Below are 72,089 nucleotides of genomic sequence, written 5' to 3'. Positions count from 1 at the left end.
ATTAATTGAGCAATTTTCATCACATTCAAAAACTGCTGAAAAATAATATTTCATATTTTTCCTAAATAGTATTCACTATAGAGAGGCCACACAAAAAATTTTATAATTTTTGGTGCTCTAAATAAATCTACACAAAAATAACAATTTTCATCACTATTCATTCAAATCTAAAAAACAGAAAATTCATTTTGAACCACACAGTCGCTGACAAGGTGACCCCACATGTCATCTTCAACCTCTAGCTTTGACCACGACGACGACGATGCTGACCGACGCTAACTCGCTGACGGTGAGACCAACGGCGATGGCCAAGGTACCAAAACACTCACCATGACTAGGCGCATCGATTTGTGGCACTACAGAGATTAATTACGACACGAAACAAGGTGACGCTGGCCATGGCGAATGCGGTGGCTCGGTGACACTACACTGGTGACAGGAGACCGGTAGCAATTAAATAAATGGCTTAGGAAGGTCCAGTAGCTCACCCTAAACGCGTTGGAGCAAAGAGCGAGACCGGAGAAGCAATGGTGACACGGGTCGACGTCCACGGTGATCACGGCAGAGCAAAGATCGTCGATGGTAGTGTTCCGACGACTGCAGTGGGCAAAACAACCAAGCAACAAGGGATTAAGCACCACAGCATCGAGACAAAGCTGTAGGTACACTGATCAAGGGCAACGGCTCACCTTAGGGCGCTGGCCGCGGTGAAACGGGATCACCGGTGAGGTTGCCGGCTGCGAGGAAGAAGGGTGCTCACAACGGGTTCCCCACGAAATCAGATGACCCAAGATAGCTAGATGGATGTGCAAGGAATAGGCGAAGCTAGAACTGGCTTAGCTATGATGGTGGAGCACTACAGCGACGATGGGAGCTCGCCGGAGTTGAACGGTGGTGACGGGAAAACAGAGCATGGGAAAACGAAAACGAACGGCGACGACGGTGGCTGGCTTTATAGGACGGCCAAGGGAGCAAGGAGGCGACATGCAGTAGCCTGCTCCGCGCCAGCGCGAAGCCAAGGGCAGCCACTGACGTGACTCGGAGCCCGGAGAAGGGCGCCGGCGGTGGGGCGGTGGCCGTGACACTGTTCACTATAATTACAGGATTACCATCCGTTTTAAAATCCAAATTACTCCCAAATTTGTATAACAACTCAAAAATCTTCAAAAATAAAAGTTGCTCAAAAAGCCAAGTTCTACAACTTTGCTTTTATAACCACCCCCTAATTCGGTCTACAGTTTGAAATGAACTTTTGAATTCAAATAGGGGACATTTAACGAATTATGCCTTTTCAAATTACTTCAAATTTTTCATAACAACTTTGAAAACTCCAAAAACAAACTTTGTATAACTTGACAAGCTCTACACTTTTGCTTTTTGGCTCAACCCCAAAATGTGCTTAGATTTTGAAATGGGTTTTCAGGGTATGATTTAAATACTGAAAATCAGGGTTTTCTTGAAAATTCAAATCCAAACCAAAATTTGAACTTGATTCAAATAATACAATCCAACACATACCACATAAAGGTAAACTTGTTTTAGTGTATGCATATCAAAATTTTCACTAAATGTCAAATGCTTTGCAATGCATATGATGACATGGCACGTTTTAGTATTTAAACACCCGAGGTGTTACAATCCTTCTAATGGAGATGGGGATCCCGATCTTCCGTCAGGTTCAAGATAAACAACGATTTGTTCGGAGAGCGACACACCAATCCGGCTTCAGATCACAAAGACCCAAACCCTGCAACCTTAGCACCACATCTCCTCTGGTTATCAACCGTGTCACAATCCGGTTGACCTCGCCAAGAAGGCTAATCCCTGCTGCGAATCAAAGAACACAAGCAAGAACAAGATAAAAAGCAACTCAATTAAAGTGACAATTGCAGATGAATGATTAAGCACTCGAAGTTGGGGTCTTGCAAACCGATAATGGCGACTGTTCAATGACAGATTGATCTAAAACAAAACCCAAACCCTAAAGTAGGTGGTGGCTACTGATTATATAGCCTAAGGGACGTCCAAGGATCCCTCTTCATGTCCTAAAGGTGTCACAACACGTTACAAGGCCCAACGGCCCAAAAGAAGGTGTCGCAGCACCCTAACAGATTCTGGATGCTAACTTGTTTCGACGATTCCTGTTGATTCCGAAGAGATTTTGATGTGAAACCACTTGGATTGGCTTCCTTATCAAATTATCTTTCCATCCATATGTGGATCATCGAAAACGGAGTTCGGATGCGTCCTGGGCGTCCGTTTTATTGCAGACTGGTCCTGATGGCCGAGGTAGACTCGAACTCGGATTGGACTGGGCCTCTGGCTTGGCTTGGACGTCCTTGCTGGCCTCCTAAGGTGGTGGCCAAGGAGGAGGACGTCCAAGGCCATCTCTTAGGTGTTCTCCATCTTCTTGGGGCGTGCTCCAACTTGGGCCTGGGTCCCAAGGATGTCTAACAAGCCCATGACGACAGTGTAGCTCCCGCCAGAAATAGCGACAGAATATATTGGTGATTTGGAGGCCTTGCTGACATGATATTGAGATGGAACCAGATCTATTTGAAAGCTTATCAAACAAGCTTTCCATCAAGTGCTCATTGACCTCGATCGCACTCCGGATGGATGAGTTATGGCCTTCCCAATGAGGCACTGTCGGGCTACCGACGAACCAAAAGTTCAACTTTGATGAACATCCATTATGAAACACATTTGAACCTACAATCAAATAGTGACATGTACATGTGGAACCAAGTGAATTATAACCAAAGCCACTATGCAAATGTAGGAATGAGCGCACCTTATAATCATTGTTTGTATCCGAAGGTGCCATGTCCTCATCATCCTCCCCTTCTTGACAACAAACCGTCCTCGGTTTGAGCTTAGCTGGTGGACAAGTTGTCGGTAGTAGCCAACATTGCTCTCCTTCTTGAAATTTAACATGGTTCTTTATAACAAAACTAGGGGAACTCGACATGACAAGATTATAGCAATTGCAATCCTTTGGTTGATCATACTTTTGCACAATATAAGGAGATTTTAGATTTGAACAAATATAGACACGATGCACCATATACTCTCCTTTACAATTATATTTTCCAATAAAATGATATGTATGTCTAGAGAACCATGGCAAATCAGCATATGCATAAAGTTTCTCCTCTAAAGAACTAAGATTATATGAAACATCAAATTCAATGTAACCCAAAGTATTTAAAGAAGACAACAATTTCAGCTCATCAACTTCACTAGAATTATGAATAACAAGTCTATTTTCAGCACAAGTGCTCATTTTCAGCACACATATAGCGTGATCATTCTTCAATGATTGCATGGGTATAACATAAATATCATCATGCAAGTCATCTTTGTCACAAGAAACATCAAGAAAATCATCTTGTGACAAAGGTAAATCAAGCGAATGCTCCACTAAAATTTGCTCTATCATAGCATGATTGGTGGAAAAATTCAGCACATCAAGAGAACTCGCACCTTCTGTGAGTTTAGCATCATGGGCATTACCTTTGCTCTCATGTTCAATAGGGGTAATAGTTGATGGTTCTGAATTTTCATATGAGGCTGTGAGCTTCTCATTTTCTGTCACATCATCCTTGCTCTTTTCAACATTGTCTTGCAAAAGGTTAGGCATAGTAGGAGGAATAACACTAGACTCTTCCTCTAAATGGTGCACCTCATCATATGAAGTCAAAATAGGAGGTGGATTAACAAAGGTTTCTCGCATAAGAAGTTTCATATCATTCCAAGTTTGAGGTTTATCAGAAGGATCTAAAGACTCCCACCAAGATAAAGCAGAATGTCGTAAAACACTAGCTGCATTTTTTACCTTCCTCCTTGGACACATAAAGCGAGTAGCAAATATGTTGTCGATGGCAATTTCCCACTCCATGTACTCATCACATAATCACCTACTTCAAATTCAATGGGTCTTCTTCTCTTGTCCGCATAACTCTTCTACCTTGATTGAGCAGCTTCAATATGTTGTTGAATGATATGCACTTGCTCTTTAGCCTCTTTGACAAAATCAATACCATAGTATCTTATTTCTCTGGGTTCAACACAATTCAAAGGAGTTCTACATTTACGGCCATACAATGCTTCAAAAGGAGCCATCTTAATACTCTCTTGATAACTATTTTTGTAGGAAAACTTAGCTAAAGGAAGCCACTTTTACCATGAACCCTTTGAAGAGATAACACAAGCTCTCAACATGTCTTCCAATATTTGATTTACACGTTCAGTTTGCCCAGAGGTCTAAGGGTGATATGCAGAACTTCTGACTAAGTTGGTGCCTAACATCTTGTGCAAATGTTCCCAAAAACGAGCAGTGAATTGAGGCCCTCTGTCAGACACAATGGTTCTTGGCACACCATGTAGATGCACTATGTGGGAGAAATACAACTCAGCAAACTCATGCGGTCAGTAGTTGGTTTTGACTGGAATGAAATGTGCAGACTTGGTTAGGCGATCCACAATCACCCATATGGAATTAAAATTCTTATGAGTAGGTGGAAGTCCAACAATAAAATCTATGCTAACTTCTTCCCACTTCCTATCTAGAACAAATAGTGGTTGGAGCAGTCCACCAGGTTTCAAATGAATAGCCTTGACTCGGCAACAATTATCACATCTAGCAACATAAGCTGCAATTTCCTTCTTCATTTTGGTCCACCAAAAATGGGTCTTCAAGTCCTGATACATTTTACTACTACCTAGATGAATGGATAGTTTAGAAGAGTGAGCCTCACCTAACATCTAGTTTCTAAGTTCCTTATCCTTCAGCACTACCAGTCTATATTTAAACCATAGAACACCATTCTCATCTATCCTGAAATGCTTAGTCTCTTGCTCTTTCATCCTTCTTTTGATGTGGAACACACCTAGATTGGTCTTCTGAAGCTTGATGATCTTGCTCTCAAGAGAACAATTGATCATAATATTGTGCAGCACAGCAGGATGTAACAAATTGAAGCCATCTTCTAGTAGAGAATTGTATTGAGACTTTCTGCTCAAAGCATTTGCAACAACATTCACTTTGTTAGGATGATAATGTACTTCTAAATTGTAATCTTTGATCAATTCTAGCCATCTTCTCTGTCTCATATTCAATTCGGGTTGAGTGAATATATATTTAAGACTCTTATGATCTGTAAATATGACACACATTGCCAAGCAAATAGTGTCTTCAAATCTTCAATGCATCGACAACTATTGCTAATTCTAAGTCATGGGTTGGGTAATTAACCTCATGCTTCCCTAGCTGATGTGAGGCATAAGCAATGACTTAGCCTTCCTACATCAGAACACATCCCAAACTGGTACCTGATGCATCATGAAACACATCAAAAGGTTTCTCGATATCAGGTTGTGCCAAAATGGGAGCTGAAGTCAACAAAGTCCGTAGAGTGTGAAAATCAGCCTCACACTCTAGAGTCCACACAAACTTCTCATCTTTCTGAAGCAGTCTTGTCATTGGCTTGGTGATTTTGGAGAAGTTCGAAATGAACCGATGGTAGTAACTTGCTAAACCAAGAAAACTCTAAACTTCATGAACTGAAGTTGGGGCCTTCCAATCCATAACTTCTTGCACCTTAGAAAGGGTCTATAAAGATCCCATTTTCTGACGGCACGTGCCCTAGAAAAGGTACCTTCTAAAGTCAAAACTCACACTTGCTAAACTTAGCATACAACTTATGTTCTCTTAGCCTAGTTAGAACAACTCTCAGGTGCTCTACGTGATCCTCCTCATTTTCTTAATAGACCAAAATGTCAGCAATGAACACAACCATGAACTTATCTAGCTCAGGCATGAACACCGAATTCATCAGATACATGAAATATGCAGGAGCATTTGTCAGCCCAAAGGACATGACCAAATCTCATATAGGCCATACCTAGTAGAGAAAGCAGTCTTAGGTATATGTTTCGGCTTGATTTTAATCTGATGGAAACTAGATCTCAAATCGATCTTGGAGAACACCTTAGCCCTTGACAACGGATCAAACAAGATATCAATTCAAGGCAAAGGATACTTGTCCTTGACCATTATAGTATTAAGTGGTTGGTAGTCCACACACATCCGCAAGGATTTATCTTTCTTCTTTACAAATAAGGCGTGACAACCCCATGGAGATGAGCTAGGTCGAAAAAGGCCTTTCTCTAAAAGTTCTTTCAATTGAACCTTAACCTTGGCTAGCTCATTTGGTGGCATTCTATACGGCCTCCGAGAGATGGGTGTTGTACCTGGTAATAACTCAATCTTAAACTCTACATCCCTGTCGGGTGGCTATCCAAACAATTCATTTGGAAACACATCTGAAAACTCACATACCCCCGGAATATCAAGGAGGGTCATGGTCTGAATAGCACAGGCTAAGTTTTGGAGATCAAAACTCCTAAGAAGTGGCACTAGGAAACCATTGTTGCTTTGGGTTCCCTCAACATGATGGTTCTAGTCGAAGTGTCAATGAGAACTCCATGGCCACTCATCCATTTCATACCCAAGATTACATCTATCCCCAACCCTAGCAATACTACAAGACCTAGGGTATACTCTTGGTTGCTTACTGAGATGTGCACATCTCTGACTATCTGGTTGGTAGAGATATTATTTCTGGCTACACTTATACAATAACCACCCTTATCTACAGTAACTACCCTTTGAGCATGCTTGGATGCAAATGTTTGACTCATAAATGAATGTGAAGCTCTAGAATCAAACAAAAACAACTATGGGTGTTGGTTCACAAGAAACATACCCGTAGTAACAACTTGACCTGAAGGGATCTCTTCTAGGTGGTATAGTGCATGTGTCCCTGACGTGCATTTGGATTACCCTGCTTCTGGTTGTTGTTCTTCTTGGGATCAGGGCAATTTCTTGCCCAATGGCTAAGCTTGTTGCAGTTCTAGCATGGCATGTTGCTAGGTGGAACGCTGGAGCTTCCTTGTCCTGTGCTACCCTTTGGTAGAGCAATAGAAAAGGCTTTGTGATACACTTTCTAGGTCTGACTGGTCTATACCTTTTTTTGAGGTGGTCTATACTTTGGAGCAGGTGGGCGGAACTAAGGTCTTGCAGCAATAGGAGCTTTTGACTGAGATGCACCTGCTTCATAAGCTCTCTTATGACTCTTAGATGCTGAATAGATGTTGTTCTGATTCTCCTGAGTTAAAGCATCACTAACAAACTCATTGAAAGTGGCACACTTGCTGTTAGCTAGAGTCTTCATCAGCTTTGAACTAAGCCCCCTCTTGAAACTAGCAATTTTCTTTGCATTAGTGTCAACAAACTCTGTGGCATACCTTGACAAATTGTTAAAGGCATGCAGATACTCAGTTAGGCTCTTGGTACCCTATGTCAGCTTCATGAATTTTGTATGCTTCATGCTCATAAGACCCGAGGGAATATAATGTCCCCTAAATGTAGCCTGAAACTAGTTCTAGGTAATTTGAGCATTCTCAGGCAAAGTGGATCTATATGACTCCACCTCATGCTTGCAGGCCTCTACAGCTAGTGTGATGCATACTCTGCCTTCATGTGCTCTACGACCCTTTAGAGATAGAACTTTTGTTCAATTGCACTCAGCCATTCATCAGCCTACAATGGCTCCTCTACTTCTTTAAAAATAGGAGGTTTGGTCTCAAGAAAGTCCTTAAAATCGCTGAACTGGTTAGGTTCAGGCCCTTGGCATTGGTCCCTTCCCCATCCATGATCGTCGTCCTACGCAAGACTGCGCAACACTTCTCCCATGGAACATTGGGTTTCCATGAGCTGGGCCATCATATCCACTGGTGTGGGATGCGGTGGTGGTGGGAGGTCCTCGGTGTCATTGCCATGGGAACCACTACCACCCGCATCATCTCCACTAGCTCCCCTACGAGTGCGCGTCATCTGTAGAATTGCAACCACAAGTAATTATTGATGATGTCAGAAAAATTGTAGAGGAATTATACAATTATGCCAAACTAAATTTACTAGAGAGAATTTACATTCATACAATAAAATAGAGTGATAATAATTCATTTCCACAACACAACATTACCAATTATATTACTTAGCGATCACGCAATGCATTCTCGTACATGCCAAATACTTGCCAGCACACAAACTGGACATTTATTAAGGTTCAACAACGACATGGATTAAACATGCAAGGTTTCGAGATTACATCAAGGGAGTACATCATGAGATCAAAACCTAAATTACGAGTTCATTACATAAAGGGACGAAGATAGAGAGCTAGCGCATCTAGCTAGGTACTATAGCTAAGCTATGCCTCGGAGTGGTCGTTGTTGATGTCGAACACATCATCACTGTGGTTATCCTCAAAAGGCTTGACCTCCTCCTCCTCCTCAGCCTCAGCCTTAGTGTCCACCTCCATGCCATCGTCCTCAGCAATCAACACATTAGGATCTTCTTCCACCACTGGAGCTGGAGGAAGAATTGGGTTCACCATGTTATTGAGATGATGAACATCTAGCTGAAGCTCGTCAATTTGGTGTATGAGTTCCTGCTCTCTACTCGCTCATCACAGTCTCTCACCAGTGCATTGCTGCCCGACTGCATCCAAGCTGTCACCGACAGATCCACCCGAGGAAAAGTTTCGGCTGGACCATTGATGAGCTCATCACCAAACTCTTGATAGATCTCACTCAGTGCCTCCAAAGCTACCAATTGGGCACCTTCCCAAGGAGACTGCCCATCTAACTCAATACTCCAACCTTGCCACTGTGGATTGTCTGCATGGGCTAGAATGGTCACCCGCACATCATACCATGGCTGCCACTTCCCTCCAGAAGTAGCAGGGTGGCTCAGCGTACCCAACTAAGTTTAGCACCCTCCACAGCAAGGTAGGAGTGCCAAACACAGCCAGGAACATGTCACTATGAGGCGGGGCTACTGGTGTTACCATCTGTAGCAAAGTGTACAACTCTTGTGAGAGGATATCATATGTGAGAAAAAAAGTTAATGAATGGGGTAAGCAATTATAAGGGAGGGAGTAATGCAAAAATGTAAATGCATGAGTGAACATTTGCATGCATGTTCCGTACGTCCTCATGAATCTTAGGAAAAAAAATTAAAATTCTAACAACATACATGGTGGCATACATACGTTCTCTCAATATACGTAACTAATTGGGCTACACATTTTGTTGTTAGTGTACCTACACAAGAATTTTATTTCAGTCGAACCCAACAATTATATATGCCAAAATGTAAATCTGGGCTCTAGGTTGCAACTAAATACTTCCATATATATACCCATACATATACTTCTATATCAAACCTACCCAAAACTAAATATGTGCCATACATACATATAAATATGCATCTATAGCCATATCAAAGCTAACCCACAATTAAATATCTTAGTATATATAGATGGGACATATATATACCATAGTACCAAAGCTACCTCTCCCCTTAGACCGCACGCTCACCCTTGCGGTCTTGCCACTCTTACCTTGTGCATAGAAGCAATTGATCCATACATTACCACTCAAGTGAATGGCATCCATACAATAGCACGCCATATGGACACCGAAAGTAAAAAACCCCCAGGTTAGTACTTATTTAGCCACCTGATAGTCCTTAACTGGGCATAAAGGATATGACCACTAGCACACTCTAAATTTAGAATTCAGATTTTAACACACCTATATATATAGCTATAAGTTGTCAAACTAATTTTATAAAACAAAACCTTTGTTTTAAATACCCATATGACAAGTTTAGTGTTGAACCTTGCTCCGATGCCAGTTGTAATAGAACCGTCCAATTTTTAAGAGCACAAGTACAATAGCAATCACCGAAGCGATCAAACTATCATACTTGAGCCCATATAAACCCGGTAGTCCGATGAAATCACGAAGGATCTCAAACCAACCAACATAGAAGCCAAGATTGTACATGATTCAACATAACAAGTCACATGTTACATCACAGTTCACAAATGGTTCATAAGTATCTCACATACATCAGAGTTCACATAGTTATTACAGACCAAGTTCAAATAGCGAAAGCAAAGTAGTTTGACATCAACATCATACATAGTTCAAATACATGCCAGTACCATGGTCATTTCTAGCAAAAGCATAACAGAGAGGATAACTTAGGAGTACCATGCCCCATGGTTTAGTCCTCATCCATGGTAGGATGAAGGCAGTTCTTACAGTACCCATGATACATCATATCATCTACAACAAGAGGGAATAAACCCTAAGTACGAGAATGTACTCAGCTAGACTTACCCATCATAAACCAGAAATAATATGACACAAAGGAGTATGCAAGGCTTTATCATTGGAGTTAACTTGACAACATTTTGCATAAAAGCTTAAGTAACATAACTTGGAGATTTAATATCTTTAACATCAAATTGAATACCTATTCAATTAAGCATCCCCGGCCAGCCCTTGGACTCACACCACTAGCTCCCCACACATCCTTACTTCCTCTAGTGTGCGCACTTTCACTTATCGGGTCCCATCCTAAGTTGAGCTACTTGGCTTTATAGTTGGAACAACTTATCTGGCCAACTAAGTGCTAGGCATGCATTCAACATGACATGAGGACGTACAGCGAATCGGTCCTTAAGCGACATAGATGGGGATAAATAGGCATCAAGACCTCCATGCCTTGTTGCTTCTCTATCACAATCCTGCCTGGTCTCCTTTTATTCATTAACACATGGTTATTTGCATGATAGCAATTATAGCCAACCGTGACTAGATATCTACCTATATCTTGAAGGTGATAGGAAATCACCCGACTTCTATCGGACTAAGCATGGCTAAGCATATATTCGACCCTAGACCTACAAAAGGATTCAAGATATATTTGTCTGGACAAGGAAGGTATATGCAGCAAGTGGTTCCAATCAACCCTTAGTACTTAATGCATCAACATAAAAGGACTCAAGTGGATATTTAGAAAGCATAGGAGGCTTAAAATGCTCCGAGGCTTGCTTTTCTGAAACAAGGAAGGTTGGTGATCAGGACACTTAGGAAGATCTTCCACGTTCACTCCTCCTTCCACCTAAACCTCCTGCTCCTAGGCTGCCTGCTGCTCCTCCTGACGCTCGGGTTCGAACTCGAGTAGCGTCACTCCTTCTAGGGAACCTATTGCATGCATATGCACAAATAAGTATCATGAATGCATAAGAGATGAGATGACATCATGAAGTATATACACATGAGCTCATGGTTATCCACAAGATGTATGATAAGTTTAACATTCATTGACCAAGTAGATGTATAACTTTCTTCTAGTTGATATTTACTAAGTAGGTGAATATCTCTTCTACTAGTACAAGAAACATACACTCACCAAGTTCTAGTAACCTAAGATAAAGTTATTCATCATCAGTAAGAGGCTTAGAACCTATAGCTAACAACTAATCTTAATTAGACTAAGCATCTACATAGGCATCACATAAGACAAACAATTACAATGTAACTTAGTCATTTCCTGGACTGTAAACAGTAGCTAATTATTTTGGCCATATCTAGAGTTCTACTTAACCAAATACTATGACCTCAGACTTTCTAGAAAGCTTATAAAACTTCCTACAACTTTATTATAGTCATATCAAGATGATTCAACAGCTATCAAGGTCAACAAAAGCAATTTCCTAGATCTATCTAGAAATTCTAGAGAATAAGCATTTCTGGAGACCAACTTATAACGGCTTATGACTCTCAAACCGTTTAGCCTATTGCCATGAAAATTTGACACAAGCAAGATAAGTAAGTTATATACAACTTTGTTATTGACAAGATTCACAACAAACATCATTTTACCCATGCAATTTACTCAACAGCAGAAATTGTCCAAATCAGTCACTATTATCGAATTATAGAGCAATTAATATTTCACTGCATACAAGCAATTAAATCTGGGCACAACCAATGGTACCAACAGTTCATAGACATCATATACACTTTTGAAAACATAATGGTCAATCCCAAATAAATTATTTAAATGCATTTATTAATTTATTTGGACACTAAGGTGAAATAAGGAACATATATCAAAATTGCACAGTAAATTCTGAGAAAATTACAGTAGCCTACATATGACCCCAAAAGTCTATTGTACAAATCTCATGCCATTTTGGATAAGTATAGCCATCTCTACAAAAATGACAAGTTGCATAGGCTTATTTTAGCAAAAATAGTTTAGCCTAGTGAAAAGTGTCAAACAACAGATTTCATATTTTTCTTATTACTTTCATCCTAGCACCATAACACTGTGTAAAAATTTGCATGATCATAAGTTATGTTTTTTACCCCATTTATTTTCACAAGAAACTAGCAATTAAACAAGGTTAAATAGGAAGACCATTTTCCAAATATACCTATTGTAGGTTTAGCATTTTTCTCAGCTAGAGCATGTCGACACAAGACCAGTAAAATTGGAATGACAATTTTTGCACTTCCCTAGCTCAAGATATGTATTTTACAAGATGGAAACAAATTTAAAAGCACTTATCTAGCTCAATTTAATTCCCCCAAAAAATATCCCAAAGAGTAGGTTTCATATTTTATCAAATAGTACACTTCATAAAGAATCCAACAAAATTTGGATCACTCAATTTGGACACTCCTATCCCAAGATATAAATTTTTGGAGTTTGTTACAAAATCTAGAATAATAAATAAAGAAAATTGAATTTCAAATCGAGCTCAGCTGCTAGGTGCACCCGGTCTAGTGCACCCACTATGACTGATAGCGGGGGCCCGTAGGTCAACGGGTCCCACCCATCAGCGACATAGGAGTAGACGATGGCGCTGACCGACGGAAGCTCGCCGACGGCGAGGTCTCCGGCGAAACCCCGAGCACCATCGTGTTCATTTTGTCAACCTGCACCTAGGGGTACCCCTGGTTGGGTTGGTGGCTCATTAGAGCAAGCTCACTGGCAAGCATGGTGGACGGTGGTGGTCGTGCGGTGGTGCACCGGCCATCTCCGGTCATGGCAGCCTCCAGTGAGAACGGCCCTACCTCTATGGTGACCTAGCACGGTTCTAGAGCAAGATCTAGACATGGTGGAGCAGTGGGGAGTCTGACTGTGTGCATGGCGGCACCCAGCGCACATGGCGAGGTTTTTCATTCTGGTGAACTGGCGGCGAGAGGTGGGTCTCCATCTCCACAGTAGGAGCTAGGGTTTGTGGCCATGCATAAACAAGTTTGAGTGGGGGATGGCAAGACCTAGGGCCTGCTGGCCGCGATGACCTCGAGCTCGTGGCCATGGCGGCCATGGTAGGAGCGGCGATGCATTCCCGCATGATGATACGGTAGCATCTGCCCTTGCTCTGGCCTAAGCAGCAGGGACCTAAGGCAACTATGGACCGTAAGATAGCAAGGCGGGAGATGTAGTGGAGCGGCCTGGCCACGGCGAGCCGAGAGCGCAGCGGTGGTCCGATGATGTCGCGGTGGCAGAAATAGCCATAGGCCTTTACCTTGGCTTGAACGGCGGTTCTACTGGGTCGAGGTGGCAGAGCAGAGCAAGGCGGAGCTATTGGCATGGATGATTTGGAGATGGAGCGGTGTGGGCTGCACGCGAGCTCGGCGAAGCTCACGGTGGCAATGGCGCTCGGCTTCGCCACGACAAGAGGGAGAAAGCAAAGTGAGGTGAGTGAAAGCGAGTGGGAGTGAGCAGCAGGGGCGTGGCCCTCTTGTCGGCGTGCTGGCCTGACCGTCCCGACCGTCGGCAGCATACAACCACCACATGGCGGCCGTGGCCTAGCATGGTCGGCCCACTGGCGTCGTGCGCATTCGCGCCCATCAGACTCTAATGAACCAACTGACAGCGTGACTTCTTCCACCTCTATCTCCTAATCCGTTCGTCCTTTGCAAAAACATTATTAACAAAAGTTGTAGAGCTACATGTAAGCTCCAACTTTGCTTCTATGGGTTTGGTCTAGGTCACTATGGTTTTCAAACTGCAATGATCCAAAGTAGGCTACTTTGAAACTGAAAACTAGCTTTAGACTTAGCAAAATTTCTAAGTTTGAAAATAGCATTTCATTGCTACTTGTGGGCTCTATTTGACCATGCTAGGCACTGAATTAGCTCATGACCCTTAAATAAAGTTTGTTACCCATGTCAAGAACAACAACTTTTATTAAGGGTGCACTGCCATGCAAACAATCTAAGCTACTGTTTAACTTTGTTCAAACTAGCATCATGTAAAAGGATTTCAAAGTAAACCAACACTTAGAAGCAAAATTGGCCCATGTCATGAATACAAACATTGTTCCATCTTTCATCCTAAGTGTGTCTAAGGTGTTTTAGTGATCAACATCAACCACTTGCATTAAGAAGCATGACCATAAAGCATACACATGTTGCAACATAGAAGAACAAAGGTATGTTTCATATGAATGTTTCATATAGATTAGATGCTTAAAATCTATGGTATGCATACCATACTTGTCCATCATGACGCCCTTCGGTACTCTTATCCACTTGCACCGAAAAAGAGGGACCTTTAGTTCTTCTAATCCGTAGTCTAGCTCCTAGATCTCTTCTATGAATCCATAGTATGTCTGCGCATGATTTTCGCTGTCATAAGCTTCGATTTGGACACCGCTATTTTGGTTGGCGCTCTTGGCATCTTGTTTTCTCATGTAGAATGTGTATGCATTTATGTCATATCCTTCGTACATCAACACTGTCGAGGATGGTCCCATCGCCAAGTGATAAAGCTCCTTTGAATTAGTTTGCTGACCCAAAAATTTCTCCTTTAACCATTGACCAAAGTTTTCTCTGTGTTGCTTTGCTAGCCATATGTCTGACCTGTCACTGTTTGCAGCTCATAGTTCTACCTTGTGCTCCTCGATATAGTGAGAAACTACACTTGCTTGGCGAAGGACGGTGAAATGAGCTTGCCAGAAAGCATCAACCTCAACATGTACTGACCTTTCCCCAATCATCCCCTACCTTGTAGCCTTCCTTCATGCCGAGACATAGGAACAACAATTCAATTTAGACCCAAATAGTATGTGCAGAACTCGATTGCCTCCTCTATCGACCATCCTGCCACCATGCACCCTTTGGGCCTGTACCTGTTCTGGACATACTTCTTCAGGACGCTCATTAACCTCTCAAAAGGAAACATCTGATGCAAGAACAGCGGACCAAGTGCTCTTATTTGCTGAATGAGATGCGATATGAGATGTACAGACATATCAAAAAATGTCGGTGGCAAATGCATCCCCATCCTACTCATAGTATGGTGCATGTCTTTCTCTAGCTTGTCAAGTGTAGCCGGATCTATAACCTTATGTGAGATTGTGTTGAAGAATGAGCTCAGCTTTATGATTGGGTCACGCACCTTCTCTAGTAGGACGCCCCTAATTGCAACTAACAACAGCTGTGTCATGATAACATGGCAATCGTGTGCCTTCATTAAGTGCATGTTGAATTTCAAATCTTGCATGTTCGCTAGCCTCCAGATGTTTGAGCAGTAGCCAGTAGGCACTTTGAGTTCATGGAAGAAACTTAAGAGCTTCTTTTTCCCCTCTATTTCCAAGGTCCATGAGGCTACTAGAAGTTTATGTGTCCCATCAGGTTGAAGTTCAGGATGCAGCTCCAACATGACTTTTAATTCTTTCAGGTCTAAATGAGTGTTAAGTGAATCTTTCCCCTTGCCCTTTGCCTCCATTAAGGTGTCGAGTAGGCTTTCGGTCACATTTTTAGTGATGTGCATCCCATCAAGTGCGTGGTGAACATCCAAGAACCGCTAATAAGGCAGATCCTAGAATTTTGATTACATTTTAAACATAGTGGACCTCGATGCATGTTTGCTTCCTTTGCCCTTTCCAAGGACAACTTTCAATTTGTTCACTTTTGTTAAGATATCCTTCGCAGATAGAGTCCGAGGAGCCAGGCGATCCTCGGTTTTGCCATAAAAGGATTTCTTGTTCTTGCAGTACAGATGCTCCATGCTTAGGAACCGACGATGACCCATGTACACCATCTTATTCTGCTCTTCATCCATGAAGCATCCATGTCCTCTATGCAAACTACACATCCTTTGTATCCTTTTGTAACTTGTCCAGACAAGCAACCAAGGCCCGGTAGGTCACTGATTGTTATGAATAGCAACGCTTTTAGATAAAAGTGTTCTTTCTTGTACTCATCCCACACCTTGACCTTTGATGTCCACATTTCCATTAGCTTGTCCACCATTGGTTGTAGGTAGACATCAATATTATTGTGAAGTTGGTGTGGCCCTTAATCACTAACGGCATCATAATGTTGGTGCACTTCATACACAACCAAGGTAGAAGGTTGTATATGCACAGAGTCACGGTCCAGGTGTTGTGATTGGTGCTGACTGTGTTGAAAGGATTCATCCGGTCAGTACTCAACTCGAACCTTACGTTCCTTATTTCCCTTCTAAATATCTTGTATCTAGAATCAATAGCCCTCCACTGTGATCCATCGGTTGGGTGTTTGAGCTTTCCATCATTCACGCGCCTTTTGGCATGCCACCTCATCAGCTTTGTTGATTTTTTATTCACAAATAATCTCTTCAGGCGTGGAATTATAGGGAAATACCACACAACCTTCTTGGGTGGTCTTTTGTTTCGTTCAATGATTGTCATCGCCTTAGGACATTTAGACTTGTAGCATGAGAGTTTGCACACTGAACACTAATCCAACTCTACATATTTGTCAGTGGTACAATATGCAATCATTGTAGCATGTATGAATCTTTTGTACTTCTAGTCCCAATGGACAGATCATTTGCTTCGCCTGATATGTGTTCTCCAGCAACTCATTTGGCCGTGGAAGCATCTTTCTTTTCAAATGAGTTAGCAAATCATCGAATCCTTTGTCCGATAGACCATTCCTTGATTTCATCTCAAGTAGCAAAAGGTTAGCTTCTAGTCTTTGTCATAGAAGAACCATTGAACAGCGGCATTTTTGCATCCTTTCTCATTTGCTCCAACTTCAAATTTCTTGCATCAAGGACTCTGGCTCCCCATCACATATCATCTTATCTAGAGCATCAAGCATGCACTTCAGTATCCAGCAAAGTGTCACAGCCTGTTTCACTTGATGGTTTCCTGCATGGTTTCACTCATAGGTTCATGGACGATTTCCTACACAGTTTCACCGACTGTTTCATGGACGGTTTGCTACAAGGTTTCATTTGCTGCAGGTCTTCGGCAAGGATCCTTGGACTGGTTTCCTTAGGTAAGTTGTCACCCTCCTCGCCATGCATGTTCCAAACCTTATAGTTTTTCATGAAACCCCTACTTAGCAGATGATATCAGTATTTGCTCAACATCAGCGGATCCTAAATGCCTTCTCATTCTTGCAATCAACACATGGGCAGTGTATGTATCCTTTACTACTTGGAACATTACTTTAGTGACATAGGTCAACTATAGTCATTCAATTTAATACAAGCAAACTAGAGGATACAAACTGACCATACCGTAGGGTAATCTAGTGTGCACACAACAATCAATAATCAGAAGAAATAAAAAAGCACTCCCTTAGGAAGAAGGATGATTTTTTATCACAATTTAACCATAGGGGCCACATTCACAAAAGAGTCAATGCCTTCCACGAATGGGGTAGCAAGTACATCCATCCACACGATACATCTATCATTAACACAATGCAACTTTACTGATCGACATAGGTTGAATTAACTAATGTGTCATTCAATTTAATACAATCAAAACTATAGGATACATACTGACTGTAGGGTAATTTGGTACGTGCACAACAATCAAGAATTCGAGAAGCCACCTCTAAAATCAAGAAGCACCCTAAAACGAAGAAGGATGATGTTCGGTCATAATTTAACCACATGATCAAACTAAGGTAGCTACACGAAAAGGGTTGTTAACTACATACCACCCAATATAGAACATCCTTCAAATATCAACAAGCCTTGATCACTAGCTTGGCAGGTTGCCAAAAATGGAGGGGGGAGCCACTGGCTGAAGAAAATTTAACCGAGTGAAGAAGAAGAGGAGGGAAATGGGGTTTTCATTGCTCTTGCAGCACTTTATCATCGCCGGGTTATTTGCACAGCCGGTGGTGATTCTAAGATTTTTCAGTCGGATCGTAGATTATGGTTTTCAGTATTCGAACAAACTGGCAGTAAAACTTTCTTATCACCGCTGGCAGGAAAGGGCGGGAAGACAGTCTTCAATTATTGCGATTTCCACCGCTGGTGCTACATAAGCGTCATCATCGGATCTTACGGTGTAGGGCCCATCAATCTTGGCACTGGCAATGAAAACTTGTTATCTCCTGATGCCTTCTTTGAGCATCATGCATCAGATCAACAGCCGGCGGTGGTAAGCATTGCACAGCCTGGTTCGGCGTACGATACGGTGGCGAAGCCCGGCATCTTGTTCACCACCAGATCATACATCAAGCCAGTGGCGAAAGCAGTTCATCACCGCCAGTTATTCGGCCTAGGAGGGGCCCCATATGTCATAAGCTGGTGGTGATACGTATCACTGCCAGTTATCTCAAAACTTTTGGTGAAGGTACCGGCAGTGAATTTACTTTCTGTAGTAGTGAAGTTGTCCTCACCAGAAACAAGGGATATCACCCATAAGACCCGTCGGTACAGAAGGGATACCTCGATGTCTCAACTATCCACTAAATCGGCCTAAGTATCCTATGAAATGCTTGACTGGTGCTCGACTAATGCTACCACCATCTAATCAGCACCACCTTCTTGCTAGTCTCACGGATAAACCAGTCGTGAGTAGCTACTTGGCTTGTTGCTCCCATAAAACTGACAAGTGGTCTATAGTTTTATGTTCAAGCCCACTACCATGGATACATAATCCTTAATTGGTTAGCGAGCTATGTCATTCAAGAATCCACCTCTTCTTGCCATGACCCAACCCCTCGCCGACCATTCAACAACATCCATTCATCATTGCTCAAGTTTTAGATCATTATCCATAGTGTTGCTTAGTGGACAAACATTCCTAACATCGCACGAGAAATGAGAAACCTATCATTTGCTCGACTAGTAAGAACTAAGCATGAATTAATAAAAAGAAATTCAAGCAATAGTTGAGTGTTGTGGCATCAACAAGGTAGTGACTAGCTCAAGTCGAGTAACTCTAGGTTGAACTAGTCTTAAAGTAACATATCAATGCAATAGATAACCATAGTTCATTATACATTTACCAAAGCATAGGGATGCATAGGGGCCTACGTTGGGTTTCGTCGCTGGGAAACTCGGGCTCCCTGGCTTGAGGATCCTCCTCAACTTTGGGTTCTTTTGGAACTCCATCACCTATATATGCATGATGCTCGATGAATACAATGCATAAAGGTAACTGGTATACGATGTCATGCAATGATATTTACTTGATTAACAAATGTTGACATGTAATGGTGTGTGAGTGCACACCGATGGACTATCGGTCTAAGGCATCAGATGATCCGGCGTGGGTGTCGGACCATCCGCTATTTTAAGGACTTAGTGAACTCAGATCGCTAAAGGTATTGGATACTCTGCTGTGGGTAGCGAACTCTCCGGTACCAACTGGGTTCTCTCGGGAAACTAGGTTACTATTGACTATAAATCATCAGAATGTTCTGTCAAGGTGATGGAGCATCCATTAGATTGGGTCTGGGTGACACTCAACTGACTAAGTGTTCAGGCTCCATCAAAACATTCCACCGTGATTGTTGGATCGTCCGGTATGAACTGGTTGCTTTCGGGTTTCTCTAAAAAATCTATTTATTCATCAGCGGACACTCAAGGCAAAATTCACGGACTGCTCCGCTGTAGCAAGTTGGCAGTCTAGGTTCTCTGTCTCAATAACTCGATAGACACTCCACCAAAGAGGTTGGACCCTTCGGTGAATTATAAAGTGCTCTACTTAGGTGTAGACAGACAGGTATTAGTGTTCAACTGGACACTCTGCCAAGTGGGTCGGACCCTCCGTCAAACCACTGACAATGAGCAACTCAACTAACTTCAAAATCCAAATCTTCCTTTGGAATTCATGCATGTGCAAACTATCATCAGGGTAGGTTTCTAGTGTTCTAAGGAACATATCTAGCTAGGTTAAACTAGCTACTTTGGGTGCAAACTACATCTAGGTCTCAAATTGACATTTTCGAGGTTTTGGCTCATGAAAGTGCAAACCTAGATTTTGCTTGATTCTCAACCATACCAAGGGCTACAAAGCAGAGGTGTGTTGTTCTCCAAGAAGTTGGAGAAGCTGGATCTCCCCCTTAGTGACATGAAATCTTCTTGCTCTTGGCTGCTTCCCCTCCTAGCTCCTTGTGGTGAGGGTGAGAGGGCTCCTCCCCCTTCAAACCCCAACCTTTTGTGGATGAGAGCTTCTAGGTGATCTCCATGGCTTCCTCCTGCTACTACAACTCCAATCCTCCCTTCCTTTCCTTTTCCTTCTCTTCCTCTTCCTTGCTTGGGTGTGTGAGAGAGTGTAGAGAGAGAGATGAACTAGAGAGAGTGAGAGAGAGTGAGAGTGAGCTGGAGAGCTGGTGAGTGTTCTAGGTTGACATTGCCATGAGATGTACAGCTGTGCTAACTTGTGGGGCCAGGGTGATCTCTAACTTGACAACTCACAACTGTTGCATGGGACAGGTTTATCGAATGGTCTAATGTTCTGTCGGATCGTCCGGTGGTGTCGGTGATTCAATTGACAAAGTCTGAACTCTGTCATGACGTGTAAATGAAGTGGCGAACAGTCCGACAAACTAGATGGACTCTCCATCAAATCAATAGTGAGCATGTTAACTACAGATTTAGTGTAGTTTGGTTTCTTAGAAATGGATTGCAAATGTAGGGGTGCTGATGATGCTAATGAACTCAAGCTTGTCACGACCGGGTCGTTACATGGGTCTTCTTAGCCAAGCTTGGCTACAGGGAAGGGGGAGGGGAATAGACTGAGAGGGAGAGGGTTTTGGCCTTTGGGCCAAAAGAGAGAGCAGATTTTCCTTTTTATTTTATTTTTCTTTTATTTCAAAGCCACTTCAAAAGCTTTTCAAACCATTTTGAGTTTTAGAGAAAACCACACATTACAATTAATCCAATGCACCAGCATGTAAGCAAGAACAATGTGGCTAAATCCTATGACAACTCAATCTCAACAAGGGTAGTATTTGATTCATGACAACAATCATGGATGAAACAATATGTCCATATCACATTTCAAAGTCTCCCATGCACCAGGTCAACATGTCCACAAAGATACAAGTTTGCACATTATCAACAAGTCCACAAAAGCTTTCTCGCAAAAAAACATGTCTACAAAAGCTACAAAATGTGAACATGTGCATAAAGCTACAAAGCATCTCATTCAAACACATTCATTCAAGGACTACCCTTACGAATTGACCCCCTAGCCGAGGGTCGCCATCGCCCCGCACCCTTGCAACCACCTCCACCCTGTGATCGAGAGCCGCCACCGCCACACATGGTCCAAGCCCTGCAGCCGGGTAACACCGCAGTTGCACGTGACTAGCCCCCACATGACCCCCGTGCTCCTAAAAACGTCTACAAAAGCAATAAAATGTCAACATGTGCACAAACGTTGCAAGCATCTCATTTGAACACATTCATTCAAGGACTACCTTCGTGCACCCACCCTAATGGGAATGGGGATCCCAATCTCCATCAGGTGGTGGTAACTATCATTGTGGTGGAGAATGACACACCGATCCGGCTTCAGATCGAAAGATCAAACCCTGCAATCTTAGCACCACAGCTCCTCTGGTTATCAACCGAGTCTTGGACTAGGTTGACCTCGCCAAGAAGGCTAATCCCTGCCTGTGCAATAAAGAACACAACCAAATTGCAGATGAATGATTAATCTCTCAAAGTTGGGGTCTCACAAACCGATGAACGGCGAAACTGTTCTTGACAGAATAATCTAAGCAAAACCCAAAACCTAATAACAGCGGTGGAGTATGATTATAAAGGTCTTAGGGTCATCGCCTACCCTGGATGTGCCCCCTAATGGGCCCAAACATGATACACGGTCCAACGGACCAAAAGACGGTGTCGCAGCACCCTGGCAGATTCTAGACGCTGACTTGTTTTGATGATTCCTGTTGATTCTGAAGAGCTTTTGACGTTAGACCACTTGGATTGGCTTCCTTATCAAATTAGATTTCCATCCATATGTGGATCATCAAAAATGGAGTCCGGATGCATCCTGGGTGACCAGTTTAAGACAGACTGGTCCTGGAGGCCGAGGCAGACTCGAAATCATGTTGGACTAGGCCTCCGGTTCCTGTTGGACATCCTTGCTGGTCATCTTCTCCTCCACTTCACCACATCCTCTAAGTCCTTCATGACCCTCTCCAATGTTCCTAAGCAAGATAACATCATTAGGTAGTAGTCTATTCTCAAAAGTATAAAAAGGATCGCTTAAGAACGAGCTCACCTCTAAATTGAGTTGACGCATTCGAGTCCGGGTCATTGGACCTTGCATGACGGTTGGAGGATCAGTGGGTACATCCGAAGGAGTGATGTCCTCATCATCCTCCCCCTCTTGAAATGGAGTCGTCCTCGACTCAAGCTCATCTTCTTCTCCCAAATAAGGTTTCAAATCTGCAATGTTAAAGGTGGGACTAACCCCGAACTCGGGTGGTAACTCAAGTTTGTAGGCATTATCATTTATTTTCTCAATTATCTTATAAGGACCAGCTGCTCTTGGCATTAATTTAGACTTACGCAGCTTAGGAAATCTATCTTTTCTCAAATGTAACCAAACCAAATCACCCGGTTCAAGTTTAATCTCTTTTCTACCTTTACTACCATCAATTCTATACTTTTCATTCATTCTTTCAATATTTGCTTTAGTTGTTTCGTGTAACTTACGAATAAATTCAGCACGCTCTCTAGCATCACTATGTATTCTCTCAGTGGTAGGCAAAGGTAAAAGATCAATAGGAGCACAGGGGTTAAAACCATACACTACCTAAAAAGGACTTACCTTGGTGGTGGAATGTTCCGCCCTGTTATATGCAAACTCCACATGCGGCAAACACTCTTCCCACATCTTCAAATTGCGCTTCAAAATTGCTCTCAACATGGTGGACAATGTTCGATTCACAACCTCAGTTTGCCCATCAGTTTGGGGATGACATATTGTAGAAAACAGCAGCTTGGTCCCCAATTTATTCCACAATGTGCGCCAAAAATGACTCAAGAATTTTGCATCGCGATCTAAAACAATAGTAGAAGGCATACCATGCAAACGAATGATTTCTTGAAAGAAAAGGTCAGCAATATGGACAGCATCGTCGCTCTTATAACAAGGAATAAAATGTCCCATCTTAGAAAAATGATCAACCACCACAAAAATGCTATCCCTCCCCATCTTAGTCCTTGGTAAACCCAACACAAAATCCATAGATATATCAGCCCAAGGAGTAGAAGGAACAAGAAGAGACATATACAAACCATGTGGGTTCAACCATGACTTAGCTTTTTGACATGTGGCACACCGAGCCATGTACCGCTCTACATCTCGCATCATCCTTGGCCAAAAGAAGTGTGTGGGCAGCACCTCCTCCGTCTTCTTGGCACCAAAATGTCCCATCAATCCGCCTCCATGTGCCTCCTGCAACAACAAAATACGAACGGAACCAACTAGAATGCATAGGTGGTTAGCTCTAAACAAAAAACCATCATTGATCATAAACTTATTCCATATACGTCCCTTTCTACAATTAAGCAACACATCCTTAAAATCAGGATCAAGCGCATATTGTTCTTTAATTGATTGAAGACCAAAAATCCGACAATCAAGTTGGGACAGCAATGTATATCTTCTAGACAAAGCATCAGCAATCACATTATCCTTCCCTTTCTTGTGTTTGATAATATAAGGAAAAGATTCAATAAATTCAACCCATTTAGCATGCCTACGATTTAGATTATTTTGAGAGCGAAGATACTTAAGCGATTCATGATCAGAATGAATAACAAATTCTTTAGGCCACAAATAATGACGCCACATCTCTAAAGAACGAACAAGTGCATACAATTTCTTATCATACGTGGAATAATTAAGAATAGGGCCATGCAATTTTTCACTAAAGTAAGCAATGGGTTTACCATCTTGCATCAAAACACCTCCAATGCCAACTCCACTAGCATCACATTCTAGCTCAAAAGTGTTACCAATGTTTGGAAGTTGCAGCAATGGTGCGTGTGTAAGCTTGTCCTTCAAGGTGTCAAAGGACTCCTCATGTGCCTTTCCCCAATGGAACACCACTCCTTTCTTCGTCAACTCAAGCAACGGGGCAGCAATGGTGCTGAAATCTTTGACGAAGCGGTGGTAGAATCCTGCAAGACCAAGAAAACTCCTCACCTATGTGACGGTTTGGAGAACCAGCCAGCTCTTTATGGCTTCAATTTTTATCTCATCCACCTCAATTCCCTGTGGAGTTATAACATAGCCAAGAGAAGAAACTCGATCCGTACAAAAGATGCACTTCTCAAGGTTACCAAATAAACATGTATCACGTAAAGCATTAAAAACAGCATGTAAGTGATCCATATGTTCATCAAAAGACTTGATGTAAATCAATATATCATCAAAGTAAACTACCACAAAATGACCAATAAAAGCTCTTAAAACCTCATTCATTAAGCGCATGAAAGTGCTAGGTGCATTTGCCAAACCAAAAGGCATAACTAACCACTCATACAACCCGAATTTGGTTTTAAACGTAGTTTTCCATTCATCTCCAAGTTTCATTCTAATCTAGTGGTAGCCACTTCGCAAGTCAATCTTAGTGAAAATTATAGAACCACACAACTCATCAAGCATGTCGTCTAGCCTAGGAATAGGATGACGATACCGAATAGTAATATTATTGATGTCTCTACAATCAACACGCATACGCCAAGTTTCATCTATCTTAGGAACCAAAAGTACAGGAACGGCACAAGGACTAAGGCTTTCACGTACATACCCACGGTCCAAAAGGTCTTGGACTTGCCAGCTGAATTTCCTTAGTCTCCTCAGGATTGGTTCGATAGGCAGCATGGTTGGGCAAGGTTGCTCCCAGAATCAAATCAATTTGATGCTCTATTCCTCTCATAGGTGGCAGCCCCAGGGGGTATCTCAGCTGGAAAAATGTCCTCAAACTACTACAAAAGGTTAGTGACAGCAGGAGGTACTGAGCTAACAATATCATCAAGCGAAAACATAGCTCGTTTGCATACCAAAGCATAGCAAATATCATCATCTGAAATTTCAGCAAAGTCATATTTTGTTGCAAGCATAACACCACCCTTCAATTTAATCCCCTCAGGCTTAGAAATAGATGTAGACTTATCCTTTTTAGGTGGGAAAATAGAATTAGCAACTTGCTGATTTTCAGATTGAACATCATTCAAACTAGCAGCGTGTTCTCTATCAGCTTGTACAATTTAAGCAGGGGTCAAAGGTACCAAAGTAATTTTCTTTCCTTTATGCACAAAAGTGTATTTATTACTTCTACCATGGTGTGTAGCATCATTATCATGTTCCCAAGGATGATCCAATAAGAGTGAACAAGCTTGCATAGGTACCACATCACAATCAACGGAATCAGCATAAGAACCAATGGAAAATGAAACTCTACAAATTTGTGTTACATTTGCTTTACCAGAATCATTTAGCCACTGGATATGGTATGGACGTGGGTGTGGGCGTGTGCTCAAGCCAAGCTTCTTGACCAAATCAGAACTCACTAAATTGTTGCAACTACCTCCATTAATAATGACACGTGCTCGACGGTCGCTGATGACGAAGAAAATTTGGAACAAGTTATGACATTGTAGCTTCTCAGGTTGCTGGACTTGTGAGCTGAGCATCCACTGTACAATGATGCTCCTATAGGACATCGTGGCCTCGTCACCAAGGACTTCGCCGTCGTCCTCATCTATATCTTGGTCTTCTTCATCCTCAATGTCAGAGGTGCTGATGTAACCATCTTCTGTAGCAATATATGCCCACTGACTTGGGCAGTCCTTCTGCACATGGCCAATGCCATGGCAGCGGTGGCACTGAATACCCGAAGTGTGTCCCGTCGATGCAACGGATGAGGAACTCTTGGTAGGCACCTGCAAAGAATTTTTACCTGAATCTGAAGGTCGTGCGGGAGGTGCCCTAGGTGTAGCGGAAACTCCAGAGGCTGCTGGTCGCTTGCCGCTGGTGGAGGCGCCCGAAAAGTGGTTGGCTTGGTCAGCCCCGAAGATGGTGCTGAGCGTGGCGTGTATGTGCTGGTGCTGACCTTGCTCTTAGCCTACTGTTCATGCCCCTAGCAATTCCTTTTCTGCAAGCATAGCAAACTGAAACAACTGGTTGACAGTGTTAAATTCTTTATAATCAACAATGTCCTGAATCTCACGCCTCAAACCCGAATAAAAACGACAAATAGCATCTTCGTTTCCCTCCACAACACTATAGCGCATCAATCTCTTTTGGAGCTCACCATAGTAATCCTGTACAGATTTATCTCCTTGTTCTAAATGCATCAATTTCTTACGCAAGTCTCTATGATAAGGAGGAACAAAGCGATCACGCATAGCTACCTTAAGTTCTTCCCATATACCGGGTAAAGCATCCTATGCAGCAAGCCCATTCCACCAAATAATGGCAAAATCTTTAAACTCACTAGTAGCTTATCGAACTCTATGATGCTCAGGCACAAGGTGGGCGCTAAACTTTTTGTTCTGCTGTCATCTCCCAATCAAGATATCCCTCAGCATCATAATGACCCAAAAAAGATGGTATTGTGAACTTAATCTTAGCATAAGGATCATCGGGTACACGGTGATTATTACCTTGATGGTGGTGGACACCACCCATACCTGTCGTGTTGCAGCGAAGACGTCGTCGTAATCTTGCTTGTCGGAAGGCTGCTCGATCTATGTTTCCAGCAGCATCATGCACCGTGTCTTCTGACAAGAGACCATCGATGTTGCTGCTGGAGACGTCATTGTTGTTGACTGGCACCAATGTTTCCAACTCAATAACCTTGTCGGTTAGCATGGAAATTTATTTGTCCAATCTCTCCATGCTGTTGCCAATGTTGAGTTCAATGAGTGCGTCAGTGATGGCCTTTCTGACGGTCTCATTCATCCTTTTTTGGGCATCCTCTACAACAGCTTGTAGTTGCTCTTGGCTGACACACTCGTTGAAACCCTTATGATTGTTATCTCCAATCTGTTCATCTCCTGCCATGGTAAACACAAAAACAGGAACAAACGGTGAAAGTTATCCCTACCAAATGACTACGTAGTTGTAGTGGTGTCACTTTTCACAGCAAGTGGAAGCGTCTTACCAAGCTCTTACAAAAGTTCTTACCAACGCAAGTAGTGGGCAGTACAACCGACGGCTGGTTCGTGATACTTGTGAGGCACTGGTACCGAGATTGCAAAGCTCTTTTTCTGTACTGATCTTAAGAATTTATGGAGCTTGGAAGGCAAACAAAGAGTAATATGTATATCTAGCACACAAGTCAGTAACAGAAAGTAATGCTGAATTATAGTCCAAAGTACTTGTTCTCGTTGCTGGTCTAAAATATTCTAAGTACCACGCGTGTAACAAAAGTATGGTGGATAGAAAGGTGACAGGTGTGTGAAAACAAGTATGGTGGATGAAAATAGCAACACAAACAAGGAACCAGATAGCACACGCTAACACAGCTCACTTTGGTCTTCTCTATATGCTCCTCTAGATATTGTTCCTCTTTTGTCCCTCTCTTTTTTTCTATTTTTTAGGCTGTCGTTGTTTTTTGGGAAATTTCGACTTTTTTATTTTTTTTTATATTTTTCCTTTACTTAGGAGCACAAAAGAAGTAACCACAGAAAATATGAGCTCAAACAAGTATAAGACGTGGCCTGTGGAATTTTCAGAAAACTTGCTCAAAATTGACAAAAACCTTGTGACCACGAAAAGAGGATCTTGTGACCACTTTTTAACCAATTTAAAATTTTCGAACCCCGACAAAGCAAGGGGTGGATGGACCCAAAAAAATTTTCTGATCGATTTTGATATATGGAACGTCGAAATCAGAGTTCGTATGCGAAAACTATACTAGTTTTAAGAATTGGCTCCGAATTAGATGACAAAACGGGAACAATGTGCACAAAACTGGTCACAACAGCAAAGATTTGATGGAAACGATGGCGGAAAACACACGAACTGGACTCTAACACGACCTAACCAGCAACAAGACCTTGACTAGGATATAAACTCAACACGACGGACTAAAACTGAAATATGCAAAGGCTATGGCGCGGAAGGTTCTAGGACAGGAAAAACGAAGTATGACACTGGACTATGGAACAAATGCGAAACACTCAAACTAGGGAATAAATGTGAACCTGAAGGTATACCTTAGCTCTGATTACCACTTAATGAGAACGGGGATCCGATCTTCCATTAGGTGGTGGTAACTATCGTTGTGGCGGAGAATGACACACCAATCTGGCTTCAGATCAAAAGATCGAACCCTACAATCTTAGCACCACAGCTCCTCTAGTTATCAACCGAGTCTCGGACTAGGTTGACCTCGCTAAGAAGGCTAATCCCTGCCTGCGCAACGAAGAACACAAGCAAGAACAAGAAAGAACACAACCAAATTGCAGATGAATGATTAATCTCTCAAAGTTGGGGTCTCACAAACCGATGAACGTCGAAACTGTTCTTGACAGAATAATCTAAGCAAAACCCAAAACCTAATGATGGTGGCGGCGTATGATTATAAAGGTCTTAGAGTCGTCGCCTACCCTGGACGTGCCCCCAAATGGGTCCAAACACGATACACGGTCCAACGGACCAAAAGACGGTGTCGCAGCACCCTGGCAGATTCTGGACACTGACTTGTTTCGACGATTCCCGTTGATTCCGAAGAGCTTTTGCGTGAGACCACTTGGATTGGCTTCCTTATCAAATTAGCTTTCCATCCATATGTGGATCATCGAAAACGGAGTCCGGATGTATCCTGAGGTGACCAGTTTAAGGCAGACGGGTCCTAGAGACCTGAGGCAGACTCGAAATCATGTCGGACCAGGCCTCCGGTTCCTGTTGGACGTCCTTGCTGGTCATCTTCGCCTCCACCACGTACTCTAAGTCCTTCATGACCCTCTCCAATAGTTCCTAAGCAAGATAACATCATTAGGTAATAGTCTATTCTCAAAAGTATAAAAAGGAACGCTTAAGAACGAGCTCACCTCTAAATTAAGTTGACGCATTCGAGCCCGGGTCATTAGACCTTGCATGACGGTTGGAGAATCAGCGGGTACATCCGAAGGAGTGATGTCCTCATCACACCCCCCCTGCCCGGGGGCCACCGCCACCCCGCGCCTTTGCCGCGCGTCTCCACCCTATGGTCAGGCGCCATAGCCGATGAGTGCGACCCGAGCCCTGCTGCCAGGCGCCGCCACCACCACGCACGGGCCAAGCCCTGCAGTCGGACAACACCGCGGCTGCGCGAACCTAGCTCCACACCTGACACCGCTGGATTCGCCCGGACCTCCCACGCTCGATTGAGCCAGCCCATGAGAAAGCATGCATTTTTTTCCCTTCTAGTTGGATGAGGAAGAGTGGAGATAAGGAGCATTAGTATTTTCAGCCTTTCTTTTTACATATTTTTGAAATGTTTAATTCATTTATTTCATGTCCATCTGACGGACATCTAAGCGAGAGGTAAACAGATGATTTATCTCAAAATATCAAGGTCAAAATCATAAAGTTAAAAAACCATTTGCAAAATCATAATTAGACTGATGGACAAGAGCAAGAACGGGAAACCTTCATCAATACCAAACAGAGCACGCAGGCAATGATCTCACCAACCCACCACAAAATCTCTCGTAAGTCGTAATCCTACCCGTGCAACCAGTATTAGTTGCTTCCGCATTTGCTTCCCTGCTGGTGGAAGCAGGGTACATCATATTTGAATTGGATAAAACACTCTTTACACAGCAATACCATATAAAATGTACCACAAACTTGCCGAAGCCTAGGTTGAGGTCATTTAGCACCCAGGAGTCAGGACCCAGCTTGTCAAACTAGCACAGTATACATGCCTAATTAGTCGTAACTCAACACAACCAGCACGCTAAGAAATACAAGCCTAGAGAAACCGGAAATCATTCGATGTAACACCAAAATACAAACCAATCAGCAGAACCGAATGCCTGGAAAACAATGAGGCATCAGTTTGTTAAATATACTGACAGACTACTCTATTGATTCCCATCCTAGTTTGGATAGATGTACATTGAAGACTGGAACTTCACATGGCCATTTACTCGCACAAAACATGCTTCTTATAAAGTGCAAGTATATCTTTCTTGTTTGGATTCTTCAGCTCTAGCAAATGCGCGCCAAATCCATGCTTAGTTAGCTCCTCTTTCAATTTAGCTATGGTGAACTTTTTGTAACCATCTGGATTGCCATCTTTTACATCCGTGCTAACTGTAATGCTGTCTTCTCTCATATGAACGGAACCACCATCCTCAGTTTGGACAGGCTTCAACGGGGTAGTGTTGCTTTTGGTTCTTTTTCTGCTCCTCTCTGGAGGATCAATGTCCATATCTTGGATAGAATCCAGACGTACTTCATTATCTCTCAACCTTTTGCCATAGGTAGTGGTCCGGAGCTTGCTATCAAGTGCAGTCTCAACAAGACGAATCGATGTCAGCTCCTGATGGAGTATATCAAGTTTACCTTGGGCGGATTGTAGCTGTACAGATAAGGCCTCTGCACGCTTATTGGCTTCAGCTCTAGCTGAACGTTCCGTTGCCAACAGACTCTCAAGGACATGAACGGTGCTGGACCTTTGTTCGTTGCTACGGCTCAGTAAATCATCCATTTCTTTCTCCCGCTCAGCAACCCTACTCTCAAGCAAGGTAACCTTGGACCAGGCATCAGATTCAGAATTACGCATCCTCTGAACTTCGCCAAATAGATGGACTTTTTCCTGCTCCAATCTGTCTACCTGTCTTTGAACTCTCTCTATAACTGCTACCTTTTCCATCGATAGCCGCTGTGCCTCATCCTTCTCTTTCTGGGATGCAATAGCCTCTGTTCGAGCTGCATCAGCCAACTCAACAGCCTTCTTCACATCCCTTTCTGCAGACTTGTATCTTTGTTCTGCCTCATCATATTTCTTACATTCAGATAAGAACTTCTCTTGAAGATGGTTTTTTTCTTGTTCAAGCATTCTAGCTTGTTTTTCATATGATGCTGCTCTGTCTCTCAGAAATTCTAACTTGCTTGTTAGTTCTTTGATTTCATCCTTCAAGCATGCAGTTTCCTTGTTATGGCCCTGTGTTTTTGATTCCGCAACCTGAATAATGTTCAACCATTATAAACTACCCTTCACATTTCAGAATGCATCAATTTAAGGGAAGATTGAAATAACAGAAAAGTCGTCACTACCAGCAAGCGCTCAGTCAATACACTTTCTTCACTCTCCGCTTCTCTAATCTTTGCAACTAATTTCCTTATTTCCTCTTCCTGTCAGTAACGAGATGTCACATACATGAAACATCATAACAAAAGGCATCAAACAGGTAAAAAATGAGAGATAGATTAGAGAGAGAGAGAGAGAACCTTTTCCTCCAAATGTGAGGCAAACTCTGCCCTTATAGCACTTTCCCTTTCTTGTGCAATTTTGTTAATTTGTTCTTGCACTGATGCGAGTCTCTCCAATGCAGTTTTAGCCTGCACAGCAGCCATTTCGTATTTCTTCTTCCATTCTGCAGCCTCATCTTGAGCAGAGGCTGCCTGTTCCCGAGCTGCTCCCAACTTTCCTTCTGCAGAGCTATGTCTAGACTCAAGAGATGCCAACTGAGCGACAAATCTATCTTGTTCAGCCTTGTGCTGAGAAACAGATTGTTCATACTTCACCCTCCAATCAGTGCATTCATGTCGGACATGATCAAGTTCATTAGATATGCTTACACAGCGTTCTTCTAATGTGCTACACTTGGTCCTCAGGTTTGCAAGATTACCACTAAGATCAGCAGTGGCTCTCTGTTTTTCACTTATAGCAGCTTCGTAGCGCTTTAGATATTCAGATTTGTGTGCCTCATTGGCCTCAAGTTGCTTCTTTAGAAGTTCTAGTTGGTCTTCATTTGACCGACATCTTAAAGTAAAGGAAGTCCTCTCTGATTCTGCTTCATTTATTAACTTCAAGCAGAGGTCCAATATAGGCCCTTCCAAACTGGAAGAAGCATATTATCAGATCCTTAGAGATGCTAATAAATTAATAAAACATTGAAACTCTAACAAAAAGTGCCAAGCTTCTCATTCAAACAATAAATGAAGGAGAATTGATGAAAAGAATTGAGTAAAATGTTAGGTTATGAACAAAATGGCTCCAGCTGAATTTGTCGCAATTTTATTACCGGATACCACAATCAGTTGATATATGCAATAGTGTAGTCATAGTGTCTATTATTAAATCACTATGATTCAATACGCAATTACAAAAAGGGTTTTCAAGTCACAAACTAAAGTGTAAGAATACATAAAATTATCACTTAGAAACAGTTCTGGTTTCATCTAGAAACATAAAACCCCACAAGCAATAAACTCACAAGAGACAACAGGTATCCCTATTATATAGTAGAATCAAGAGAAGTTCAATCAGAATATTGGAGAAGTAGGAATAACACAGAAAGAATACTTTGAATTACTTGTGAAAACAACAAAGGCTGGTAGCATAAAAAATTCAAAGTCGTCTCCAAACACACACACACACACACATGCACACAACTAGTGACACAAACATAGGAAACTGTGCTCTTCTGAAAACAACTAAACCAAAAAGATCATAGGAATGAACATGAAATTTTTAAGGCTCGGAGGAGGACGAACCACTGTCTTAGAAAGGCAGCAAGCATTCTCCATTTGGTTGGGCCAGTACAAGATGTTTCATATTCAGCAAGTGCAGTTTCGAGGACCTGCAGAATTATGTTATGTCAACATAAAAGAAATAAAGAATGAAACAACTGAAATAATAAGGTAGATCAGAAACTAGTAACCTAAATAACTAGTGACACAAAGAACACCAAAAAGTTGTGCAGGGCTGCAGTCTAAGAGCCCTTGGTAACTAGGACAAAATAATGGATTTTCTTTCAATAGCCAGAACTCAGAACACAAGTTGCACACAAATAAGCAAGTACAAAGGGAAGCAAACAGAAAACTCCATCCCACTTGACTGTTATTGACAAAGACTAATCACAAGTTAGATTCAATCACTAGAGTCATGCACATCATACTAATCAAATACCTGAATCACAGCAGAAACTTTGACACCAGGAGCAGTGCATGCCGCTCGGATCTTCTTCTCCATGTTGTGTATTGCGTTTGAGCACTGCTTGTCAGCCTCTAAGAAAGCATTCTTTTTATAATCCTGAACCAGCACACAGTTGTAAATCAGTGCCCGTAAGCCACAATAATAAAAAGAAATCATTAAGTCATTAGTGAAAGAAATATAAACTGAACAGCTAACATTATACTAGAGGAATTGAGCAATATTTTCAACTAACGAGCTGTTTGGTGCGGAGGAATGTAACGCAAACGTAAATGATAATAAGCGCATATGTTACCAGCGGGATGCAAGTTTGAACTAATTTCATTAACGTTTACGTTACTTTGGAACCAGCCAAACAGCACCTAAATAGTAAAACATTTAACTATTAAATATTAAATATACCACACCTTAGCAATTTGGCATGAGTAATGGAGTTAAAACTCTCAGGTGGTTGGGCCTTGGAACCGAAGGTTCCATTATCACAATGGTTGGTAAGGGTTAACACAATAGAGCAGTGAACATATAGTGCTCAAGCCCATCATCAACCGCTGCCACCTCCTACACTCCACTTTCCCCTCATATCAATGCTGGATGGAACTCCCCCAAGTGGAGGGAATAAGAATCAGAGCCAGAGCCATGCCCCACTGGCTTCACGTCCACCACCAGACCCCAAGATTGATCACAAACTCTCCAATCTCCTTCCTCTAGCCAACATCCAGTATCTCTCTCAAGGCAATGCAAGGTTCACCATGTTTTGACATTATGCATACTAGATACATAGGCAAAAACCTTTTACTAAACACGGTTTTTTATTGGGCCCTGTAATGCATAATCATACAAAAGAAGGTATACTATATACAACTTGAGAAACAACATCAAGTCTTTTCCTCAATGAGGTGAACAAGGTATCAATAAGTATTTTTTTCAGTGAACTTCAGTTAACATAGAATGTTTCTGCTTACTAACTGATTACTCTCATTTCGTTTGTTTGGACATGATACATTTTGAAGAAAAAAATGTTTTAAGAGAGTGTGTTTTTTTTGGGGGGGGGGGGGGGGGGGGGGGGGGGGGGGGGGAGCCCTGCTCACACCCGGCGAAAAATCACCGCGACCACATAGGCCACAGCTCATAAGAGAGCACATATTTAATTGCTCCTTAATCTGTGTTTAAGGTGCAACGCTCAACAAAAAACATTTTACTAAGGTTCACAGAAATATAAATTCACACAAACTCAAGCTGAAAACTAAATTTCAAACACTAGCAACCAAAGATAACACACCTATATCGTGAAATATTAAGCTATGTTTTCTTTATGTAATCAACCGAGAGATAAGAATGAATTAGTTAACTTTCTACAGAAACTGTAAGCAACCAAAGATCACACAGCTATATCATGAAAAATCAGGGTCTACATAATTGCTACATGAAAATGGCAAGTCTACAGTGTACCTGAAATGCCTTTCTGCAGAAATTGTTAAGAACTTTCTCATAATGGGCACGTGAAGTACCAGTTCCAACAGCAGTAGTATTGTATGCATCAAGTGCCTTTCTTAAAGCAGCTTCGTGTGCATCCCTTAAAGCATCCTAAATTTACAAAGTTAACAATTTGCAATGTATGAGAATGTGCTGCATAATTGACCTTTTAACTTACTTCTTCAGCTAATTTGCAGTGGCTGAAAGATGATATGTAAACCTCAGCAGCAGAATCATATGCTTTCCGGCATTCTGCTTCTTCTACGCTCTGCAGTCAAATATAGGAGGCAGCTAAACTCAAGGATGGTACAAGGAGAGTACTTATTATTAAGAAAGTATCTGATATGATTGTAACCGACACAACATGGACCACAGGTCCAATATTCTGTGATAAACATTGTATTTTCTTAATACTCTTTATCTAATAACAGCCTCATAACATACTACCGCTGTTCATTATAATGTCAAGAAGAAGAGTTTTTTTTATAAGAAGAAGAGTTAATAATATCTTTATCTAACATTGATTCACCACCAAGTCAAATCTGCTGTTTCAATCAAAGTCCAGGATACTTTGACAGCAATAAATATTTGTCATGTGTTTCATTTGTGCCAGAAATTTTTGCATAAAAGTATTCCCATTTCCATTGATACCCCAGTTCATTATACTTCCAAATGATGCACGACCAAATCTTCTCACCATTCTTATGGACACTGACACTTGTCTTTTTCGATGAACTGTTATTTTTACTCATACTCTCTGGTTTTGGTAATCATGTTTTGCTAGACTCATATTGGTTTTATCTCTACCGTGCCCAAGCTTGTTTGAAACAAAGGCTTTGTTGTTGTTGTGTTTTCTTAAGCTTAAATTTGTGAAGCAAGTGACCATAGAAAAACAGTTGAGAGATAACATCAATCTAAAAAAAATATGGTTCAATATGCATCAGTTTACATATTTGCCCAGGTGCATGGCTCAAGAGAGAAAATACCTGCCAAGAGGATGAAATGGTAGGCACAGCTCCATTGTTTATTGCATCCAGGAAGGACTGTGTAACACCAGCTAGTACTGGTCCTGTCATGATTGTACCAGCAACTTGCTTAGGCCTTGTCCTCTCAAAAATAAACCTTGTTAATTCGTCCAGTCCAGCTTGAAATTCAGGGCGCAATTTCTCAAGCTGGTAAAACGTTTCCAATTTGAAATGCGTCAAATGAGGAACATATTATTGCAGTGATATGCGTACTTCCATAATGAAAATACAAGAGAATGGGGCTTACAGGGATTTGATCAAGACGTTGCATAATGAAAATACAAGAGAATGGAGCTTACTGGGATTTGATCAAGACGTTGAAGTTCATTTTCACTGTTCAATGGGCGCACCAGTGTGAAACATTCTCTATCGGGGAAAAGGGCATGGATGGACTCACGGATCTAAGACAATTTGCATATGAAATTGAAATTGTAAATAGCAATGCAAACAGAATAAAATAAAAGGCACATCTACAAAATCCAAAAGAATAGAAACCACTATACGAATTTCAAATCAATTGGAATATATACTATGACAGAATACCTCATTCTTTGAAGATATGTCCTTTCCTCTGCCTTCAAGAGGCCTCAGTGCAATTTCCAGGTAATCTCGTGGAGTTATCTTTCTACCATTCTCCATTAAATCCAGATAGAAATCCTAACAAAGCGATATCTTGTTAAGACTGGGGAAAAACTCTTTTGGTAGTTTATCTACATAATAACGACATTATCAAAATCAGGGAACCAGTTACCCTGAGTAGCCAGATGAAAATAGGTGAAAACTGCCCAAGTTCAGATGCAGCAGACCTCCCACCATTTGCCCTCACACGGATATGCTTGGTCATTTCAGTAACAAGTGAAAGGCGATCAAGGGCTGCCTCATCTATACCACCCATCTGCAAGGGCCAATAAGAATATTTTTTATTCCCTTGAACATGTTTGATGAAACAGATTAATCACATTGCAAAGTTTTTTTGTCATATCCATGTGCTCACATTGTCGCATTATCATATATTTCAAAATATAAGGATAGATACTATTTCTAGCCATTAGATCGCCTACATAAAATGGTTCATATTCTGCCACCTTGGCGAATATAAGCCACCGTTGTTTTAAATTAAACAGGATATATATCCTTACTTTGGCGAATATACGCATTTCTGAGTGTTGAAGAAATGCGTATGTTGCGATGGATTTACGGTCACACAAGAATGGATCCGAATTCGGAACGATGATATACGTGATCGCCTAGAGGTAGCACCAATTGAAGAAAACTGTCGGGGACGGATTACTGGGGTACCCAAAGAGGTGGAACTAAAAACCATCAAACGCTGATGCTTCCGAACAGGTGGGAACGCAACTACACTCCTTGTCCATACAACCAAAGGTTGGCTGCGCCTCGCCCTGCCCCGAAGGGTTGGCTCCGCCTCGCCCGACCGCCGAGGGCAGGGCTCCGCCTCGCCCGACGACTGAGGGTAGGCTCCGCCTCACCCGACGGCTGAGGGCGGGCTCCGCCTCGCCTGACGGCCGAGGGCCGGCTCCGCCTCGCCCGACGGCTGAGGGCCGGCTCCGGCTCGCCCGACGTCTAAGCTCCGGGGCTGGCTCTGCCTCGCCCGACATCTACACCGTGCCCCTTCATAATGACGAAGCACAGGGTAAGACAGCACACTCAGATCAACCGCAGTACTGAGGACCATGCCCTGCGCACCTGCGAGAATGTACCATCGGGATACGACAGGACAGGCGCTTTAAGACCTCCCAAGCATGGCAGAGCTCGAATAGTGTTGTAGGCGCCGACTTTTGTCCTACAGTGTTGTGGGCACCGCCATCAGCCCTCGGGCATGGATCCTGACACAGACATACGACAACCACTACAGTCTAGGAGAGAACTCACATCATCAACAGTAATGAACACATGATCACTTCCCCGTCCGCTCCCCGTAGGGTCACAGCTCGGTACCCTGACGCGGCGCATCTTCCGCCGGAGCAGGATGGGACATAACCACTTGCTGAAACGAAGCCAGGGCACGGCCATGTCAGGATCAGCGAACGTGCTATCCCTGGCATGGTCTGCCATGTCAGCAGGGCAGGTTCAATGGAAAAGGAAGACCCGGCGCCTTCGAAGGACGATCTCTGCCTTTGGTTTTTTCCTCTTTCTCCCATCTGTAACCCCTGCTCCCCCTTGGTCTATTAAAGGGAGGGCAAGACACCCCACTAGGGGGACAAATCGATTTTCATACACAACACATCACACAACACACAGCCAAGCAGCAACAGAGCTCTTGGCATCCTTTTGACCCTTCCATCAGAAACTTGGGACATGTCCCTCTCTTGACCGTTTGTACCCCTACTACGAACCTTTTTCGATGCTAATAACACGAGCAGCAGCAGACTGGACGTAGGGACATTCTGCTCGAACCAGTATAAATCTTATATCCTTTAGCACACCATCCGGGCCTAACGCGCAACAAATATAAATTTACTAGTTGGTGTTTATTCGAAACACCGACAGTTGGCGCGCCAGGTAGGGGACCTTTGCGCGTTCCACATCAGGCCACGGATGGCTAACCACGGCATCAGCTGGGTCCCAGGCGCACACGTTCGCTTCGGGAGCCTAGACTTCATCATCACGGTGGGGGGAGAGTTGGCATTGGCTCACGCCGCCATCCAATCTCTCCCCTCCGTCGGCCTCAACCACGAGAGTTTTGAGCACAAGCTTGGTGTCTCCCTTGGACCCCAGCAGTCCAAGGAGGACCAGCGCCGCCTCACCCTTTCCGACGACAACAACATGGCGCGGTTTTCCGGAGGAGGGTCCCTCTCCGAAACACCACATACGGAGCGCCCCGACAGCTTCCGTTCGATTTCCGCAATGCTGCGGCGACCGTTAGCCACCTTGTGGCACGACGCATGGTTCAGCCACCCACGAACGAGTTCGTGGGGGTAATCGAACACGTCACGGAGTCTCTCCACAACCTCCTCACAGAGGAGCCGGGGTCATCCTCTGGCTCTAACTCCAGCAGGGGGAGCCATCACCCCTCCCGGGACTGGTTCATGACGGATACCCCCGAGGGGCACGTCGAAAGCATCTCCACGGAGGAGGCTACCCCGGCGGGCAACCTCGGCGGCAAAACCGAAGGGGAGACAGCAGCCCCACCTCACATGGGGGTGGAGCAACTGAGAGCCCGAAAGCGGGAGATCGATGAAGCCAGACTCCAGCTTGTGCGGGAATACGCGGAGGTCGATCGGGAGATCGAACGCCGCAGAGACGGTTGGCGCGCACGCGCCGTGGCCCGTGATGTAAACCGAAGGATCATCGCTGACGATGAAACCCTTCCTCACTTCGCTCAAACAAGCCAGAACATCGCTGCCGCAACGGCCTTGCTCCATGGCCTTCTAGAGACCGCAACGCCCGAGGATCATCGCCCCCCCCCCCCCCTCGAGATTCGCACGCTGCTTGATCGTGCGACGGCGCAGCAGGCGGAGAGCTCATTGTCTCGGCGACGCGAGCTCGACACCAGCTAACGTACACCCTCCGGACGTCCCGGCAGGGACGCATCAGTCCACCAGGCACCACAAGGCAGCAAGCAGCACGCTGTGGTCCAGATACATCAACGTCTTGGCCATAAACGCGACGCACGCAGCACCCTCGACGCCCGCAGACGTACCTACAGCGACCCGAGAGAAGAAGCCCGCCGCGGCTATCATCCTCGTCGCGACGGGGGCTACGACAGCGGCAAGGACCGAAGCCCAAGCCCCGGCCTGCCGGGCCCTCAGGCCTTTCGGCCGGCACATCCTCCTACCAATATCCCTAAGTACTTTGGGGAGACAAATCCCGGACTTTGGCTCGAAGACTACCGGCTTGCCTGCTAAGCCGGTGGTGTGGATAATGACGACTTCATTATCCGCAGCCTTCGACTGTTCTTAGCCGATTCGGCACGAGCGTGGTTGGAACACCTACTGTCCAACGCGATCCAGAGTTGGGCGGATCTGAAGGAGATCTTTATGGATAACTTCCAGGGCACATACAAGCGCCATGGGAACCCATGGGACCTCAAGAACTGTCGTCAGAAGGCCGATGAGACCCTCCGAGGGTACATCCGGCGGTTCTCCCGACAGTGCAATGAGCTCCCTAACGTCGCCGACGCCGACGTTATAGGAGCCTTCCTGTCCGGGACTACCTACGAGTATTTGGTTCATAAGCTGGGATGCAAGGGCCCGCGGACTACCAAGGAACTCCTGGACATCGCCACCAGCCACGCCTCAGGAGAAGAGGCGGTAGGAGCAATCTTTGATCGTCTCAAGGGCAAGGCAAGACGGGACGAGGGTGCCGGCGAACCTCCAATCGTTCCGCCAAAAGAAAGAATAAGAAGCAACGGCGCGAGGACTTGCTCGTGGCCACTGCTGACCGCAAGGGTGGTCGGAAGCCCACGGTGGGCACTCCGAACCACTTCGAAAAATTACTCGAGGGGCCGCGCCCGAACCACGCCTTCCCGGTAAAGCATCTACTCAAGGACTGCAGCCTCATACGGCGGTTCCTGTCCGGAGGCTCCAACAAGGGGGAGCAGGGAAAGGACCCTGCCCCCACCACGGACGACGCCGAGAAGGACGATGGCTTTCCGACGCCAGACGGCTGCCTTCTAATCTTCGGAGGATCAGCGGCCTAGGACTCCAAACGTCGGCAGAAGGTGGCGCGTCGCGAGGTTTACACGGCCGAGCCGGCCACACCTCCCTTCCTCCGGTGATCAGAGTCCGCCATAACCTTCGACCGGACCAACCATCCGGATAGCGTCCCACACCCAGGGAGGTATCCGCTTGTGGTCGACCCGATCGTCGGCCCAAAGCGACTCACCAAAGTACTGATAGATGGAGGCAGCGGCCTCAACATCATGTACGCCAAGACGCTCGATGAGATGGGCGTCGACCGGACGCGCCTCCGCCCAACTCGAGCGCCTTTCCACGGCATCGTGCCCGGGAAGCAGGCCATGCCACTCAGGCAGATCGATCTGCCCATTACCTTTGGGGATCAGTTCAATTACAGGACTGAAACCCTCACCTTCGAGGTGGTTGGGTTCCCCGGAACCTTCCACGCCATCCTGGGACGTCCATGCTACGCAAAGTTCATGGTCGTCCCTAACTGCACATACCTCAAGCTGAAGATGTTGGGCCCCCACGGGGTCATCACCGTCGCCACCTCCTTCCAGTGCGCCTATGAGTGCGAGGTCGAGTGTTTCGGTCACGCCGCAGCAATCGTCACCTCGGGGAGCTCGCCACCCTCAGGGAGGTCACCGAAGAAGCGCCCGATGCCAAGAAGTCGACCGGGTCGTTCGAGCTGGCAGAGGGCTCTAAGGAGGTCCTCATAGATCCCAACAGCTCTGAGGGCAAAACGGTACGCATTGGTACCACGCTTTCCTCTGAATAGGAAAGCGCGCTTGTCGACTTCCTCCACGACAACAAAGACATCTTTGCGTGAAAACCCTCGGATATGTCAGGCATTCCGAGGGAGGTCGCCGAGCATACCTTGAAGATCCACCCAGGCTCCAAGCCGGTGAAGCAACGCCTCCGTCGCTTCGACGAGGAGAAACGCAGGGCCATCGGTGAAGAGATAGCAAAACTATTGGCTGCCGGATTCATCAAGGAAGTATACCACCCAGAGTGGTTAGCCAATCCCATTCTTGTACGAAAGAAGAGGGGAAAATGAAAGATGTGCGTAGACTATACGGGTCTTAACAAAGCATGTCCAAAGGATTCGTTTCCTTTGCCACGCATAGACCAAATAGTCGACTCTACCTCGGGGTGCAAAACCCTCTGTTTCCTTGATGCGTACTCTGGGTACCATCCAATTGCGTGAAAGAATCCGACCAGCTCGCGACAACTTTCATCACCCCCTTCGGATCGTTCTGCTACGTTTCAATGACATTCGGTCTGAAGAACGCTGGGACTATGTACCAACGCTGTATGCTCAAATGCTTCGGGAACCTCATCGGGCGGATCGTTGAGGCCTACGTTGGTGACATCGTGGTTAAGTCCAAACTGGTTGACCACTTCGTTGCCGATCTTGAGCAGACCTTTGCAAAACTCCGAGCGAATGGCATCAAACTCAACCCCGAGAAATGTGTTTTCGGGGACCCGAGGGGCATGCTGCTCGGCTTCATCGTCTCCGAGCATGGCATCGAAGCCAACCCAGAGAAAATCTCAGCCATTACAAGGATGGGCCCGATTCAGAACATAAAGTGGGTTCAGCGAGTCACAGGGTGCCTCGCCGCACTCAGCCGATTTATCTCGCGCCTCGTCGAACGAGGTCTCCCCCTTTATCGCCTCCTGAAGAAAGCCGACCGCTTCGAGTGGACATCCGAGGCCCAGGAGGCACTTAACATGGTCAAACTGCTTCTGACAAGGGCCCCGATCCTAGTTCCGCCAAGCAACGGAGAATCCCTCCTGCTAATGGTCAGCGTCGCCCTGGTAGTGGAGCGAGAGGAAGAGGGGCACGCCCTCAAGGTGCAGCGCCCTGTGTACTTCATCAGCGAGGTACTATCGGACTCCAAGACCCGCTACTCCCAAATCCAGAAGCTCCTATACGCGGTCCTCATCACCAAGAGGAAGTTACGCCACTACCTCGAGTCACACCCCGTGATGGTCGTGACGTCGTTCCCCCTTGGCGAGGTCGTCCAGAGCTAGGACGCCACGGGAAGAACCGCAAAGTGGGCGCTCGAGTTGATGGATCAAGCCATCACGTATGCCTCCCGAACGGCGATCAAGTCCCAGATGTTGGCTGACTTCATCGCGGAATGGACCGAGGTCCAAACACCACCGGCGGTCGTCGATCAAGAGTACTAGACGATGTACTTCGACGGATCGCTTATGAAGAAGGGTGCCGGCGCGGGGCTGGTCTTCGTATCACCCCTCAGGGTTCGCATGAGGTACATGGTTCGTCTCCATTTTCCCTCATCCAATAATGTGGCCGAGTATGAAGCACTCAACGGCCTACACATCGCCATTGAGTTGGCATCCGACGCCTCGACATCCGGGGCAACTCCCAGCTGGTCGTCAACCAAGTCATGAAGGAGTCGAGCTGTCACGACGCCAAGATGACTGCGTACTACCAAGAAGTCCGACGGCTGGAGGACAAATTCGACGGCCTCGAACTCAATCACATCCCAAGACATCTCAACGAGGCGGCCGACGCACTTGCAAAAGCGGCATCCGGTCGAGAGCCGGCGCTAACGGGTGCCTTCGCCAGCGACCAACACAAACCCTCGATGCGCTACGAAGGGTCGGAACGGGCTGACGATGGCCCGTCTGATCCAGCCTCGGGGGCTAACCAACTGACAGCTCCGTCCAGCCCCGAGGTCATGGAGCTTGAAGAGGATCCAGCGACAGAGCCCGACCCTCTGATCGACTGGAGAATGCTCTACCTCGACTACCTCCTCCGTGACACGCTGCCAACGGACAAGACGGAAGCTCGACGACTCGCACGTCACGCCAAATCCTTCGTCCTTGTAGAAGACGAACTCTACAAACGAAGCCACACCGAGATCCTGCAGCTCTGCATCCCCATCGAACAGGGGAAGCTTTTGCTAAGTGATATCCACAGTGGGATCTGCGGTCACCACGCCGCGCCTAGAACCTTGGTTGGGAACACGTTCCGACAGGGCTTCTACTGGCCCACTGCAGTAGCCGACGCTGAGCAGATCGTACGCACCTACGAAGGGTGCCAATACTACGCTCGGTAAACTCACCACCCGGCTCAAGCACTCCAGATGATCCCCACCACGTGGCCCTTCGCAGTCTGGGGGCTCGATCTGGTTGGGCCTCTCAAGAAGGCGCCCAGAGGCTACACCCACTTACTTGTCACCATAGACAAGTTCACAAAATAGATCGAAGCTCAGCCAATCTCCATGATCAAGTCCGAGCATGCTGTGTTGTTCTTCCTCGACATCATCCATTGCTTTGGAGTACCGAACTCCATCAACACGGACAACGACACACAATTCACCGGCAAGAAATTCCTTCGATTCTGTGATGAACAACACATCCGGGTGGATTGGGCCACCGTCGCGCACCCCCGAACGAACGGGCAGGTCAAGCGCGCAAACGGCATGCTCCTACAGGGCCTCTAGCCCAGGATCTTCAACCGATTGAACAAGTTCAGTGCACGCTGGGTCGCCGAGCTCCCTGCGGTGCTCTGGAGCCTAAGGACAACTCCCAGCCGAGCCACCAGCTACACACCTTTCTTCATAGTCTACGGTTCCGAGGCCGTCCTCCCAACCGACCTCGACTATGGAGCGCCAAGGATCAGAGCATACGACGAACAGGGAGCCGAGGCATCCCACAAAGACGCCATGGACCAGCTAGACGAAGCTCGCGACATCGCCCTCCTCCGCTCAGCCAAGTACCAGCAGGCGCTGCGTCGGTACCACAGCCGACGAGTGCGGGACCGAGCCTTCAACGTCAGGGACCTGGTTCTCCGCCTCGTGCAGAGCAACAAGGACCGTCACAAGCTCTCCCCGCCCTGGGAGGGGCCGTACGTTGTCGCGGAAGTACTCCGGCCAGGCGCCTACAAGTTGAAGACCATTGACGGCGAGGCCTTCACTAACGCCTGGAACATTGAGTAGCTACGTCGTTTTTACCCTTAAATAAACACATTTTCCCTTATCAGTTTTTGTCGTCAAAAGTCAATCTTTCGTGACATCCAACCCCTGCAAAGTGCGAGGGGTCGGACCTCACTCGGAGGCTGATATAAGTACGTTTATCTTGCAAACACTCTCTGTGTTATCTTGCAAACATTCTCTGTGTTTTTCCTCTTTTCTCATGGTAAGTCCTAAAGGCTAGGATTTCGGAAACAAAATCTGAGTATAACTGGTAGGACTGCAGGAAACCCACGCCCCGGTGGCTATGGCCTCCTTGCTCACCAGCGTAATCAGAATTGGCTCGCCCGCACTCCGAGTTTTTTGTGACCTTAACTATGGGAAGGGTCGGAAGGCACTAAACCTCTTTTACAAAATGAGGGAGAAGAGCTGAAAAGCTGTTTGCTGTAACGAAATTTAAGAACGTGTTCATTTTTTGCACAAATTCATCGCTTACAAAGTGATTTCATCACAAAAAAGGGACTGATGTATTCATGAATACATAAAACAGTTCACACGGGGGCTCCCCCACAAATTAAACGATTACATCTGCTGACCATTTCTACTCTAAGTACTACTACGGTCGACGCGCCACGCTCTCCATCGGCAATGTCCTACCGCTCCGCAGGATCCCCGAGGATGCCGTCGTCTGCAACGTCGAGCACCACGTCGGTGACCGTGGCACCTTCGTCGGGGCGTCCAGAGACTACGCCATCGTGATCAGCCGCAACCCTGACAACGGCACTTGGACGGAGGGCGCTCCCCGCCGAAAGAAAGGCTGCCCTGGCTGATGGATGTCTCTGACATCTCGTCAAGCTTCATGAACTGGCCGATCTGAGCGGCTACAAGGGCGAAACCCCCCATCGACGCAGTCCTGGGCAGCTTCCCCACCAACAAGGCTCGCTCGGAGAAGATTCGCCGGAAGAGGTCCCCGTACAACTCCATTCCGACGAAAGCCTCGCGAACGACGACAAAGCCGACGACGCTCAGCACCCCCCAGTGCGCCGCCTCCTTCGGCAGAAGCGGCCCTTTCTCGGCAAAGGCGGCCAGCACCATCTCATCTACGTTGGATGACCTCCAGCTCGACATCGCGCTCCGAATTTACGAGCGGATTTGTAAGTTTCTCTCCCTGGCATTACCCTCTCTCACTTAGGAACCGCTGCGACGCACGAACGCATTCGGTGAAAAGGAAGGAGAGGAGGTAGCAGCTCAAGAATAGGCGAAGGAATGGGGACAAGAAGCCCCTCCCTCCCCCTATTTAAGGAGACGCAGCAGCAGAAGAAAGGCGAAAGGTTGATACGAAAAACCCTCTCCCTTCCCCTATTCAATGCAGATGGGAAATCGATGCTGATGAGAATTCAAGGGGATGCGCTCTGATCGACGAGACGTCGCCTGGTCAAACAGGACGTTGCCTGGGCATGGCCCACCACTACTGCACGTCGGGCGCGAGAATCAGGGCGCACCCGCATGCAGGCGACTCTCCGCTTCCCCAGGCAGGACCTGGAACGACCCAACGACGGGACCTCCACCAAGGGGAGCCCAACGGGCCTCCTGGGTCAATCGAACGGCCGAGGGGAACGCTGAACGAACGGCCACCGAAAGATAAACACCTTTGTTTATTTACTTTGCATGTTATTTTTACTACCGAGCCTCCGACCCCAGCAACGACAGGGGCACGGACATCGCTCGTGGGTTGCCGAGAGTGTCTACCTGTTTAGACATCCTCTTCGCCCGACCCCTCCTTACGCTTAAAACCGGAGACACGGTGTGCGGGTGTAAAACTTTGAGTAAAACTGGATGAACCACTAGACCCTACGCCCCGGCGGCTACGGTGTTTTTGTTCACCAGCATAATCAAATTCACAGTTCCCCGCACCCCAAGCTTTAGCATCCGCCTTCTCGAGAAGGGTTCGGTGGGGTCCTCCAGCAGAATCCCCTTCAAGGAGAAGCTGTCAGGTCGCCTAAATCAATCGAACGGCTCGGATCGCCACCGAGAGAAAGAAACAAAAAATTGCGATGCTCGTGCAGGTTACACCGGCCCTGTCGCGAACGTCGAACTCGAACCCCGCACGAACATGTCCGGTAAGAGCTTCCCGTCGCTCATGCCACCAAGGTAACATCACCAACCCCCGCTTTCGTTTCAATTAAATCGTACATTAATCCCATACATCCAAAACGTTGCATATGCAATTGCTGCTTCTCAACGCTTCGTGTCGCGTCACGAAACGGTAGTCGCCTCATTCGATATGAGCGGCAACTGACCGATGTTCGAAGGCCGGCCCGCGAAGGGCTCGAGGCCGCCTCGCGTCAAACATAGCCAGGGGAGAAAAACCGAGAGGAGCCCCAGCGGCCTTGTCCGACCCCGCTCAGAAGCGGACAGGGGCATCTCGACCTTTCTCGTTCGATTCTAAACCTCGAGCCAAACCCACAGAATCTCCATCGAGGAGAGGCCAACGGGCCACCTGAGCCTATCAAACGGCTCGGGCATCTGCCGGGAGGCGGGTTATGAAGTAGTGCAATGCCACATGCGGGCTCTGCCGACCCCGTCAGCGAATGACGGACCCGGATTCCACACGAACGTGCCCGTTAGCGAGCTCATTGAGAGCGACACTCGAGCCGTCGAGGCAAGTGTCATTAGCTCAGTCCCTCCGGTTGCGGAAGCCGAGGACGGGGTGACGCGTGAAACACGGTCGACCCCTATCAGACCCCAAGGTGCTCGGGGGCTCGAGCCGCTCGATCCAAGATCGAGAGACCGAGGTTCGAAGGCTGGCCCGTGAAGGGTCCGAGGCTGTCTCGCGTCAAACACGAGCCAGGGGAGAAAACGCAGATGAGCCTCAGCGGCCTTTGCCCAACCCGCATAGAGGCGGATAGGGTTATCTCAACCTTCTAGTTCAATCCGGCCTTTAGCCGAGCCCATAGGATCCCCATTGAGGGAGAATCTGTTGGAAGGCAGGTCAAGGAGCAACGGAACGCCACCCGAGGGCTTTGCCGACCCTGTCGCAAAGCAACGGGATCGGATTCCATTCGAACATCCCCGCTAGCGAGCTCATCAAGCACGTCACTCGAGCCGTCGAGGCAAGTGACGTCACCTCAACCCCTCCAGTTGCGAAAACCGCGGACGGGGCGACAGTCACAAAACGAGCCGACCCTTGACCGAATCCCCACCACGCGCGGGGGCTCGGGGAAGGCCGGGCCAGCAATGAGACCAAACGCACGGTCACGGAACGATCGTTAAAATCCTTATAAGGGGTACATGCGAATACAAGAGTAAGTTCGCTACCCTCGCTTCGGTCTCCAGTAACATCCGGCCCCAGCGACCGCAAGGGGTCGGATCTCACTCGGGGGTTGATAAAGGTATAAATACCTCCTTTTTTTCGAAACAGTCATTGCATCAGACCTCTTCCTCGCGTTAAGGTTAGCGGCAAGGTTTGTGGGAACAGGTAAACGAGCATGCCTGATAAGACTGCAAAAAACCCACACCCCGACGGCTATGGTAACTTTGCTCGGCAGCATAATCAAAATTTCCCCCTTATACACCTAGGGCCCGACGGTCTTAACGAACGAAAGGGTCGGATAGCATAAAACCTTTCCTCTCGAATGCAAAAGGGAAAGAAAACAAGTTCAGACAAACGAAACAAAATTACGAAACGAAATTACGAATCTGTTTTCGGACACAAAAGTGCCGACACTTGTCCACAGATCACAGATAAATGTTTATCAGACTCATTCGACTACCTCCCTCCTCGGGAGAACTGTCTTTCATCCTGTCCGCCAGGTTCTACGCAATAGGAGTCACCGCCTTCTCAATCTCATCCAGCTCGGAGGCTTCATAGCCAGACGCGAAGCCGAGGCTCATTATCTCCAGGTCAATTTCCTGATCATAATGAGCGGGCAACAGCAAAGGCTTGGGTGATCTCGGCGTGAAAAGCGTTCTCCTCAAGCTGGCGCACCCGCGCCATGATATCTACGGCACGAGCCACAATTGAGCTGGTTTCCTCCGGCCGCGCCACCCCCAGATCATCGAAAACCAACCCGACAGCAGCGCGCAGGAGATCGTGCTCATCACTCTCGACCTGAAGAATACCCCGCACCACGGCAAGCTCCGTGCCCAGCCCGGCAGAGATGCTCTCAGCCTCCAGCCTTCGGGCCACCGCGGCTCCAAGATCCGCCCAGAGGGAGCTGACCCCCTGACGCGCCTCGTTGCGCTCTCGGACAGCCTGGTCGCGCTCCTCGCGGGCCATGCCACGCTCAGAGCGAAGTCTTTCTGTAGTCTGGCGCAGCTCGTCTCGCTCCCTGCGCAGCCGGGCAACCACCTCGGCATCCAGATTCGCCTTCTGCTGCAGGGCCGCGGACCTCTCCTCGGCTTCCAGCTTGAGATCCCGCTCCCTCTCCAGCTTAGCCAGGAGGTTGACGGCCCGCTGGCAAGCCTCGGCATCCTTCTGGAGCAGCTCATCCCGCTCCTTTCGGACCCTGGCAGCCGCCTCCTCGTCCTGCCGCACCCTCGCCAACAGATCCTGAAACATCCCATGGGCCGCCTTCGCGTCTCGACGCGCCTCGACTTCCCGCTGTTGGGCGGCAGCGCAAGTTGGGCGCTCACATATCCGCGCGGCCGGGCCTCCTCGGTGAGGTGGTCCCATTCCACCTTCTGCTCGCGGAGGAACCGGGATTTCTCCTGGCTACGAGCAATGAGGGACTGAAAAGAAGACCAGTGTCAAAAACACAGAAAAAACATGAAGAAGAAAGCGAGAGGGAAGATCAAGCGGATACCCGGCCAGTGGGACTGATGACGTCACGCAGGACGGCCCTGGCCTGGTTCATGACATCCATCATAGCCGAGATCCCTCCATCGAGACTCTCCTGCTCTATGCTCTCGATAGCATCGTCGAGCGAGAAGAGAATCGACGTTGGGTCTTAAGGATCCATCCACTGAAGCAGCGGCTCACCCCACGCGGGCGAGCGGCTGCCCCCCCCCCCCCCCCCGACATCAGGGCCGAGGGCGACTCCCCGCTGGTCCTCTCCACCACCGCCACGATGCCCGGGGACCCTCCGGCCATGTCCCCCTCCGTCTGACCCGCCTCGGGCGCCATCACCTGGGCCACAGGTGGCACGGATCGCGCCGCTCCCGCGAACATCACCGTGGCTGCGTCCGGCTGCGCCTAGCTTGTCGCGGTCGCGGCCACCTCCGCTTGCAACGCCGGGGCCTCGCCTTGCGGCGCCGTGCCCACCACAGAGGGCGCCCCAAGCGCGAGCGGCAGCTCCGTCCGCTCCGACGTAGGCGGCAGAATCACCACCACCACCGTGTGCTCGGCGACCCCCGAGGGCGCTTCTTCGGCCTCGACGTCTGCTTGACCCTGCCGAGGGCACGGGCGCCACCCGCAAGCGGCGCCTAACCGGCCGACGAGGCCGCAACATCGGCTCCGCTCCTGCCCGAAATAGGAGCGACGGCGCCCGTCCCGCCTGAAGAGCAACGCTCTTCTTGGGCGCCAGCGCCAAAGAGCGGCCCCGTCTCAAGACTCTGCAAGAGTTAAAAGGCGTAAGGTCACACCGAAAAATAGAAAAAAAAAACAGAGGAATCGGTGACTTATGCTGGCGCTGTTGGGCGGTAGGGGAGTTTTGGGGACGAACCCCTAGATTTCTGCTCCAATTCGTCTGGGCGGGACCGTTTTGAGCCTGCCCCCTGCTCCCGGGCAGAGGGGCTTGTCTCCCTTGCCTCCGAGGGCGCGGCGGCGTTGCCACCCCTCTCTGTCGGCACCTCGGGCACGGCGGCAGATCCGCCCGCCCCTATCAGCTCTTGGGGCGCGGCAGTGGAGCCGCCGCCCCCCCTCCACCTACACCCCGGGCGCAGCGGCGGATCCGTCCGCTCCCACCGGTCCTGAGGACGGGCCGATGGTTTGGCCCGTCTCCGCCGGCCTCACCTCACGGACTCACTTCCCCCCACATGGAACGAGAAGGGTCCCTGCATGGATGAGTGGGTATCTATCAGTGTATCCTCGCCCTCCAGGACATCCCACTCCACATCGACAACTACCTCCTCGTCATCGTCTTCGCGGTCTGTCTCCTCTCCTCGCTCCTGTGGCTGCTGTCTCTGCTGTTTCTTCTTCCGCTCGAACTCCTTCGTCTTCCTCTACGACCCGATCGTGGCGCGGTTGGCCACCGCCACGAACTTGTCCTTCGGCAGCGGTGCTGGGCAATCCATAAAGACAAGTTTCTTCGGCTGGTCCCGCTATCCCAATGTCAGCACCAAGGGGTCGGGAGTTCAATTAAAAAGGAGGCACGGGGAAAGAGAACTTACGAAGTCAATGTACCCTGATTCCGGCCACATTGGGGGATGCCCTGGCACTAGGTACACAAAATCATTAGCGGCGCCAGCACCGTCCTTCAAGGGCTCGATCGCCTCCTTGATGCGCTGCGCCACTTCGGAGGGGGGAAGCGCTTCCTCGGCAAGCGTCGTCCCTACGAGCGACGCTCCAGGCGCCATCAGGTGCAGGGGAAGCACGCGCGCCATCAGCGGCGCCACCCTCCTCATGTGGTAGGCGCCGATGATCCCCGACCCCTTCACGCCCCTCTCCTTCAGAATTTGGAGGACGGCGAGATGGTCCTTGATCTTCTTATCTTTGTCCGGGACACCCCACTTCCACAACTCCGGGACCTCTTCGATGATACGCCCGGAGAATGCTGGCAAGGGGGCGGCAACGTCATCCTTGATGTAAAACCAATGCGAATGCCACCCCTTGTTGAAGGTCGACAGACGCATCGACGAGTATTCGTTCACCCAGTTGTTGCGGAGATAAATGCCGGCACATCCCACCGGCACGCTCAGCTCTTGCTTCCCGACCCGCTTCTTCAGAAGGTTGACGGCGAAGAGATACCGCCACAGGTCAAAGTGGGGACTAATCCCCAAGAACCCCACACAGGGCGACGAACGCCGCAATGTGCTGGACCCCATTGGGAGTAAGGTGCTGCAACTCCACCTTGTAGTAATACAGCAGCCCCCGAAGGAACTTGTGGGCAGGGGTGGCGAATCCCCGCTCGTGAAAGCGAGCGAAGGACACCACGTAGCCTTCGGGCGGCGACGGCTCGTCCTCATCACCGGGCAGCCGCCACTCCTCGGCGGCGGTCAGCGAGCAAAGGAGGCCACGGCGAACAAGGCCCTACAGGCGCTGAGGGGTGACGTCAAATCTACACCACAGCTCCATTGAATGATTGGGAGGGGGGTGGACGCGAGCTTGACGGCGGCTGCGATGCAGGTGCGGGAGGCTCAGGCGATTGGCGGTGGAGGTCGTAGATACAAAGGCGAGGAGGCAAAGTACGGAACCCTGTGGGCGAAACCCTTGGTTTTATAGGGGCGACGGATGCGAGAAGAGCAACCGTCCTCCTAGATCTCCATGTCTGCCACGATACACTACCATGTCACGCCGCGGGATATGCGCCCGCAATCCCTATCCTTTCCCACCAAAGTCGCGCCGGACGTTTCGCCTTCCCGGGCAGACTAGGACTCTTTCCCCGCAAAAGGGATACGTGTCGAGAAGCATTTCTCCGGCTCACCTGGGCCTAGGAGTTCGAGGGCTAGCCCAATAGTTTCGGCGGCCGTCCCAACGAGGGATGAGCCCACGAGCGGCCAAAACTCGGACGCACGAGCCTCAAGGGAGTCTCGATTCGCGATCGAGTCTCAACCAAGCTAAACCTAGACGAATCCCCGCGAACGGGATACCAGGATTCCCTTTAAGCTATCCAGTTATTGAAACACCAAATTTCACAGCCATACCCGCGAAGGGTCCAAATTACCCCCCGGGCAATTCTATCCGAATCACCCGGGGCTAAGGGCTACACCCATCGGGTGCGCTCGCGCGAAACCTCTGGCAAGTCAAATCACCCCCCGAGCAATTCTATCCGAATCATCCGGGGGCTCGGGGGCTACTGTCGGGGACCGATTACTGGGTACCCAAAGAGGTGGAACTAATAATCATCAAACGCTGATGCTTCCGAACAAGCGGGGACGCAACTACACTCCTTGTCCATACAACCAAAGGTTGGCTGCGCCTCGCCCTGCCCCGAAGGGTTGGCTCCACCTCGCCCGACCCCCGAGAGCTGGGCTCCGCCTCGCCCGACCCCCGAGGGCTAGGCTCCGCCTCGCCCGACGACTAAGGGCAGGCTCCGCCTCGCCCGACGTCTGAGCACAGGCTCCGCCTCGCCCGACGGCTGAGGGCAGGCTCTGCCTCGCCCGACATCCGAGGGTTGGCTCTGCCTTGCCCGACGGCTGAGGCTGGCTCCGCCTCGCCCGACATCTACACCCTGCCCCTTCATAATGACGAAGCATAGGGTAAGACAGGACACTCAAGTCAACCGCAGTACCGAGGACCATGCCCTGCGCACCTGCGAGAAGCTACCGTCGGGATACGACGGGACGGGCGCTTTAAGCCCTCCTAGGCATGGCAGAGGCCGAATAGTGTTGTAGGCGCCGACTTTTGTCCTACAGTGTTGTGGGCGCCGCCATCAGCCCTCGGGCGCGGATCCTAACATAGCCATACGACAACCACTACAGTCCAGGAGGGAACTCACATCATCAACAGCAACGAACGCATGGTCACTTCCCCATCCACTCCCCGTAGGGTCACAGCTCGGTACCCTGACGCGCCGCATCATCCGCCGGAGCAGGATGGGACGTAACCACTTGCTGAAACGAAGCCAGGGCACGGCCATGTCAGGATCAGCGAACGTGCTATCCCTGGCATGGTCTGCCATGTCAGCAGGGCAAGCTCAAGGGAAAAGGAAGACCCGGCGCCTTCGAAGGACGGTCTCTACCTTTGGTTTTTTTCTTTCTCCCATCTGTAACCCCTGCTCCCCCTTGGTCTATAAAATGGAGGGTAGGACACCCCACTAAGGGGACGGATCGATTTTCATACACAACACACAGCCAAGCAACAACAGAGCTCTTGACATCCTTTCGACCCTTCCATCAGAGACTTGAGACCTGTCCCTCTCTCGACCGTTTGTACCCCCTACTACGAACCCTTTTCGGTGCTAATAACACGAGCAGCAGCAGACTGGACGTAGCGACATTCTGCCCGAATAGTATAAACCTTATGTCCTTTAGCACACCATCCGGGCCTAACACGCAACAAATATAAATTTACTAGTTGGTGTTTATTCGAAACACCGACAAAATGCATGTCCAACATCGGTTGAAGTGGTTTGACCATGTCCAAAGGAGACCTCCAGAGGCACCAGTGCATTGTGGAGTCCTAAGCCAAACTAATAATATGAGGAGAGGTAGAGGAAGACCGAAATTGACATGGGGGGAGGCAACAAAAAGAGATTTGAAAGCTGATCTATGTTTGAATAGGAGTACTTGGAAAGCAGCTATTGAAGTGCCTGAACCGTGACTTGGGGCTCTTGGTGGGTTTCAACTCTAGCCTACCCAACTTGCTTGGGACTGAAAGGCTATGTTGTTGTTGTTGTATATATCGTTACTTTCCTCCTAGCAATGATCACAATGACCAATTATTTTCCTTCTTACATACATTAGTCAGGCCATTGATATCATCACAGATCAAGAAGCCCATCTAGCCTAATAAACAATACAAAAATGAGACATCTGATTGACAGCATATTTTGCTGAACAAGAAAATTGTCTGAATCTATTTGCCACCCACCTACTTTCTGGTGAAACATAGTTGGAAGGTGAATCTTAGTTGGAAGGGCATAAAAACTGTTTGATGTAGATAACCAGATACACAAAGCCCATTTCCTTTTCTTATTTGTATTTGAGCTTCTTTTGATGATGCTAGTGTTATTGTTGTAATGGCCATATGTTATCAATTAATGTAAGTGCAAACATGAAACAGTTCCAACATTATTAGGGATGAACTCGAGACAAATCTCCAACAAAAGGGTTGGAAAGAAGAAGCCATTGCTCACACCTGATTATATATGAACATGCTCGATAGTAGGACTGCCAATGAGAATATCTGAATGCTGTAAGTGCCCTGTAAAAGAGGGGGAAAAAATGCCACCAATGGTTAGTGTTTTTCCAGTTTGAGGGAAAAAAGTGCCCTGTAAAAGAGGAAAAAAACTGCATGGAAATGAAATGAGATCATTGAGGTACGTCATACCGTCTGATCATAGGCATCGATGCCCTCGCTGTCAAGTAGCAAAAGACTATATTCAGTTCTGTCAAGGGCAGTTCTCTTTATTGGGGCACTCCACATCCAAAGGCCCTTGGTGCAGGGACGATGAGTACTTGCCACTTGAAACCCGCTACTTCTTCCTAGAAGCTATCACAAGCCCAGAAATAAGCCAAATTCATCGGGGCTTTTCCGCTTTTGGAAAAAAAAATTAACAGATCTTAATGGTGGGATAATTTTATTTTATTAAACATAATCTAGATGATACATACATAAAAAAAAGCAAGTTTAAAACATCAAACTACTGTTGTTTTGTAACAGATTATTATGCCAAGAACCCAAAAAATACAGCTCAGCTATCATTTTGCAACCATGTACATCTATACAAAATCATGTCACCATATATAAAAGAGCATCCTTTAACTAGAGCTTATTAACTTAAATCACAATTGAACAAAGTCACCATGTTATGTTTCAAAAACAAAAAGTCACCATGTTATTATTATTTCTCCTATTTCTGTCAATGTTCCTATCCTTACAGCCCCATATCCGGACATGAACAAATGGTCCATGTCCACTTGACCAGACAATGTGCCAAGTTTCATACCAAATATCCACAGGAGAAATTATTTATCACAACACTATGGTGGTAGGCATTGTTTTAAGGTTTTCCTTTCAATAGCAATTCCAGAAAGTGAACTAATAACCATCTTGTGAGTTTTGTTTTAATCAAAACTGTAGGGTTGTCAGTTGCGAGTCCAGCACTTTGACCGAAACTGATTAATTAAAAGAGGACGTTCAAAAAAAACACCAGGACAGCATATAGAGCAGTGCAGAAATACTATGAGGAAATTTTTTTGGTTTCCACCATCCATCACTTTGCAATTTTTTTTCTGATGGTCTGTAATTTGCAAAACCCACAAAATTTTCATGTTTCCTTCGAGCTCCAAATGGAACTGAAATCATGCCAAACCAACTTTCGACCACGGCAAGAGAGGGAAGGCGAACCTGGTTAAGGATGAAGCTCTTCCCCTGGCGCGCGCGGCCGCAGACAGAGACGACCCCGACGGGTCCCTTGACAAGCTGCAGCGCGGCCACGGCCTCTGGGTCCATCCGGAACCGGCCGCGCTCGTCGCAGTACACCAGCCGCAGCGGCCGGCCGCCCCCGCCCTCGCCGCCCGCCTCCGCCGCGAACGGCGAGCGCGGCGACGATGCCGACGCCGGGATCCACGGCGAGCGCGGGGTCCCTGTGGCCCCCGCCGCAGCGGAGGACGAGGACGGGGACGCGTCGCCCCGGCGGCCACGGTCCTTAGACGAGCCGCGGAGGCCTAGCATCTGCATCATCGCGGCCTCTCAAGGGAGGTGGAGGGCGACTGGGCTGCTTCGTCTAGGGTTTGGGATTTTTTGACGGAAGGGGGAGTGGTGCTGGAGCAGTCGGGCTTCCCGAGCAGGGGATTTCACGTTCCTTCGCTTCCGGCTTCCGGCTTCCGGCTTCCGCCGTTGCGCGTACCTTTACGTCGGTTGCCTTTTTGGTTTTTTTTTTTTTTTGAAACACGGAAACAAGTGCTTCCATCGTACTCCCTCTGTCAAAAATAAATGCAATCCTACTATTTGAATTTTTTCTCATAAAAAGTGCACACTTTGACCACAGCTAGCATGGAACCCAACAAGAAGAACAGAACAAACAAATGTCTTCTCGGCGTCTCCAGTGGAAAAAAATGTTGCTGAACTCAAATAAAAAAAATCGTCCGCAACGGACCCTGTGTGCCCTCCCATCCACTCGTTCTTATCTTCCAGGAAGCTTCTGCGCAATCTCCTTCCCCAGCGAACTTCCTCTTTCCATCCATCAAAGATCCAATCCAGAGATGATAAAAAAAAGATCCGATCTAAGCCCCAATCTCGCCAATCGAGCTCATACCCGTGCTCACATCTGCTTCACTTCCATGTTCCTCTTCCCCTTCCAGGCGGCGTCCATGTCGCTTGCATGGCTGTCGTCGGTGGCATGTGCCCTTGGTGTTGCGGCTGGATCTGCCGCGCGGCACCGTGGTGGCGCCAACATAAGGGCGGCGCGTGGAGGCGCGGGTCTTCGGCGGCGGAGAGCTGTGTATTCGACAGCGCGTGGAGCCATGGAGGCATGGGATCCGGCCACTGCATAGCCCGGCGCCGCAGCTGCGAAGGTGGAAGCGGTGGAGAATGGCAGGGAGGCCGGTGCCGCACGTGGATGGGCGTGGAGAGACGCCGGGATGCGGCGGAGGCCGACGGCGCGAGGAGCGCGAGGTGGAGACTGGCGGCGTGGGGACCGACGGCGACGCGGGTGTGGTACGGCGGCGTGGGGAGGGTGAAGCCGTGAAGCCCCAAGAAACAACCAGCAACTTCCAAACCAAGAACGGAGAGAATTGGACTGGTCTTAAACTTTACAGGGGCATTATTATAATTTTACATCCACTCTTGGTATTCGTGCCAGGTCCCAGAATCGTTTTTTTTTCTTGGGACGGAGGGAGCCGTACATTGGTTATTACCGGAAACTAGGTGAGATACAAAGTTTGGTGCATCGTCCAAAAAATAAGTCTAAATCATCTACTCCCAAACCTACACCAAAGGTAGCTAAACTATTTGCTACTTCCTCCATCCCAATTTATAAATCATTTCAAGAATCTTGGAGAACCAAAGCATCTCAAGTTTAACTAAATTTATATGATAAGATAATAGTCCTGTTCGCTTGTCTTATAATCCGTACTTTTTAGCTTGTTTTTTCAGCCGGAACAGTGTTTTTCTCTCACAACAAATCAGCCGAAACAGTGTTTCGGCTTGTTTTTTCAGCGAAGTGAACGGAGCCAATAACATTTATGATATCAACTAAGTACCATTAAATTCTTCATTAATTATATTTTCATATTATATCTATTTAATTTTATAAATCTTTGTAATTCTTTCTATAATTTTGGTCAAACTTGAGATGCTTTAACTCTTTAAGATTCCTGGAATGACTTATAATTTAGGATAGGAGTACCTGATTAGTGATTACAATACCTGCTACAAGCCGAGACTAAACAATTTGAAAATTCATACATAGTAAAACTCTAATTTGCCTCAACACAGCCCCCACATGGACTCGTATCCAACTCTTCTGTCTTAAGCGCTTCACCAAGGTTTGAAGGATCTGTCTCTTGTATAATTTTGGGCATCCCCAGGTGCACTGCTCTCTACAGGCTCTTTAGCGCTGTTAGCGCCTCTGCATGCAAAGGGCCTACCAGGTGCTGCAGCTCCCAGCGCCCACCTCAAGAACGTGCCCATGCTCGTCTCTCACAACAAAGCCCCATCCACTGTTACTAGATTCTTGGAAGTAAGAGGCATCAAAATTAATCTTGTAGCATTCAGGCGGTGGTGGCTTCCATTTGGGAGTTTATTTAGCCTTGTCATCATGGACTAGGTCTGAATCTTTCCCAAAACCATTTGATGGTAAGTAACTAAGCTGCAGATCTCGGTAGTTGCCGCAGCAAGTGTAACGACCCGGTTCATTACAATACAGACTCTTATTTTTTATCATCGGTGAAGCACCTTATCAAGCCCTTGGACAGATTTCGACGAACTAGAATCAAGGATCAAGTTGCTCAATTCGCTCGATGAAGCGATTCACATCATGAGTCAACCCCCGTTAACAGGAGTCAACCAAAGTTATTGAAGGTGTGTTACCTTGAATCTCAAGTACACAATGGTCAGGTTGTCATTGTTTGGGGTATGATTGTTGGCCCCAATGCCATGCCCCAAGTGCTTGGATCAATTCCCCATAAACAGAGAGTTACCGAACAGTCCGGTAAGTTGACCTGACTATCCGTCAGTTGACTGAACAGTAGTAGTAAATGGGAAATGAGTTGTCCTCCACTTGCCCATGGTCTCACTTATCATATGCACGAAAATGGAAAGTAAATCATCAGCTGAAGCAGCTCCCAACTCAACTCACTCTCCCATTTCTCATCTTCCTCTCTCTCTCTAAAAGGCAAGAAGAACTAGAGAGAGAAATTGGAGATTGGAGATGGAGGTGGAAGATGAAGTGGAAAGAAGAAATCCAAAGTCACCATTTCATCAAGCTCAAGTCATCCTCATGTTATCCATGGTCATGGTTAGTGAAAGTACAATCAAGCCCTAATTGTGGGTTTTGGTGATAATAACCACGCAATTAGAGAACAAATGAGATTTATCGAGATGACAAGCTGGGAATTTATATTCGAGGATGCTACACGAAATGGAGGAGCCCCCAATTACAAATGTAGATGGCTTCAAACATAAATGAGGTTTAAATTATTTTATATTTTGAATTTGAGTATAGGAAAAGCCGTACTATAAAGGGGGACACAATGCTTAAGTTAATATATGCTACCAAGTGCTCAAACAACCATATGCATCCTCAGATTCATAGCCAAGATAGTCTACACTTCACTATTACCCTTGTTGTCTTGCGTGGTGCGGCACTGCCGTACTTGAAGAGAGGCACTGCCGCACTTAAGTCGCGGCACAAGGAAGTTAGCACCCACGCTGACTTCCCCGGATGTCTCGAGACATATTAAAAGGGCTCGCCCGACCCTAAGGTCGTGGGCTCCGTCTCGCCCGACCTCGAGGCCGTGGGCTCCATCTCACCCGACCCCTTGGGTACGGGCTCCGTCTCGCCTGACCCCAAGAACAGCGGGTTCCGTCTCACCCAAAGTTATGGGCTTCATCTCGCCCTGACCTCGAGGCCGTGGGCTCCGTCTCGCCCGACCCCTTGGGTGTGGTGACCGTTGGGGGACTGAGGGTATTTATACCCTTCCCCTTCCTCCCCAACGGCACTCTGCCTCTTCTTTCTCACTTTAGCACTGCCCAAAATAGAGCAGGAGGTCTCTCTCCCTCCATTGTTGACCTCAAGCCCCTAAGCAAATCCATTGATTTCTCCATCAATCCTTGAGGGAAAAGGGTCCAAAACTCAATTAGAGAGCAACTCCATTGATTCCCCTACTCTAAAGAGTACTTGGTTCACGTTTTGGCTAGTGGTTGTGTTTGTTACTCTTGGAGCTTGGCTCCTAGCTGGCTAAAGCGTCGCCCGTGGAGCTTGCCAACTTTTGTGGCAACCCGGGAGATTTGTAACCATCTCTTGAAGTTAGTAAACTCACCCCTTATCTCCAAAGTTAAGTCTCTTGACTTGAGAATGAGGAAGGGTTGGAAAGCCCTAAGCCTTAGTGGCTAACCTCAATAATGTGGAGGTAGACAAGCCTTGGTGGTGAGCCGAACCATGGGATAAATCATTGTGTCACTTGTGCTTGATTTACATTACTTGCATTTCATATTGTTGGTTGAGGTGATTTCTAGGGTTTCTAGTTGATCTACTTGTGTGTGGTGTTCCTACAACTTCTAGCTCTTGATCTGTGACTATCATACCTATAGTAGGCTGAGAAATTTCTCCGATCTAAGTTTGCGTTCACTAATTTTGAACTAGTGACTCGAAGTTTTCTATAGGTGTGGCAGTGCTGCTATTCTAGTTCGGTAGTGCTGCAGTCCGGTAGTGTCGCCCTTTAGAGCGGTAGTGCCACTAGGGTGAATTTGATAAAAGTTTGAGTGTTTGTTTTGACAGACCTATTCACACCCCTCTAGGCCAACCAAAGATCCTACAAGTGATATCAGAGCGGGTTACCTCATATATGCTTCACCGCATGAGGTATGGAGCCCGTAGGAGGAACTAGTGGCGTAAAGTGGGTGGATGTCGACATGGACAACAGCGAGCCAAGCACGTCGATGGCAAGCAACACCACACTACCACATCTTGAGGCTACCAATGCTGAAGGAGCTCTCATTGAGAATGAGAGAAGAAGAAGGAAGGAAGAAAGAAAGCTAAAAAGAGAAGCAAGAGAGAAGAAGAAGGAGGAACAACGGTTAGAGGAGAAGAAGCAAAGGAAAGAAGAAAGAAGGCTCAAGAGAGAAGCAAGAAGAAAAAGAAGATAAGCTAGGAAGAAGAAGGGAAGGCAACAAGTGCATCATCAAGCATATCATGTAGTTTCGAAGATGGAGATGATGATGAGTCATACCAAGTGTCGAGGGGGAACAAGAAGGAGAAGAAAGGAAAAGGCAAGGCCGACAACAACAAATATGCCGCCGTATCCTTTAACTATCCTTCTATTCCTATGATGAACCATGATCGAAGGTCTTTCATCAATGTGCCTATAGGCAAGTTACCTCATTTTAATGGGACTAACTTTGCCAAGTGGAAGCACTTGATGAGAGCCTATCTTATAGGTCTTCACCCTGGCATTTGGGAGATTATTTGTAATAGATTTGAGCCACCGGTTGATCCTAAGAATCCAACACTAGAAGAGATGAGAATCATTCACCTTAATGGTCAGGCCACAAGTGTGTTGCTTAGTGCCTTGGACGGTGATGAGTACAATAGAGTGATTGGAGTTGATGTTGCCAAGCAAATATGTGACACTTTGCACCTAGCACATGAAGGGGTTGACAAAGTGAGAAAGACAAGAATTGACTTGTTGATGTCAAAGCTCAACTAGTTTGTAATCTTGGATGGAGAGGGGCCACAAGAGATGTTTGATAGGTTGATGACAATGGTGGGCAAGATTTTAGGCTATGGTTGTGATGAGCTAGATGATCACAAAGTTGTCAAGATTATGTTGGAAGCTTATTCACCTAGAAATAAGACCGTAGTCACTCTAATTAGAGACAAGAAGAAGTTTGAGTACTTCACACAAAATGATGTACTTGGAAGGATCTTAACCTTTGACATGCAAAGAGAAGAAGCAAATGAGAGGAAGAAACTTGGAGAATTGCAAGCAAAGTTAGAGGGCATCAAGATCAAAGATGTAGCTCTCAAGGCCAACAAATCAAGCAAGCAAGGCTCTACAAGCAAGTTCAAGATCAACTAACAAGCTTCAACTAGCAAGCCCAAAGCAAGCAAGCAAGTTCAAGAAAGAGTAGAGACCACATCATCTTCAAGTGAAAGTGAAAGTGAAAATGATGATGATCAATATGAGAAAGTTGATGATGTTGCTCTCTTTATGAAGAGGTATCACAAGGGGCTAAAGAAGCAAGGCTACAAGGTAGTGAAGAGAAGCTTTCCAAACAAGAAAAAGAGGATATGCTACAATTGTGGAAGCACCGATCACTTTATTGCCAAGTGTCCATATGAGATCAAGGACAACAAAGACAAGAAGGACAAGAAAGAGGAGAAGGTCGATCGTAGAAAGAGCAAAAAGTACATGGGAGAGGCTCACATTGGGCATGAATGGGACTCAACTAAAGAGAGCACAAGTGAAGAGGATGAGAAGGTTGCAACTATTGCTATTCACAAGTCATCCCCTGGCATTGATGATGCGCTCGTTGGTCCCTTGGCATCCCCAGTGACCTACATAAGGATTCGGTTGTAAAACCCGCTGTAGTAACTTTGGGGTTTCAGTCCCCTTCGAAACAATGTAACGCTGAGGCGTGCCTGGCTGCTAAATGTTCACACTTTTTGTTGTCACTTCCACTTTGTTCCCTATATCATCTCGATGAGGACCGCCCCTAGCATCCATTTCCCCCCTCCTGAGCTCGGTGGTCGTTAGTTGTTAGCTTCGTTAGCCTGGTGTTTACACCAAAATTTGGAAGGAGAGTCACAAAGACCCAGAAGCTCCTAGGATCGTATCATCAAGGGATCAGTTGCGGACGGATTAGAAACAGCTGATTCAGACGTGAAATCTAGGAATCGGCTTTCTTCAGACAACGCCAGCAGATAACGACAAGGCTATGATCAACGCTAGGGCAAAAACATATTAGACTCTACAAAAAGGGAAAGATTAGAATCCAAGTTATCTTAAATTAGGAATATTTTCATTTTTATGCCAAGGTCTGTAACAAATCATGCTCAAATAGGATTCATGTTTAGGCTCCGGGTATAAATACCAAACCTCGGCTATTGTAAGAAACAACCAATCAATCAAATACAAGTCAATTACTTTTTTTGGCTCTGGCCACCCCTTAGGAGTAGGAGTAGAGTAGATCTCGGTGAGTTCTTCAGCAAGTATGGCTGCATCGATCTGGTCGACCTCCACTGCTTGTTGTAAGTACCATCATGGTTTATACCTCTGTTCATATGGCTGCATCAATCCAGTCGACCCCCACTGCGGCTCTAGTATAAGCTAGTTATCGACTCTTGCCTAAATTAAGTATGGCCTGTGTGATTCTACCTCACACCCCACTGCTTGAGTTAGATCAAGGTCAAGTTATCGGCGCTACCTTTGAATGGCAGTCTTTGGTAGATTCATTAAGTTATCGATATTGCTTATTGCTTTCATTGTTTATCTAATTACAGTAATATCACTCTGCCCGACTGAGATTGATCTAGATCGGCCTTATATCTTATTTAACCCATTGTTTGCTAATCTTAAACTAATCTAATCTATATCTTAAACAATGAGTTATGTTTTTATTGGCTATTTTATATCAATCTTAATCGTGCATAGCGTGTGGTTAAGGCATGTTCGATCTTGAGTAGATCTATTGGTTAGCGAGAACCGTTCCATGGCCCGTCATCACGCCCTATGGGATTCTACCTCTCACCCCACTATTGGCACCATGGAGTGGGGATTGTTAGTTGGTAGATCCGTTCCTGAGAAGGCATGACCTTAACTGTGCGCTATGTCTAAATCAGCTGTTTAGCCGATATCGAATGCTTTCACGAATAGTTCACATCACGAGATCGTTGAAGTAGAGATAAGTTGAAAGATGTGTTAGCCCCATGATTCTGCCTCATGCCCCATTGATATTAGTAATGAGTTAGGGTCATCGAGTCTATTATTGTTTCTACGGCCTGCATGATTCTGCCTCATGCCCCACTGGTCATGGCGATAGATGAGATCTAACATGTTCATTAGATTTATCTTTATTAGATGGTTGAGTGGTGTTGAATTGTTTCTTTACATAAACAGGAGTTCAGTTACTTGTAATCATTGGCTCAGTATAAACCAATCATCATCGATATCTTATTGCCATTGATTAATGTTTGCTTAAATGATATTTATTCTAAATGATAACCGATTCTCCTTCACACGACTCCATGAGCTCTAACTAACTTATTCTCATAAATATACTAGGATTGGCTATTTAGCCAATTTCCTTCCATATCGGCTCTCATAGCCGTACTTTCAGAACTGTCTGGCAATACCGACAAGTTCCGCCCTTAATTACCGATGAACTTTCTCTCTTTATCAATTGTAGGGTCAAATTGACTGGCACGCCTCGAGAGGATTACGCAAGATCGACCACCCTTGTGCTGAAGCTAGGCGGATCTGCTCCATCAAGCGGACCCTTTCGGCTTGCTGCGTGTGTCCTCGGCACAGGACGAAATTCTGTGTCGACACACGTTTCTGGCACGTTCGGTGGGACACCACAATCGTCATGGCGATTCATAACAACGATGACATCCTTATGGTACATTATGAAGACCTACCTGATGAAGATAGGGATACCATCAACAAAGCTATGGAAGAATTTCAGAAGAAGTGTTTGCTGTCCTACACCAAAACGCGTGACAGCACAATTATTCAAAAATTTTCACTACCGAGAGTTCTACTACACGGACAGACAGATACAATCGAAGCTGAAGAAAGGCATTTCTTTACGGAAGCCATAGACAAATCTATTCGTGATGCCCTATTAAGCCGTAATGAAGCTTTCGTTGACGCATTTCGCAACGCCATGAAAGAGGCGATTCATAGAATTCCAGTTAGTCAGGTTGGATTGACTTGTTACAATATTCTAGATCCGTTGACCCAAGGGACTAATTAATTCGACACCAGCCATCAAGAAGCAGCACCAGCTGGTAATGGTGAAGTCCAGGCACTTCAAGGTTCATCTGAACAAACTCCAAGTGCTACTACGAATCAGATACAGTACAATCCTAGACCGTCAATACAACATGTGCAACAGCCGGTGAGGAAAAGTCAGAACTAGATGATCAATTTTGGCACATCAGGCCACATACCATTGTCGGCTCAGAAGATAGCACCATCCGTTCAGAAGATCCGTAGAGATATAGATCCTTATGTCTATAATTAGAGACTTCAAGCAACAAGCCAGCAAAGGACCCAATAGATTGAGATTCCATAAGGCTATCATTATGGCACAGATTATAACGCCCTCTACATGATGCTAAATCTAGGATATCAAGGCACATGGGATTTCAATCCACAGATGGGTCAGCAAGTACCGAGAAATCCAAATCCGCAAGCTGACTGAGTTGCTACTGAAGGTGACCGAGATGATGAAGAATCAGTTCGGCCTAAAGCCAAAAGGGCTGACCTTTTTATATAAATGCCCATATCCAGAGTGGTATAATTTGGTCGCTCTTTCTACAAATTACAGGCTCCCAAAATTTGCCAAGTTCACTAGTCAAGACGGTACAAGCATAATAGAACATGTCAGTCAGTATCTTACACAATTGGGCAAAGTGTCAGTTGAGGATGCCCATCGAGTTCGTTTCTTCTCCTTGTCCCTATCAGGGCCAGCCTTCACTTGGTTCTGATCACTACTAGTCAACTCCATTGCCAATTGGGCTGACCTAGAGAAGAAGTTTCATACATATTTCTACACTAGGACTGAAGAGAGGAAAATAACTGATTTGACAACTATGAGACAGAGGACTAATGAATCGGGCACTGAGTTTCTTCAGAGATTCTGAGAGACTAAGAATCTGTGTTTCTCAGTTGAGCTTGGCCGATGATCAGTTAGCTGCTTTAGCCATCCAAGGAATGCTATCGATATGGAAAGAGAAACTACTAGGATAGGATTTTGACAACTTGGGTCAATTGGCTCAATGGATGGCAGCACTTAATAGCCAATTCCAGAGCATACGCAGAGATACCTGATTCCAGAAGAGTACCTTAGTGGCCAAAGCTTACTGATCCATATTCAGTCGATGATGGCTATGAAGATGAAGAAGAAGAGGTTGCTACAACTGAATGGAATTGGGGCAAGAAGATAGTGATGGTGCCAAATCCTTGGGGAAGAGGAGTTGAGGAGAGTTATAACTTTGATGTTACCAAATCAAACAAGCTCTTCGATTTCTTACTTGAGAAGGGGCAGATCAAGTTGCCCGATGGTCATGTCATGTTGCCCCCTGATCAGTTGAAGAACAAGAAGTTTTGCAAATTCCATAACACTACTTCTCATTCCACTAATGAATGTAGAATCTTCAGGCAGCATATATAGAGAGCTATTTAGCAAGGGAGGCTCAAATCCTTTCCCAGGAGATTAGAACATGGTTGATGCTGGGCTGTTCAAAGAAAAAACTAAGGTTCTAACGTCGGCCAAATCAAAAGAAGCTAGAACAGTTGATCCCAAGATGCAAATATCGGCTGATGAATGCAGAGAGATTAGGAGACCCTGTGCCAAACAAAAGAGCCAATACGAGCAGGGGAAGATGTCGAAAGCAGAGACATCAAAGCCACGGGTCACATCTCAGATTCTGTTGAATAAATGGCAGCGGTAGAAGGAAAAGGATTATCAACGTTGGTTAAAAGATCAAGCATACCAGCATCAATTAGAAGAAGAGAAGTATGAAAGGGAACAAGCTAAATTACATTGGAATTGTCCCTTCTTTAGGCATTGCTGAAATGAAGGTTTGAAGTTGCCTACCAGACACGACTATCCTAGAATGTAGCAACCAATATTAGGAGTATATGCAATCTCGAACCAACCACCGGTCTATCCATGCTCAAGATGCACATCATTATAACAACATGGATCAGGACTTAAAAAATAGAAGTGTTCATGATCGGTTGGGGAAAAGAGTCATTGGACAGAAACTGGGTTGATCATGAAGAGGAAGGCGCTGAAGGAATATACACGTGGCAGGAAGGCCAGTAGGTGCCTAGGACATTTGACGAGAAGCCAAAAGAGAAGGGTGCAGCGCCTAAGGAATAAAGAGTTGGAACAGGCTCAAGTATCTGGTAAAACTCAAGTATGTCATACCAAGTAGATAGCTGATAAGAGGCAACCATCGGCTAATATTCAAATGACTTTTCTGTAGCCATCAGAATTCAAGAGCTCTGACAAATCAAGAAGTTTATTTGGATTTCGATGAATCGAAGTATGAAGAGATGGTTGCCAAGTTGATAGTCGTGCAACAAGCGATATTTGACAGACCAGTCAAACATCGGCACTTGAAGGTGTTGTATATGAAAGGTTTTGTCGATGGGAAGCAGATGAACAAGATGTTGGTGGATGAAGGTGCATCTGTCAATCTTATGCCTTATACTACTTTTTGTAAGCTTGGAAAAGGACCAGAAGATCTATTGGAAACCTGACATGATACTTAGAGACTTCGGAGGTAACACATTTAAGACCTAGGGGGCAATAAACATCGTACTGACAATCGGGAGTAAAACTCTGCTCACCACATTCTTTGTTATCGATGGGAAAGGATCATACAGTTTACTCCTCGGTCGTGATTGGATTCATGCGAATTGCTACATACCATCGACCATGCATCAATGTTTGATTCAATGGCATGGAGATGATGTCGAAATTGGTTCGTGCTGATGAGTCCATAAGCATCACTGATAGCCGATCTAGTCTTTTAGGAACTAGGAGATTTCGAGTGTTTTTCTAGCAAGATATGGGAAGGAGGCTTCATTAAAATCAGCAATGAAAGCCAATAGCCGATGCAAGCGATCGGTTCTAAGAGTTTGTTTTAGTAGAAAAGTCACAGCTTCATGTCGGCCGTCGGATCAAAGGAAAATGAGTATTATGTCTTGGAGGTGGGTTTAGGCCTGACGTATGTGAAGGCTGAGTTAAAGTGTAAATGCGATTAAGAGTTAATGGATTTCTTAAGAGAAGTTCTATTTCGCTTAATAGGACGCTTGACCTGGGTTGATTACTTGTCTGACCTTTCATATTGAAAATTCTACTAGACGTTATCCTGGCGTCCTGAGCAACATTCGATAGCCAATTCACTCTCGACTCTAATAGCTGGTACCATAAGGGTATCGCCTCTAGTTCAAAAAATGAAAATCTTCAAAGGCAATAAAAGCCGATACGATATGTATCGCCTATAGAGCAAAAAACAAAAGATAGGAACATTCACAGTCATACATGTCGCAGAACCAACCAATTTATAAGAGTACAAGTATAATGGCAGCCCGCAAGCGGTCGCACTATCATACTTGAACCCATATAAACCCGGTAGTCTGTCGAGTACCACGATGGGTCTCGATAAACGATTTACAACAACCAAGATCGTACATGTTTCAACATACATGTCACATGTTACATGAAGTTCACAGATACATTTCCATCATCAGAGTATGAAACAAAGTTATTACAAACCAAGTTTAATGGATAAAAGCAGAAGCAAATTAAGTTTGAAAGTAAAGTTTCCAACATAGTTTAATACAGTGCCAACATATGATCACAGTCCACAAAAGTATGTAGAAGGATTAATAAAGAAGCCTGCCCAAGGCTTACTCCTCATCCACAGCGGGATAGAAGCAACTCTTGCAATAACCATGATACACAGTGCCATCTGCAACAATGGGAAATAAAACCCTGAGTACGAGAAGGTACTCAGCTAGACTTACCCGTCATAAACTGGAAATAAAATGACTCCAAGGATCATGCAAGGCTGTATAAGTGGATGTAGCTTGACAACATTTTGCATAAAAAGCAATTAACTAAATTATACCATTATAATTCTGTTATCAAGTTAATTATGACTATCCATCTCTAAATTAACAACTATCCTGTGCCAAACAAGTGGTATATCATTTTAATAGCATACAATAGTAATCATAGCAGGTATTGTAATTCCATATTCATTCGAACCATCATGTTCCACAATATAGTTACTACGAGGCTGGAGCTAGCCAAGTTTCTCACTATCCGGGAGAGACGGTGATTCGAATGGATTTCAACCAACTGGGAATTTATTCCTAACACAAACCTAGGCAGACCCGATCAACGGTCACCTTAGGTCACCTTTGGTACAACTCAGGTCCACATTTCATGGGTTCATACCGCGCCGCACAATTAGGGACACCAAATGCCAGGATGTTCAGGCCTAGCCTGCCCTTGGGCTCAGTCTGGCTCCCTGCAAGGAGCGCACAATAGAACGAGGCCCGGCCTGAGTTGAGCTACTCGGTTTTGCGGTCAGAACGAGTTATCCGGCCAGCTAAGTGATAGGCATGCGTTCAATCTTGTCAGAAGTTCCAACAACGGTATGGTCCTTGATCGGTATAGACGGAATCACATGAGTCAACCTACACATAGACTCCACCTGGCCTCGATTTATATTACCCCATGGTTCTTTTTCACGATAGCAAATATAGCCAACCGTACTTCGGTATCCACCTATATCTCGTAGGTGACCAGGAAATCACCCGACTTCTACTAGTCTAAGCATGACTAAGCATATATTCGATCCTAGACCTACATAGGGTTAAAGGTGTATATATCTGGACAAGGAATTTATATGCATCAAGTGGTTCCAATCAACTCTTATAACCTAATGCATCAATCATAAGAACTTGAGTAATATTTTGTAAAAGTACTGGGAGACTTAGAATGCTCTAGGGCTTGCCTTTTCGAAAGGAAGTGGGGCAGTGATCAGGGCACTCTGAAAGCTCTTCTGGGTTCTGCTCCTCTTCTTCAGGAGCTGCGGCTTGAGGAATCTTCTGCTGGTCCCCTTCCTCTCCTTCGTCGAACTCCAGCAACGTTATCTCCTCCATCGATCCTAGATGCATGAATATGGCATAAGATATTGCGAATGCATACATGCCGACAAGTATAGTATGATGCTATATGAAGAATGCATTCTTGTAAGTATTCTTAACATCATGTTGTTAAAGTAATAACAAGTGTTTCACATTTACCGAGTATGTGCATATCTCTTCTTAATTACTAAATCAGACACTTCAACAATTCATTTACTACTCTACAAAACAGTAGCTATTAGTTTTACTCATAACTGAAGTTCTACTTATCCAATTGTGGTGATCTTAGACTTTCTGAAAAGCTTATAAATTTGTCTACAACTTTCCTTTAATACTCTCACTATGATTCAGGAGTTAAATTGGGCAAACAAATCACTCAATCAAATCTGTCCAGAAAGGAAACCTTTCGGACAGCAAACTTGCAACAGCTAGAACTCGAAAACCCTAAGTCCTATGACTGCACAAATTTAACACCAGGTAGATTAGCAAGTTATCTACAACTTTCTTATTAACAAGTTTTACTGTAGATACCATTATCTATATGAAATCATCTATGCAATCAAAACTATACATGCAGTCTTGTATTCAAATGATAAAGCGATAATTAGTCATTTGTATACAATCAATGGCTTCTAATTTTTGCCACTAACATCAACAGTTACTATGCATAATAAGAACCATAGAAAACATCATGCTAAATCACAATCTAATTATTTCAATGCCTTTCCTATTTTAATTATGTAATTAGGGTAAATAATAAACATATACCAAATGTGCATCATAAATTCTAAAAAATTTACAGTGCCTTACTAATGCTACCAATAGACTACTATAAAAGTTTCATGCCATTTTACCAAGTAAAACATCCTATGCAAAAATGACAAGGCAAAAAGGTTTATAATAGCATAACTAGAAAACCCTAGTGAAAAGTGTCAAGCAATAGATTTTATATTTTTCTTAGCATCCATATGTTACTAGGACAACCTCCAACAATTTTCATGAATATTGGATTCATAAATAATTTATTAAAATTCATACAAGGATTACCTAAATATAAAAGGAAAATCTATAACTACAAATCCATACATGCACTGACCCTCAAATTTTTACCAGAGCTTATACTTGCCAAGAACAGCTCACCACAAAATTTCATAAATTTTGGAGTACAGGAACTCTAGATATAAAATAAACAAGTTTACATACATTTAAAAACACATTTCAAGTTTCATTTTAAATCTTCCAGAATTTCTACTACAAATGCTAATATCATATTTTTCATAAATACTACACTTCCTAAGGAACACTACAAAATTTAGTTCACAATATTTGAATCTACACAACTCACCTTATCTATTTTTAAAGATGCACATAAAATAGGAAATAAATGAACTAGCCTAGTGAACTGAGTCACTAACAACAGGGACCCACTGGTCAGTCGGCCCCACCCTCTAGTGAGACAAAACAGAGCAGGCGGCGCTGCTCGACGCTGGTTGGCCACTGCTCGTCGTCGGTGAGTTTTTCCGGTGAAGCCAAGGGCACCATCATGACCTACTACTCAAACCACGTCGGATGGTCTAGGTGGTGATCGTGTAGGTGTGGCGGAGCGGGCTCGTCGCCGGCCATGGTGGCACGGCGGCGCTGCTCTACGGTGTGTCGACCATCACCGGCTATGACGAAGCTCGGTGAAGTGCGCAACAGCATCACGGTGACTAGGCGACTATGACTAGGCAACCTAGGCGGCTGGAGGTGCTCCAATGAAGCACGGCCACGGTGCAGTGGCACGGAGGTTAGAACACGGCGGCACTGGTCATCATGTTCCACGTCGGCGAGACCACCAACGGAGGTAATGTCTTAACACAAGCTAATACCTATCCTAACCAAGCTCAAACACCAAGAATCAGAAGGAAGGCGCATGCGAGCCGAGCGGTGGCAAGCTTGCTGTGGAGGCGACCATGGTGGCCGAGGTTCCGACAAGAGGGGAAAAAGGCAATACGCCCTCACCGAAGCGCAATTGATGCAGCCAACACGTCGAGGTGGTGGAGGTGGATGTGGCACATCTACGGTCGAGATGGAGATGGCGGTGGTGCGGTGCCACGCACGCGAGGCGATGGCAGAGGTGAGGCGGTGCTCAGTGGCTGCTGCGGTGGCTGCGCTGAGGCGAAAGAGGAGACCAAAAACAAAATGGAGAACGTGGGGCAGTGCGGGCGAGCGTTGGGGCTGATAAGGCGCCCTCGGGCCTAACACAGCTGCGCTGGGTAGGACGCTGGTGATGTACAGCCATGCTTGCATCCATGCAGTGCGCAAGCTCTATGACTGTCGGCCACTGAAGCCGGTCGATTCAGTTCGTCAGTCACTACGATGTTAAGCCTGACAACATGTTTTGCAGCGAAGAATTCTCCAAATTCATGGACTGTTAGCTAAAACTTCCTAAACCAATGTTGAAGCCCGAAGTACCAGCTCCAATTGTTGTTTAGAACTCATGCCTTGAATCTAAACCAATCTCAAGTTATGTCATCCCAAAGTCGGGCTGTCAGCACTGTCACGGTTAAAAACTTAGAAAAATTGCAGTGTTAGAAACAGTGCATTGTTGATTTTTGTGAGCTCCAAAAGACTGAGCTGTGCACCTTATCATCTCATGACCCAAAAATAAAAGTTGTTCCCCATATCAAATACTACAACTTTGCTTTAGTGACCACCTACATGCAAGGTCTCTAGCATATGATTCAAACTTGGTCAAACATGCTTCATTAAAAAGATGACTTGTACTTGAACTATGACCCAGTGACCCATTTATCCCTAGCGAT

The 72,089-nt window shown here is 46.1% G+C and overlaps 1 protein-coding gene across 3 annotated transcripts; it reads right to left on the bottom strand.

Annotated features, from left to right (window-relative positions):
* Positions 1-29,909: 29,909 nt before the first annotated feature.
* Positions 29,910-56,935, bottom strand: LOC136467026 (uncharacterized). 3 transcript variants are annotated; one of them, XM_066465582.1, is made up of 14 exons: positions 55,571-56,935; positions 54,551-54,712; positions 54,359-54,424; positions 36,568-36,711; positions 36,360-36,473; positions 36,116-36,217; positions 35,778-35,963; positions 34,970-35,059; positions 34,768-34,902; positions 33,295-33,417; positions 32,880-32,965; positions 31,611-32,223; positions 31,437-31,514; positions 29,910-31,344 (listed from the first exon to the last, which is right to left on the bottom strand). In XM_066465582.1, the coding sequence occupies exons 1-14, from the start codon at positions 55,904-55,906 to the stop codon at positions 30,301-30,303; spliced, it is 3,279 nt and encodes a 1,092-aa protein (XP_066321679.1). In that variant the 5' UTR covers positions 55,907-56,935; the 3' UTR covers positions 29,910-30,300. The 3 variants fall into 3 exon arrangements, with proteins under 3 accessions (XP_066321679.1, XP_066321680.1, XP_066321681.1); XM_066465583.1 differs by having other exon boundaries at positions 54,551-54,757; positions 55,571-55,711; XM_066465584.1 differs by having other exon boundaries at positions 54,551-54,705; positions 55,571-55,708.
* Positions 56,936-72,089: the final 15,154 nt, after the last annotated feature.

This window comes from Miscanthus floridulus, chromosome 7 (genome assembly GCF_019320115.1).
Source record: "Miscanthus floridulus cultivar M001 chromosome 7, ASM1932011v1, whole genome shotgun sequence".
Classification (NCBI taxonomy): domain Eukaryota; kingdom Viridiplantae; phylum Streptophyta; class Magnoliopsida; order Poales; family Poaceae; genus Miscanthus; species Miscanthus floridulus.
Note: the sequence above shows the minus strand (reverse complement) of the source record. Positions and strands in the feature narration are given on the sequence as shown.

Coding starts and splice junctions, on each gene's coding strand:
- LOC136467026 (XM_066465582.1), bottom strand. CDS start 55,906: ATGATGCAGATGCTAGGCCTCCGCGGCTCGTCTAAGGACCGTGGCCGC. Junction 54,713..55,570: donor AGAGCTTCATCCTTAACCAG/GTTCGCCTTCCC, acceptor GGCTTGTGATAG/CTTCTAGGAAGAAGTAGCGG. Junction 32,224..32,879: donor GCTGCCTTTCTAAGACAGTG/GTTCGTCCTCCT, acceptor TGCTTCTTCCAG/TTTGGAAGGGCCTATATTGG.